Source organism: Amblyomma maculatum, chromosome 3 (assembly GCF_055883805.1).
Source record: "Amblyomma maculatum isolate TAMU_Amacu chromosome 3, ASM5588380v1, whole genome shotgun sequence".
Taxonomy (NCBI): domain Eukaryota; kingdom Metazoa; phylum Arthropoda; class Arachnida; order Ixodida; family Ixodidae; genus Amblyomma; species Amblyomma maculatum.
In genome coordinates, this window is record NC_139346.1 from 30,756,214 (window position 1) to 30,812,829 (window position 56,616).

At 47.7% G+C, this 56,616-nt stretch overlaps 1 protein-coding gene across 1 annotated transcript; it reads right to left on the reverse strand.

Annotated features, from left to right (window-relative positions):
• Positions 1 to 24,361: 24,361 nt before the first annotated feature.
• Positions 24,362 to 54,571, reverse strand: LOC146194446 (uncharacterized). The gene is made up of 8 exons (XM_084596053.1): positions 54,412 to 54,571; positions 49,773 to 49,976; positions 48,795 to 48,855; positions 39,932 to 40,169; positions 37,249 to 37,488; positions 36,290 to 36,511; positions 28,915 to 29,172; positions 24,362 to 24,645 (listed from the first exon to the last, which is right to left on the reverse strand). The coding sequence occupies exons 1-8, from the start codon at positions 54,569 to 54,571 to the stop codon at positions 24,421 to 24,423; spliced, it is 1,608 nt and encodes a 535-aa protein (XP_084452179.1). The 3' UTR covers positions 24,362 to 24,420.
• Positions 54,572 to 56,616: the final 2,045 nt, after the last annotated feature.

Here is a 56,616-nt window from a genome sequence, read left to right on the forward strand (position 1 = left end):
TAATATGGCCCGAATGATGGCAAGACATGCTTTCTCCGCCATTGAATAGTGGGCTTCAGCTTTCGACAGGGAATGGCTAGCTTACGCAATAACATTTTCCTGTCCGCCAATTTGCTAACGAGAACGCCGCCTAAGCCAACGCTGCTTGCGTCGGTATGAATTTCTGTCGCGGCCTTTTCGTCGAAGTGTCCGAGGACAGAAGAGGACAAGTTCCTTGAAAGCTCCCGCTTGCCGGCGCTTCTCTTTAAAAGCCACATCAACCTTTATAAGTTGTATCAACGGTTCGGCGATGCCCTAATATTCCCTGACAAATCGATGGTAATAAGCGCAGAGCCCAAGAGATCTGCACACAGTTTTCTTGTCGCCAGGCAGTGGAAACTGTGCTATCGCAGCTATTTTCTTCGGGTCTGGGCGAACACCATTCTTGCTAACTATGTGACATAGAAACCACAGTTCCTCGTAGACATATCTCTGGTTTCAACGTTAGCTCCCATTACTTGATTTCTTCCAGCACTGTCCGCAGACTTTTCAGGGGATCTTCGAAACTTGACGAGAAGGCAACGACATCGTCCCATAATACCACACAAATCTACCACTTCAAACCTACCAGCACAGTGTTTATAACTCGTTTAAATGTCGCTGGTGTGCAGCAGAGAACAAACGGCATCACTTTGAACTTGATAGACCATCCGCTGTGATGAATGCGATCGTCTCGAAGGGGTTTGATATGCGTAAAATGAATACTGATGCTTGATCACATGTCAAATTTATTATTAAAGTTTGTTTAGAAAAAATGACTTGAGAATGCCGATCTATACTGCAACTTATTTCAAGTGCTGCACCCTCGACCGGCGGCCCGATGGACACTTCCTGAATGAGTAGAGGCCGAAGCCATTGCAGCGTTGGACGCGGCTGCTAGCGGGGTCCTCCGTAAAACGGTTTCTCTGCATCTTGAGGATCCACAAGGGCTTCTTGACTACAGCTATACATTACAAGGACATTCGAGACGCTTGGCACATATGTTTCATGTCGGAGAGAAAACTAGTGGGAAATAGGGCCTCTTATATTGCATGGAGTAGCAACAGTCCGTGAAAACGTTTACTGGTCATGACACTCTTCGGATGTTGGAACCAAAGCAGCCGCTGAGGACGGCTTGTCCCGTCTGGGGGTATCGGAGCGGTGCGGCCGTTGGTGCTCTGTGACAGTCGTTGGAGCGGCAAAGTATGTCTAAGTACACTTTTGGGTCCTCATAATATTTTCCGAATGATACTACTTGGAAGGAATTTCGTCGAAAATACACCCAAGGGCAATTTAGCTTCTAATCAGGTCTTTCAGCGATAATTTAGATGACGACAAACCCATGGTATTTGTGTTGTGCAATATACTGCCGTCATAGAATTTTTTCTTCGGTGTGCCTGAATCATTTTAGCATAAATCTCAGGTAGATCCAGTGGCCCTCAAGGCGTCTGCCAGATATTTATGTGCAACATGACTGCAGCAATGGCAACTCTCGACTGCGCACGCCGCATCCTTCGTGTGAATGGTCTGAATAAATGGTGAAGGCCTCGCCTTCAAGAAAATGGATCCGCGAGCCATGGTTTCGCCAGGAGAGAAAAATCCAGTCTTTCTTATAGAAACATCGATTTATTCCGGATAAAATAAAAATCACTCAATAAAAAGTGACAACATCGAGTGCCACTGCGCTGGAAACATGCTGTCGAGAGGCACTACAATAGACCACCAAGAATAAAGCGAGATTGTAGCGCAGAGCAAAACAAGACATAGGAAGAAACGAATGGATTTGTGCCCTGCTTTAGATCGAAACGCTTCTACGATGCCCGTTAATAAAGTCAGAAAGAAAAACAATTTAGAGCAAGTTCCAACTTTCGAACTGAATAAAACAACTAAAAAGGGCCTTGGAAACTCTGCGCCACAATCTTGCTATGTTCACGCACTAACAAGCCCAAAAAGCCACGCTTTTGAAACAAGAATGAAACAGAACGGGGTCATGGCTTTACCGCGGCAAAACAAAACACACTGGGTGCCTATAGGGCGATTACCACCATAATTAAGGTGGTAGTACAATTAGTAGCCTTACAAAATTTTACTATGCTTTCTGAAATCTTTAGAGAATTCCTATAGTGCAGTCTTTCTGAAGGGCTTACCGAATACGCCAGCACGGAGTTAATGTTTGGGCTTCTGTATTTGTCAGAACTTCACATTCAATTGAATTTATGGTTACAGTTAAGCGATTGCTTCCACAAGCAGCCTAGCGAAATATTTCTTTAAACTAATGCTCTTTATGCAAGCCGACCTGTGACCACTTCTCTACACATACAAATACAAAGGTTCAACCTGCGTTTGGAGAATTGAGCAGTTATATTGCCATTAATGCGATAGCAAAGTTTTGAAGCTGTGTATATATCGTTAAAAGCTGCACGAAAATAAAAATAAAAATTAAATTGCTGAACAATATTTAGTCCAGAAAGAGCACGATGTGGGCTTGCTAAAACCAACGCAAATGAGAAAATCCTCTCTACATAGGCACACGAGCACACCGCAGTATTTTACTTGATGAAGATGCCTTTTATCAGCGTCTAAGAGTGAACCATAGCGGCGTGGACTCAAGCATCCTGAAGGTAGTTGAAAAACTCGAGGTTCACTAGCGTCGCTGGAGAAATACGGCTGGCTGTAGATAAAAGATAGAAGTATCTTTTTTTTTAACAGAAAGTGGCTAATATGGTGTCAATCAATACCCATATTTCAAAAAATAATTTTTTATCTTTAGGATAGAGATACATTTATAAATCGTTTTTCCTCGGATTGCTGAAATGTTTTTCGCAAAATGTTGTTTCACAGCGCATATTTTTTTTCGAACTGTGCTGGAAAATTGCGTTCATAGCTTTCATATCGTTCATATCATAAAAGTTTGGACACAATTTTTTTTTTCAGCAAGAAACGTCTAGCGCAGGCTGTTCCATGTGCCGTTACAAAGGATGGATTCGTTTTCCGTCAAACGCTGTAACTACAAGAACGTGGTTATCCGACTACATCGTGGAGGGCTAAGGCCTTAGAAACTTGTGTTCTTAAGCCAAGCAGAGCCGGCTCGCGGAGCTCAGTGGTTTTGGGGCTGTGCATAAGTTACTGCTTCTGATAGCACACTGAGGGCCCTGCTTGACGAGAATCAAACGCCGCAGAAACAGGGGGCGGATGGCAAAGGGTGGGAAGAGGGGGTACAGCAGTGTGCGTGATCCCTACTGCGTGTTTGCCTTGCGTGTCTGCTTTGTCTATATATCTCTGTGTGTCTGTTAAACGCTTAGCAGCTAATGGCATGCACTCGGTGCTCAAACGTAAAGCACCTCGTGAGCACCTACTTATCATTGCTTTCTTCAGTTTTAAAGAAAGGGAATCTATAAATGTGGTTGACGCTGAGAGGCAGATGAATTTGTAGGGAACTCAGGCGGTACTACAAGCCAAGCTGTATCAGGGCCTGTACTACCTAACGCCGTCAACACAAAGTTTCACAGCGGTTTCAATATTTGAAGTTTTTTTTTTAGTATCGAGTATCTTCAAAATACAAGATACTTAAAAGATGTATTTTCGATACCGATACTCATATACTTTCATTTTCAGCACACGATACCTAATACCGATACACAAAATGTATCGAAAGATTGTATCGAAGATACATGTATCTTCGATACTGCTTATGACTGCTTGACGCTCGCTGGCCTCCCGCCGGGCAAAAAGCCACGTGCCTTGCTTCCAACGCTATAGCAAACCGCTTATCTGCACTCGCCACTCGCCTCTGATGCGATAAGATGCCGTCCCCTCGAATGGGCAGTTCGCTCATGCGGCGCACTCGCACTGTCCGACCAAACACCAACACAAATAGGAAAACGCGCGGGCGGTTCGAAAAAGCTAAAAGGGGCCGCGGGGCCCTACAACGGATTACTTATAAATGGTTCACATTCATCAGTTTCAATGTATGCGTGCTTTAAGTCTAGCAATCAGGGCCAAGATCTACATCAAATGACATTTTCTTGGTTCCTCTGTTTTGCATACTGTTATTTTTTTTTCCCCTGTGATGTCGTGCTACCTATACGTTTGGTTTGTTCTGGCATTATTTTGTAGCTTTCATGGCTCCTTTTAGTGCTTTTCAGTTCGAAAGTTGGAACTTGCTCTAAATTGTTTTTCTTTCTGACTTTCATCATCATCATCATCATCATCATCAGCCTGATTATACCCACTGCAGGGCGAAGGCCTCTCCCATATCTCTCCACTTAACCCGGTTCTGTGCTAGCTGCATCCACTTGACCCCTGCGAACTTCTTAATCTCATCCGCCCACCTAACTTTCTGCCGCCCCCTGCTACGCTTTCCTTCCCTTGGAATCCAGTTTGTTACCCTCAGCGACCATCGGTTATCCTCTCTTCGCACTACATGTCCTGCCCATGTCCATTTCTTCTTCTTAATTTCCACTAGAATGTCGTTAACTTGCGTTATTTCTCTGACCAACTCTGCACGTTTTCTATCTCTTAATGTTACCCCTACCATTTTTCGTTCCATAGCCCTCTGGGTTGTCCTTAACTTAAGTAGAACTCTCTTGGTTAGCCTCCACGTTTCAGCCCCATAGGTGAGTACAGGCAAGATGCAACTGTTGTATACTTTCCTCTTGAGCGATACCGGTAAGCTGCTAGTCATAATCTGCGAGTCATAATCATAATGCGCTCCATCCCAATCTTATTCTTCTTGTTATTTCCTTTTCATGGTCCGGATCTGCGGTTACTACCTGTCCTAAGTAGTTATATTCGCCTACTACTTCCAGTATTTCGCTACCTAATGTAAACTCCTGTTCCTTCCCGAGGCTGTTGAACATTACCTTAGTCTTCTGCATATTGATTTTCAAGCCTACCTTTCTACTTTTCCTGTCTAGGTCATCAATCATTATTTGCAGTTCATCTCCCGAGTTGCTTAGCAAGGCAATGTCATCAGCAAATCGCAGATTACTGAGGTATTCTCCATCTACCCTTAACCCTAACTGCTCCCATTCCAAGTCTCTGAATACTTCCTCTAAAGAAGCTGTGAATAGTACTGGGGAGATTGTGTCTCCTTGCCTAACACCTTTCTTTATGGGAATTTTGTTACTTTCTTTATGCAGAACTATGGTTGCTGTGCAGCCACTATATATATCTTCCAGCACTTTCACGTACGGCTCGTCTACCCCCTGATTTCGCAATGCCTGCATCACCGCCGAGGTTTCAACTGAGTCAAATGCTTTTTCGTAATCAATGAATGCTATGTATAAGGGCTGATTATATTCCGAGCATTTTTCTATCACCTGATTGATGGCATGGATATGATCGATAGTAGAGTACCGTTTCCGAAACCCTGCTTGATCCTTTGCTTGATTGCAGTCTAAGGTTGTCCTGATTCTATTAGCGATTACTTTATTAACGGGCATAGTAGAAGCGTTTCGATCTCCATTACTCGCTGATCGCAGCTCAAGTCAGCACGTCGTATCCACGCCTTGTTTACACGCGGGTGTTTATAGCTCCGCGAAATTCAAACCCAGGGAGAGGAGCGCAATAATGGCTCCCTGAAGAAAGCAGCGATGTGCAGTGGTAGTGGTGGTGGTGTTAAAACTGTAATCTCCAACAGATACAGGATAGGCTTCAACCTATCCGCATACACGACGGCCTTGGACTGGGGCGGCGTATTCGGCCAGTCGGGTTACACCTAGCTGAGTCTCAGGGTGTAAGCTCAACAGTAAATTCTCCTAAAATTATTGCGTTTTTGACTGTTTATTTATATTTTTTATTTATGGACACGTCCATATCATGTACTAGATCCACCTTATCCTAATAAAGTTTGCACCTATCTGAGAACTGTTCCGGGTACCACTGCCTTAGGGTAGCCGGGCCGACCTGCAGTCACAAAAAAAATGTTTTGTTTTAGATCTAATGTTTCTTAAAATTAGCTTCTACAAGTTGTAATGTGCATCTTTTAACTGTTGCACGTCATTCTCCTGGCTGACTTGGGCCGAGTGCAAACAAGACAATTAGATCACACCGCGTTCAACTACTTGGTTGAAGGGGATACTTTTGAAGAGATTTTATGATTTCATGAAAGGTCAACAATTATTTTGAGTTACAAGGAATAGGCGACACTCGATGGTGGTCTCAATATCAAAGGCTGGGAAACCTCCCACAAGCCTAGAATCTTTGCGGCCTATCTCGCTAACATCCACAATTTGCAAGATCTATGAAAAGATGATAGCCACCCGCCTGTCATGGTGGTTGGAAAGTAATAAAAAATACCATGCTCGACAAATTGGGTTCCGAACAAACCTTGGGACAGAAAATGGACTGGCTATGTTCGCTCAAAAACTTCATGCACGTGTCGTCTTATAGCCACCTAGTGCGCACTGTTGTGGCTACCGACGGGCCGAAGGTATAAGACAACGTATTACATGCCAAGATTCTTAGCAACATGGAATGTATGGGCATATCCTTGCAGGCCATAAAAGCAGTACATATTCTGCTTAAGGACAGGACGTTTTCTACCCGGATAAACGGAAAACAAATTGGCTATTACACCTCGAACAGAGAGCCACAAGGGTCAGTGTTAGCACCTTTGCTATTTGATATCGCACTGATCCTATTGGCGTAGAAAATAGCTGAAATACCAGAAGTGCGGTTCATGATATAACACACATTATGTTACGATTTGGTCTGTTCATAAACAATTTCAGAGACAGAATCGGTATCTGCAAGAGGCTTTAAATACTATAAAATAGATTCCATAACAGAAGCCCAAATGTATACAGACTCTCTAGCCGCCATAAAACAACTGAAGGAAGTGACGAAGGCGCTATATGTTACCCAGAAGATCCACGCACTCAATAAAAAAAAACAAAGATACGCATCCAGATACATTGGACACAAGACGATGCTGAGAGCGCTGAGCAGAGAAAGTTGATCACCTCACTCACGAAGTTCCAATCACTAATGCGCCCCAAACTAGGCTCCCTTTTGATGCCCGCTCCGCTGTTCCCATCTTAGCATCCTCTTTAAGGAAAAGTACACGTGCCATCGTTCCCCCTCCCTCATAACTTAACGAGGTTGGAGGAGGTTTCCCTCAGAAGGATAAGAGCTGGGGCGGCCCTTACCCCGTCGGTAACATGCGAATGGGAATCTCAAGCAGACATCGGACCAATCATATGCCCGAAGTGTTCCACACCAGCTGCAGACGTGGATGCTCGCCACCTGCTATGGACTTTTGCAGGGACTAAGGCATCAAAGGACAAAGATTCTGTGCGAAGTGGGACTAACCACAACAAGGGAAGAGGACTTTTCTAAATGGCTCACCGACAACGCTAAGAGCGGGAGTCTGCTCCGGTTCCTCATGGAAAATAATTTACATGAGTTTCTATAATATGCCTTATGGCAAGCTTGCGTAAAGAAAAAAAAGTCCACCTGTCCAACTAAATTCAAGTACTTGCGCGTGAAAGCCACATTTAAACGAAGTCTATGTAGCAAGCATGCCTGATGACGCGGAATATCACGCGGAACATAATATTTGAATGTTCGATCGAGCCTTCTTGACGAATCTGTCGGGTGTCTGGCGGGGCCCAGTAAGCTGCTGTAGCATTCTTCATACAACTCGTAAGAAGGCACTTCGTATCCGCTCTTGAAAAAGGCACATCTGTTTGGAGGCCATTGATGAGTGCGCTTTTCGCTTCATCATCGGCCTGGTCATTCTCGTGGATCCCACAGTGGGCAGGGATCCATTAAAACATAATCCTGTGACATTGCAGCTGGGCAGATGTGAGGAGTTCCATAATGTTTTGTGCCAGGGAATGGTAGGCACTCTGGCGTAAGAACGTTTTCAAAATTTGCAATGCTATCTTTGAGTCCGTGAATATACACCATTTTTGAGGTGGTTCCCCGTATATGTAGCGAATAGTATTCCAAATTGCTACAAATTCCGCAGCGGTTGATGTATAAGTATGTCCCAAAAGGAAATGTAGAGTCGTTTTCTGAGCTGGTATGACCACAGCTGAATCGGATGTCTGTGCTGGCACAGATTCATCGGTGTATACATGAATATAATTAGGAGATTCTGACCAGATGTGCGCCTGAGTGAGTTGTTTGAGTTCACTAATTGGCACCATTGATTTCTTTAGTATTCCGAAAACACGAAGGTGCACCAAAGGTTTATCTATCGTCCATGGTGGTTGGGCGGGACGATTGGGAGGGCATATTCTGTCGGTAGTTGCGACTGATGGCAGCGGAGTGCACTTGTAAAACTGCAGTCTGGCCGCTCATTCACAATCTTGCTGAGTGGGTGAAAACGGTGCCTTGTAAGTGCTGGTAAATATACACGAAGTGGTTCATGCGACAAGTATATAGAAATTAGGCAAGCATGTGCCTCTTCAGTTGTGCCTTTGTTAGAGGTGCATCTGAGCAGTCCAAGGCATATTTTCAGTGCCTGCGCTTGCACGCTCTCTAAAGTCCGCAATAGGAAATGCTGATACTAGAGAGTAGTGAGAGACTGTACTGGATGTAGTCAACAGAGTCCCGTAAAGTTGTATTTAGGAGCGTTCACTTGGACCCCATTTGATGTCAGCTAGGAAAAACGTACACGGCAAAAGTTAGCCTTTTCTTCGCCATAATAATATTGTTACCTGGAAACGCGGGGACCAAAGTAATGTGCTCACTGACGAAGACGACGACCGAGGAACACGAGCACGACAAAGCGTTGAAAAAGAGGACGACGCTGACAGAGTGAACACTGCACGGCTACTGAAGTCTCAGCGTCAAGTCCAGCCCATCGCAGTGTTGTTACATTAAGTACATCCCCGTAACATCTTGGTGGAGGTCGCGGGTTCGACACAATCTGACGCTGGATCTCCGCAGTGGCCGTCACCTCGGAACCGTCACGATGACAACCGACACGGCTCCATCTAACTCCTCAACTCCAACTGTCGTCGTAGCCCACCCCCTGACCCTGGCCCATTCTGCGGTACAGATGAAGTCGATGTCGAAGACTGGCTTTCGCTTTATGAGCGTGTTAGCCAGCACAACAGGTGGGACGCCACGCTGATGCTGGCCAATGTCATCTTCTACCTTACTGGCACGGCACGCGTGTGGTTCGAAACGCATGAAGCAGAAATACCCTCCTGGGAGATTTGCAAACAAAAACTACGTGACCTGTTCGGAAAACCGGTTGGCCGTCAACTCGCCGCCAAGAGGGACCTCGCCAAACGTGCTCAGACATCTACCGAGCCTTATATTACGTATATACAAGACGTTCTGGCCCTGTGCCGAAAAGTTGATAAAGACATGCCAGAACCTGATAAGGTGGGCCCCATCCTCAAAGGCATAGTCGACGATGCCTTCAATCTTCTACTTTGTCGGGACTGTGCTACGGTTGACTTCGTTTTGCAGGTTTGTCGACATTTCGAGCAGGTCAAACACAGACACATTGCACATCGCTTCGATCGGCTCCCCAACACTGCCCCTACCTCCACGTGCGAGGATCTGCCGACCCTACGGCAACCTTCCAATACTGAAAATGTGACACGCATCGTGCGTCGTGAACTGGAAGCGCTCGGTCCTGCTGCATCCAACCCGCCCTCCTCGGACAGCAACCTAGCGACGATATCCCTCATTCAAGCCGTCGTTCGTCAAGAGGTTGCCAACTTGGGCGTCCCCTGTAGCCACACCGTGCAACACCACAGTTCGAGCCCCGTCCCTCCCATGGTCGCCGCCGCTACACCCCGCAATACCTACGCGCCACGCTACCAATACCGCAGTCCTGATGAGTGGCGCACCCCTGACGACAGGCCGATCTGCTTCACGTGCTCGCGTATTGGCCACATCGCTCGCCACTGCCGCAGCCGCTGGACATCACCACCTCGACGTTTTCCTTACGTTGACCGCTACTCCAATTACGGTCACCCCCGTTTCACGCCTCGTTATGAGCCGCCCCGCACCGATACTACTCCGCCTCCTCCTGTGTCCAGTCGGTCTCCTTCCCCGCCAGCCCGCCGTTCCCGTTCACCTCTTCCTAGGCGCAGTTCCTCGCCGTCCGCTGCCGGCCGCTTCACGGGAAACTAGCCAATGCAGCTCCCAGAGGTGATGCTGCATTGGTACCCCGACCTGGAAATCCTCTACTGCCCATTTCTTCGCCCTGTAACCTCCTCTCCTTGTTCGTGGATGGTGTTCCCGTCTCTGCCCTCATTGACACTGGTGCCCAAGTCTCGATAATGAGCTCATCGTTTTGCCGCCGCCTCAAGAAAGTAAAGACCCCCGCCGCTTCGCCCACCGTTCGTGTTGCCGATGGCAGTACTGCTGCCGTCACTGGGCAGTGCACTGCCCGAGTCACCCTTGCCGGTCATCACATCCCTGCTTTGTTCACCGTCCTCAACCAGTGCCCTCACAATGTGATCCTCGGCCTTGACTTTTTAACGGCCCACTCTGCCCTTATCGACTGCTCCAGCGGCCTTCTTCGTTTGGACCTACCTGTCTGCTCAGAACACCCTCCATCTGCACCCCGCCTTCGCTCCACTGAGTTCGCTCGCCTGCCCCCTGACTCTGCTGTTTACCTACCTCTGTCACCTTTCCCGCCTGTGCCTGACGGTGACTATCTTGCTTGCCCTATCACCGAGGTCTTTCTTGACCGCAACGTCGTTCTTCCTCATCTAATCGTACGCGTTACACAGAACAGCACCTACCTTCCTATCCTGAACTTCAGTCTGTCACCCCAAGTTCTTCCCGAAGGAATATCCCTTGCTACCTTGTCCCCTCTCACAGACTGCACCATTTGTGCACTCACTCCTGGCCCACATTCAAGCGTCCTTCCAACACCCGTACTCTCCACCACAATTACCGACCCTATTTCCGCAATGATTGCCTCTGACCTTAGCCCCGAACACGCTCAGGACCTGCACAACCTTTTGTTATGTTATCCTTCTCCGACATTTTTGACTTTGCTGCCGGTTCTCTGGGCCAAACGTCAGTTGTGACTCACCGCATTGACACCGGCGATGCAAAGCCTGTACATCGGAGGCCTTATCGTGTGTCCCTTTCTGAGCGCCAAGTCATCCAGCAGGAGGTCGACAAGATGTTGGGCAACGATATCATCGAACCTTCGAACAGCCCCTGGGCCTCTCCTGTCGTGCTCGTTAGAAAGAAAGACAACAGTTGGCGCTTTTGTGTCGACTATCGACATCTGAACAAGATTACAAGGAAAGATGTTTACCCGCTGCCGCGAATAGACGATGCCTTGGACTGCTTACATGGAGCCCGCTACTTTTCCTCCATCGACCTTCGTAGCGGCTACTGGCAGATCTCTGTTGACGAACAAGACCGCGAGAAGACAGCTTTTGTCACACCCGATGGACTTTACCAATTTAAGGTTATGCATTTTGGACTTTGCAACGCCCCTGCTACTTTTGAACGAATGATGGACTGCTTACTCCGCGCCTTCAAATGGGCGACTTGTCTCTGTTACTTGGATGACGTGATTGTCTTCTCGCCCTCGTTCAAAAGCCATCTTCGTCGCCTTTCTTCCATCTCGGCACTTTTCCGCCGTGCCGGACTTCAACTGAACTCAAAGAAGTGCAGTTTTGGTCGCCGCGAACTTAAAGTGCTTGGCCATTTGGTGAATGCCACCGGCGTGCAACCTGATCCCGACAAAGTTCGCGCTGTCAGTGCGTTTCCATGTCCCCGTTCACCCCGTGATGTCCGCAGCTTTATAGGACTGTGTTCTTATTTTCGCCGGTTTGTCCCAAACTTTGCCGCTGTTGCTCGTCCTCTCGCCGATCTGCTGAAGAAAGGCGTTCCTTTCTCATGGGGACCAGAGCAGGCTAACGCATTCTCCATCCTCATCGCTATTCTCACCAATCCTCCTGTGTTGGCCCATTTCAACCCATCTGCCCCAACAGAACTTCGCACCGACGCCAGTGGGCACGGGATTGGTGCCATTCTTGCACAGCGACAACGCGGCCAACATTGCGTTATTGCCTACGCCAGCCGTCTCCTGTCATCAGCAGAGCAGAACTATTCTATTACGGAACGGGAGTGCCTGGCTCTCGTTTGGGCCGTTGGAAAATTCAGACACTACTTGTTCGGCCGACCCTTCACTGTAATTACCGATCACCACGCCTTATGTTGGCTCTCTTCCCTCAAAGATCCTGCTGGCCGCCTCGGCCGCTGGGCACTGCGCTTGCAGGAGTATGTATACCTTTTCCGTTATATACAAATCCGGTCGGCTTCACCAGGACGCAGAGTGTCTGTCCCGTTATCCAGTCGATCCCCCTTCCTCTACTGACCATGAGTCGGACCCCTGTGTCTTCTCTATATCGGACTTTTCCCACATAGCCGACGAACAGCGGTTGGACCCAACCCTCAGTTCTCTTATCGACCGCCTCCGCACACACAGCCGTGACTCTTCCCTCGCCCTGTTCTTCCTTCATGGGAATACGCTATACCGCCGCAACATGCGACCTGATGGCGCTGAGCACTTGCTGGTCGTTCCCCAACACCTACGCTCTGCCGTTCTCGAACAAATGCACGACGCCCCTACAGCTGGTCATCTTGGCCTCTCACGCACATACGACCGCGTGCGCCGGCGTTTCTTCTGGCCTGGACTCTACCGCTCTGTCCAACGTTATGTAGCCGCTTGCGACCTCTGTCAACGCCGGAAGAAACCCTGTGCTACCACCTGGACACCTGCAGCCGATTGCTATCCCGACTGAGCCATTTTCTCGTGTTGGCCTTGACCTCCTAGGGCCCTTCCCCGAGTCCTTGTCAGGAAACAAATGGATCGCTGTGGCCACCGATTATGCCACGCGGTACGTGATCACTCGCGCCATTCCAACCAGCTGCGCCACAGACGTTGCTGACTTTCTTTGTACGACGTCATACTACACCATGGTGCTCCCCGTCAACTACTTACCGACCGTGGCCGCTGTTTCCTTTTCCGAGTTGTTGAAGAAATACTTCGTTCTTGCTCCGTTCGGCACAAGTTCACCACTGCTTATCACCCTCAGACGAACGGCCTTACGGAGCGTCTTAACCGCACACTCACCGACATGCTCGCAATGTACGTATCCGACAGTCATCGCGACTGGGATATTAGTCTGCCATTTGTCACCTTTGCATATAACTCTTCGCGTCATGAAACTGCTGGATACTCTCCATTCTATCTTCTCTTTGGAAGAGACCCGTTACTGCCTTTCGACACTTTGCTTCCCGCCGCTGGCCCCGTCACAACCTATGCCCGCGATACCATCGCCCGAGCCGACGCTGCTCGCCAGATTGCTCGTCACCATCTCACCATCTCTCAAGAAGCTTAAAAACGCCGCTACGACGCTCACCACCGCGATGTGCACTATCCTCCCGGATCTCTGGTGTTGCTCTGGCTTCCCTGCCGTCGTGTGGGGTTGTGTAAAAAGCTTCTGCCCCACTACACAGGTCCTTACCGTGTACTACGCCCAGTGACCGGCGTGACCTATGAGATTTCACCGCTCCACCCAAAGGCACCGACTGCTACACCCACTTCCGAAATCGTACATGTCGCCCGCCTAAAGCCATATTACTCCCCCTCCACATCGCACGCCTAATACGCACCGGGACGTTGCCTTTTGCCGAGGGGGGGTAGTGTTACCTGGAAACGCGGGGACCAAAGTAATGTGCTCACTGACGAAGACGACGACCGAGGAACACGAACACGACAAAGCGTTGAAAAAGAGGACGACGCTGACAGAGTGAACACTGCACGGCTACTGAAGTCTCAGCGTCAAGTCCAGCCCATCGCAGTGTTGTTACATTAAGTACATCCCCGTAACAATATGTTTCGACCGAGATAATCGGTGGTCAATAATTACTCCCAAGAATCTGTGCCTGGAGACGTGTGGTATTACGGCTCCATGAAGAGTAATCGGGTGGCGACTGACACATTTTCCCGTAAATGCGATCACTGCACACTTTTCTGACGCTAAAAATAAACCTTGACGCCGTAAGTACATCGATCTCGATGGCACAGCTCGTTGCAATCTCGCACGTAGTTGTGGGCGCGTCGAACCAGAGGCCAAGATGCAGATGTCGCCAGCATATTGTCACGTAGTGGTGACAAGGCCATACACACCAAAAAAAAAGACACAGGCGTGATGGTAATGAAATAACCCTTCATTGGGGCTGACTTGCGCCCACAAAAGAACCAAGCAACTCGGCGGCGGCGATAGTAACAAACGTGCTTGTCGGTCGTCGGACAAAGAATGCTCGTCACACTCCTCAACACTCAATTTAAAGGCTGCACAGAACAATCTAGATAACGTACGCAAACCGCTACCAGCACGGGCTGGAACATTGTGGAAAGACACCCGAGTGGCCGGAACCTTCGAGACAGATCTCGGTGCATCTTGCGCTACAACAAAACTGATAAACGTATGACTCGCGACATCGAGCATTAACAAACAAAGATTACGGAACTGATACGCGGTCCAGAATCAGAGTGATAAGCCTGTATGCCGGCGGCTGTTCAAAAAAAACAAATACTGTTTTGAAGGTTTCGCGGCCTTACTCCCTCCTTAAAAAAAAGCATTGCCTCGATGTTCCAAAACAAAGAAACTTAAACATAAACACTGCAAAGTTTAAACACCACAGATTCTTTAACGCGCGTAATATGGCTTCAGTCGTACCATATGTACGATTTCTGGGCCTGCGCGTCGCCGTTGTGATGCTGACGTTCCGTCGGGAATGACTTCATAGTCCAGTGGTCCGACGCGGCGAAGGATTTTGTATGGCCCAAAGTATCGACGCAACAACTTTTCACTTAGTCCGCGACGGCGAATTGGTGTCCAAACCCACACTTGGTCTCCTGGATTGTACTCTGCGTGGCGTCGTCGTAAATTGTATCGTCGACTGTCGGTGCGCTGTTGGTCTTTAATACGCAGCAGTGCGAGTCGTCGGGCTTCCTCTGCACGCTGCAGGTAGGTGGCGACGTCAAGGTTCTCTTCGCTGGTTACGTGCGGCAGCATTGCGTTGAGCGTCGTTGTGGGCTCCCTGCCGTACACAAGCTTAAATGGGGTCGCTCTGGTCGTCTCCTGGACTGCCGTGTTATACGCGAAGATCACGTACGGCAAGATGGCGTCCCAGGTCTTGTGTTCAGCGTCGACGTACATAGCGATCATGTCCGCGATCGTTTTGTTCAGGCGCTCCGTAAGGCCATTGGTCTGGGGATGGTACGCAGTTGTTCGTCGATGGCTTGTGTGACTGTATTCCAGGATGGCTTGCATCAACTCTGCCGTAAACGCCGTGCCCCTGTCCGTGATGAGCACTTCTGGGGCGCCGCGTCGCAAGAGAATTTGTTCGACAAAAAACTTGGCGACTTCTGCCGCGGTACCATTTGGTAGTGCTCTTGCTTCGGCGTAACGGGTAAGGTAGTCAGTGGCCACGATGATCCACTTGTTACCCATAGACGAAGATGGAAAGGGGCCGAGGAGATCCATCCCAATTTGTTGAAAGGGCAGGATTGGGGGCGGAATCGGATTTAGTAGTCCTGCTGGTCTGATCGGCGGCGTCTTGCGTCGTTGGCACTCACGACACGTCTTCACGTAGTGGGCAACTTCGGAATTCAGTCGCGGCCAGTAATACTTATCCTGGATTCGACGCAACGTGCGCGAAAATCTGAGCTGGCCCGCTGTGGTCTCATCGTGCCACGCCTGCAGAATGTCTTGCCGAAGGGTTTTAGGCACTACGAGAAGCTGCGCGGTCTTGTTGGGTGCGAAGTTCTTCTTCACGAGGAGGCCATTGCTTAAGGTGAAGGATGATAAATGTCGCCTGAACACACCAACAGGGGAAGTGGTCTTTCCTTCCAAGTAATCGGCTAGCGCTTTCAGCTCAGGGTCTGATCGCTGTTGTTCTGCGAAACTGCTGGTGCTTACCGGTCCCAAAAAGGCGTCGTCGTCATCGTCCTTCGGGGGAGCATCGACGGGAGCGCGGGATAAGCAGTCTGCGTCGGAATGCTTCCGACCCGACTTATAAACTATAGTCAAGTCAAAGTCTTGAAGTCGTAGGCTCCATCTGGCAAGGCGGCCGGAGGGATCTTTCAAATTAGCCAGCCAGCAGAGCGCATGATGGTCGCTTACAACCTTGAATGGTCGGCCGTATAGGTATGGACGAAACTTAGAAGTAGCCCAGATGATCGCGAGGCACTCCTTCTCGGTCGTCGAGTAATTGACTTCGGCTTTTGTGAGGGACCTGCTCGCGTAGACGATTACTTTCTCCTGTCCGGCACTCTTCTGGACGAGAACGGCTCCTAGGCCCACACTGCTCGTGTCGGTGTGGATTTCGGTTTCGGCGTTTTCATCAAAGTGGCCAAGTACAGGAGGGCATTGCAGACGGCGCTTGAGTTCGTCGAAGGCTTCTCCTTGCGGCGCTTCCCATTTAAAAGGTACGTCAGCCTTTGTAGGCTGCGTCAACGGTTCGGCGATCCGCGAAAAGTTTCTGACAAATCGTCGATAATAAGCGCATAGCCCAAGGAATCGGCGCACAGCTTTCTTGTCGGCAGGCGGTGGGAATTGTGAAATTGCAGCTGTTTTCTCCGGGTCTGGGTGAATACCATCCTTGCTAACGATGTGACCTAGAAACCGGAGTTCTTCGTAGGCGAAGTGACACTTCTCTGCTTTTAGCGTTAGTCCCGATGACTTGATGGCTTCCAGCACTGTCTGTAGTCGTTTTAGATGGTCTTCAAAGTTTGACGAGAAGACAACAACGTCGTCCAAATATACTAAACAAATTTGCCACTTCAAGCCTGCCAGGACTCTGACCATTACTCGTTGAAACGTGGCTGGTGCGGAGCAGAGGCCAAATGGCATCACCTTGAACTCATAAAGGCCGCCCGGTGTGATGAATGCGGTCTTCTCGCGATCTCTTTCGTCGACCTCAATTTGCCAATATCCGCTATTCAGGTCCATCGATGAGAAGTACCTTGCATTGCAGAGCCGGTCGAGAGTGTTATCGATGCGGGGAAGCGGGTAGACATCCTTCTTCGTTATGCTATTCAAGCGGCGGTGATCAACGAAAAAGCGAAGTGTGCTGTCTTTCTTCTTGACCAAAACGACTGGTGCCGCACAGGGGCTGTTCGATGGCTGGATTATGTCATCACGCAGCATTTCCTCAACTTGATCGCGAATGGCCTGCCATTCTCGCGGGGATACACAATAAAGGCTTTGGCGCAGTGGTCGGTCGTGTTCGTCCGTTATAATGCGGTGCTTGGCCAGTGGTGTTTGTCGTACCTTCGATGATGACGAGAAGCACTCCCTGTAGTTTCGAAGAAGACTGCGAATCTGGTTTTTCCTGCTGTTGGTCAATACTGGGTTGATGTCAAATGTGGGCTGACGGAATTGGTCCGGTGCGTCTTCCCGTGGTTGGTCGTAGAGGGCGAATACGTCTTTGAGGTCCTCTAATTCGTCGAGAAAAGCGATGGTCGTGCCCTTGTTTAGCTGCCGGTATTCTTCAGTGAAGTTTGTTACCAGCACCTGAGCTTGTCCTCTCCGGAATTTCGCGATGCCTCTTGCGATGCCGATACCTCGTTCCAAGAGCAATTGGATATTTCCTTCGACGATGCCTTCAGCGGTTTTGATGTCTGTGCTACCTACGCTGACGGCGACGCTTGATCGGGGCGGCACGGTCAATTCTCCGTCGAGGACGTTTAGAGCGACGTGTTGCGTCGAATTCGTCATAGCAGGTATGGCTTTGTCTGCAGAGAGCTTGATGAGCTTGGATCGGAGGTCGATGATAGCCCTATTTTCATTTAGGAAGTCCATGCCTAAAATCCCGTCGCGGGAACACGGCTGCAAGACCACAAAGCTGGTGGGGTAAGTACGCCCATTTACGGTTATTCTTGCAGTACATCGTCCCGATGGAGTAATCAGGTTGCCACCTGCGGTGCGAATCAGCGGGCCATCCCAAGCGGTTGTAACTTTCCTGAGATGGGAGGCTAACGGTCCACTGATGACTGAATAGTCAGCTCCGGTGTCTACTAGGGGAGTGACTCTGCGACCGTCGATATCAACTTCAAGGTCACTTGTTCGCGTCCTCGCATTGCACGTGGGCCTTTGTGTCCGATCTCGGCTCCGTCGTTTCTTCAGATCATGGCCGGGGCATACCGTTGTAACTTCGCCGGGCGACGGTGTCGGCTTGCACTGTGGTCATGTTGTCGTCGATGTCGTCGCTTGGAGCGGCGATGAAATGGTTGCGTCGTCGTTAGTGGTCGTCGGCGGCGGAGGATCTTTGTCTTTTCGCCGTTGAGCAACCTCACCTCCAAAGGTTGCTGCCTTTAGTTTCCCCTACGGGGGCTAGGAGACCGTCCTTGCACGTAACCGCGGCCCGGCGACGCAAATCGGGCATTGTACAGTGATGGGGAGCGTGACAGACGCCTTGGCGACGAGTGCTCTCCGCTGCGCAGGAAGTCATTGATTTCCTGTGGTCGCTCGCCAGGACGGGGTCGTGGGGCGTCGACAGCGAAAACACGGAGGCCGATCCGCCTGTACGGGCAGTGACGGAGGATGTGTCCTGCCTCACCACAATGGAAGCAGAGCGGTCGGTTGTTTGCTGTCCTCCAGGCGTCGCACTTTCTGGGGCTTGGGGGTTGTTGGTAGGCTTGGCGGGCGGGGACCAAGGGCGGCTTTCGGAAGCAGGATGCTAGCGACAAGGGCTTGGGAGGTCGCGTCGGCTTGGGCGGTCGCGTCGGGGTGCAGGACGACATAATGCAGCAGCATAGTCCATCGCTGCTGATTCATGCACTGGAGCCGTCGGAGTCGTCGCTTTAGGAACGCCCAGCGCCTGCTGAACTTCTTCACGGACGACGTCCGCGAGCGTCGCCACCTGGGGTTGTTGCGATGATGCCAGCATTCGGCGGAGCTCCTCTCGCACGATCTCCCGGATCAGGTCCCAAAGGTTCTCTCGGCTTGCAGATGCGCTGGGGTAGTGGCATGAGTAGTTTGGTTGATGTGGTCGCTCGTAGTGGCGCATCCGGGTGTCCAACGTCTTCTCGATGGTCGATGCTTCACTTTCAAATTCTTCCACAGTTTTAGGCGGGTTCCGGACAAGCCCCGCAAAAAGCGACTCTTTAGCTCCCCGCATTAAGAATTTCACTCTCTCACCTTCGGTCATGTTAGGGTCGGCGCGGCGAAACAGGCGTTTCATCTCCTCTACGTAGACCAGGACGGGCTCGTTTGGTAGTTGAATTCTTGATTGGAGGAGGGCCTGAGCTCTTTCTTTTCGGACAGAACTTGTAAAGGCTATCAAGAACTGTGCTTTGAATATCTCCCAATCCTTAAAAGAAGTCTCGTGATATTCAAACCAAATTCGGGCATGTCCTTGAAGAACAAAGTAGACCTGCCTGAGTTTCGCAGCGTCGTTCCAGCCGTTGAAATCTCCCACACGGTAGAAAAGGTCCATCCAATCTCCCACATCTTCATCCGGTAGTCCATGGAAGCAGGGGGGCTCACGGGGTTGGACGAAAACAACCGGTGCTGTAGGCTGGGCCATTGTCAACGTCGATGCCTTATGAGATCGAATGGGGTCAGGCAGCAGACCGTGTTCGGGTTGTAGGCCTTGAAGTCGGCGGCTGGCTCGGTGACCTGTAGGTTGGTCTTCCAGGGCGACCGGAATAAGGCTGATGTCTTCGCTTGAAGGATCAAGAGCAGCACCTACACCAGATGTCACGTAGTGGTGACAAGGCCGTACACACCAAAAAAAAAAAAAGACACAGGCGTGATGGTACTGAAATAACTCTTTATTGGGGCTGACTTGCGCCCGCAAAAGAACTAAGCAACTCGGCGGCGGCGATAGCAACAAACGTGCTCGTTGGTCGTCGAACAAAGAATGCTCGTCACACTCGTCAACGCTGAATTTAAAGGCTGCACAGAACAATCTAGATAACGTACGCAAACAGCTACCAGCACGGGCTGGAACATTGTGGAAAGACACCCGGGTGGCCGGAACCTTCGAGACAGTTCTCAGTGCATCTTGCGCTACAACAAAGCATCGAGCATTAACAAACAAAGATTACGGAACTGATACGCGGTCCAGAATTAGAGTGATAAGCCTGTATGCCGGCGGCTGTTGAAAAAACAACAAATACTGTTTTGAAGGTTTCGCGGCAATATGCACTTATGTGGATGTTAGTTTGCAGTTCACTCATCAGACAAATTAGCGCAACGTTAAATGAAGTTGGGCTGATGACTCCTCCCTGTGGAACTCCACGACCGACCTGAAGGGAAGTCGTAGGTCAAGGAACTGTATCAGACGGTCCTCGGGTGTCGCATTGGTGGAACTGAGGCCGAATAACCTTTCTTTGAACGCCTTAAGCATGTCGACCAGACGACGGCTGAAAGTATTTTTGCCTTTAAAGAAAATATAATCATCCACGTACATAAACGCCTTCAACATCCATGCACCGATGTCCGGTTAGATTATTCGGTCAATCCTGGATACGAAAACCCCGCTTAGCATCGAAACTACACACAAGTTGATGCACATCCGGGACCTTTGTCAATACACGCTCTCTTGCCATTCCACGTAGGTCGAGCTCAGGTAGAATTTGTGCAGTTACAAAAATGCATGGACAAAGATACCACTCCTCCTAGTCATAAAGCAATCTTTATTCTTACTGACTTACTGATGTGTTGCCTAACAGGGCTCATAAGCTTGAGGATGGGGCAGCAAATAAAACAAATCTTTCACATCAATACTGAAGGCGTTGCAACTGGCCGGTTTCTCATTCTTTAAGTATTCATCGACTACATCAGAATTCACAGCTAGGAAATGTTCTGATAGAGGAAGTATTGACAGGTGCTTGCGCAGGTAGGACGAGACAAAATTTTGCCAAAAAATATCTTGCAGTCTCAATGCAGCGAAAAGGAATATCTGTTTATGCGTCTTGGCGGAAGAAAATACTTGCCGACTTTCCTTCGGGGCATCCTTCCCAGCATTGGAAAGACGAGTCAAGTCGTTTAGAAGGGCTATGACATGGTTTTTCACATTCTTCAGTTTGACTGTACCATGTGCAGTAGCTACATTCAGGCTTTCGCATTTTTCCACTGCAGATTCTGCAGTGCTCTCGAAATGTTTTTGTTCTATGGTGTCAAATGAACATGCTCCTGAAATTAGTGGCTAACTTTTGTGAATTGCCACGATATGTGATGGGCGACCCACAATATCAGAAGTAGTTGCATTATGCATTCTGCCGTATTAATTTAGATATTCAGGGATGGAACCTTGTAAACCATGGACTTCTCTACGCGGTCTTCTACCAAATTCAAAAAGCCGAAGAGACGGTTGAAGGCACTTGAAAATAGCATTACGTTCTTATAAGAGTCAGACCACTCGTCGTCCGATATGAATTCCTTAACGACCGGATGTAGCTGGCGAATGCCATCGCTTCAAGCTTCAAGGACTTGACTCACCTTCCTTACCTGCACAGTTCTTCACATAATCTGCGCCAGGCGGACTCGCGCACAGTGCCCGCAGCCTCGACGTTCTTGTGGCTCTCGTCGACACACTTGATACGCTTCTGCTGTGCAGGCGGGCGCACTGAAAAAACTCCCACGGGAGACCGTCAAAAATTTTCACCCGCGCGTTCAGGAAACGTTACCGAACACCGTGCTGCGACATCAATACTAAACGTTCAACTATTCAACTAGCCTTTTATACGCGCAAAACAATATTCACGCCACAGCGCACTTCGTAGAAATGCACTTGTGCGTAGTCATATGCAACACTAACAAATTTCTTCCAGTGCAACAACACTCTCACATTTCCTGTCATTCCTTGTCAGTAAGTGGACAGAATATCTACTCTCTCCCTTGGTTTCCCTGCATGCGGCCAAAACCTCATCTACGCAGTAGGCACACGCACTATAATCCAAGGCCTTCAAGCTCATCATAGCAGGCAGAACACAGCGCAGAAGGTGACAAAAAAAATGTAGGGGCTCTAAGATGTGTCTTAGGAGCGAACGGCGAAAGCCTGCCCTTCTCCTCCTGTCATCTGCCTCTTTGTCTTAGCCTCTTATAATTTGGCTCTTATGGTTTGCATTGCCTTTTCCTGTATGTTTTCCCCTTTCTCTTTGCCTCTTATCATTTTCCCCATACCGTTTGCATCTTTCAGTTGCGGTCGTGCAAGTCGTTGTTTGACATATTGGTCGTTTCGTAGTCATGATGAGTCACGCCGTCATTTTTGCTCATTTCAGGTCATTCCAAGTCATCGTTTGACATACTGGTCATTCTGTAGTCATTAGCAGTCATGATGAGTCATGCCTAGTCATTGTCATTGCCACTCATATCAAAGCATTTTCTCATTTCCAATCAGTTAGTTTCCGCAAGTGGTCGTTTGACACTTTGTAGTCATGTTTTGTCATTTTGTCATTTTGTAGTCATTAGTAGTCATGAGTTACGCCTAGTCATCGTAGTAATTACCACTCATAGCTAAGCATTTGTGCTCATTTCCAATCAGTTGCGGTCATTAAAAGTTGTCGTTTGACATATTGGTCATTCCGTAGTCATTAGCAATCTTGATGGGTCGTGCGCAGTCATTTTAGTCATCACCACTCATCGCTAAGCATTTTGCCCATTTCCAATCAGTTGCGGTCATTACAAGTTGTAGTTTGACATATTGGTCATTACAAGTCATTTTAGTCATTATTTATTATCGTTTTAAGTCATAAACATTACTCATTACCTGTATGGACGTCCATAACTTTTAATCACTATTCATCACCAAGGTGGGAGTGAAAGTGGAAAGATATAATACGAGCCGCAGTGGAGGGCTGCGGAGGGCTGCGGAACAATTTTCGCATTTTAGTAGTAGTATATGTGGTTATTTTTATCATCACATATCCAAAATAAAGGAAAAGATGTTTGCCAGCCCCGCTATCTGCTATGTGATGTCTAAGCACCTAAACTGAGGCGGCGGAAATAAAGGGGTGGTGAGGAAGCGATGGAGGAAATCAATAGGTGAGCGACAGGGAGAAAGGACAGGATAGGTAAAAATAAAAATTAAGAGAAATATACACTAAGGCACAATATACAGTAGTTTGCTTGAGACCCGCCCGCAAATTTCTCAGGTCACTGAGCACTCGGCACATCGGGCGGATCTCCACAATAGCTCCAAGTGCAGAGGCACGCCAGCCGGCCTTTAAAGTAGCGGCCCCCGTCTCCCATGCCTACGTGCCGGGGACGGGGTGATCGGCTTTTTCCGGTGGAAAGTAAAGTTTTTTCAGTGAATCAATCACTATCAACAGCGCTGCCTCGTTCTGAAAGAGGCGAAATGAGAGAAAATAAAAGAGAAAAAAAAACGCGCGTCGTAATAGACGTCGTCCACCACCGAAGCGCTGGCGGGTGCAATGACGGCCTGCACGACAGGTTCAAAGGCCGGTGGTAAGCGAGACCTTGCCGTTTGGCCCGCATTACCAGCCCCATACGGACGGCAGCAGCCACCCTCCACCACCACCCCAACCCCCTTCTCGCGAAGCACCTCTTAGCGTCAGAGGCTATATAAACCCTGATTAGGCGGAACCGCGATGCAAAACAAGCGCTTGGGGGCTTGCCAGTGGTGGGTCACGTGTTTAGGCGCACCTGCTGAACGAGCGAACCACGCGGTTAGGCGAACGCTTTTGAGCTCATTGGTGCGGAACGGCAGCAGCTTGAGTTTTGTGCACGAGAAAGGAAGCTTCCACTACAAAACTGCTTGGAGACTCGAAACAATACAAGGGCAGCTGCTTTCGCTGCCGCTTGCAGGATAATTGGTTTAGGCTACAGGAAAGAAAAAAACCAATTCGATGCCAGGAGGAAGTTCTGGATGAACATCCGGTACCTGCTTAGAGCGGCTACAATGAATATGCATCCGGGAATGCTATCTTCCACGTACACCAATGGACTACACCCCGCGTTATGAAAGGGGAAAGCGTGCTGCTATTGGCTCGAATATCTGTCGCCCTTGACGAAGCGACCGAGTCGAGCACGAAACGTAGGGCTGAAATAAAATTTCTTTTTAGTTGGTGTTAGTGTTTTTCGAACAGTTTGCTTCAAGATGCCAGCCAGGCGGGTTTCCTCAAAGATGTTCTTGTTCAAATCACCGCAGCACCTTTATGTGCAGGGAAACTAATATAACCAACAGTTGCTACCAGCTTGTCTACCATTAACACAAACTTCGTTCATGCGAGACTTGCGCTTGCACACGAGGCTACGCTTAGGCGAACAGCTCTATGGTGTTCAACTGGGGCACTCTGTCCACGTAGTATTTACCGTGAGCGCCTACGCAAGGAGCCCAATGCGCGCTCATCTCTTTTATTAGCTCGTGAGTACGGTTGAGCCGACGACTCTTGATGATTCTTAGTTTGAATCGAGTTCAGATCTCGTGGTCGGCGAGGATGGCCTCTTCAAACTTCTCTCGGCATTCCTTGAAGATCTGGCGGATGTTGACCATTACCTCCTCCCAGATCTTGGTAACGATCACGGTTACTTTGGTGTGAGCCACGGGTGCCGGTCGAACCACCTGGTAGCGTTGGAACATGCTGCCGTTGCCTCCGCACAGCACCTGGTCCAGGATGCCGATCGTCGCCCGGTACGTCACCTACGCGATCATCACCTGTAGGTCTCCTCTTGGGCCACGAGTTAGCATTAGGGAAACCTCCGGGACAAGTTGCAGTTTGCAATGATCGATATAATATCTCCCTGTAGGGAGGAACGCTTCTCCTCACTCAGAGATCTTTTAAGAAGCTGTATGTACCAATGCACGCATTGTCACGATGCAGCCATTTCGACAAGCATACCGCGCTGATGTCAAGACACCTCATTTTGTTTCACGTCATTCACTTGTAAGCGGTGACCCCGGAGTTGTTTTCCACCTAGATGTGACGAAATTTGAGTGGGGGTTATGAAAAATGTGCGCAGTTTAAAGTTCGATCCTAGGAGTAGTAAATGCCTCGCCTGCTACCAAAACACATCAGCATAGACAGGAAGAGCCCCGCAACAGACTCCTACCAAGAACAAATACTGACTATAGTTCTACAACGTGAGCCTTAAAATGACCAAGAATTTAGGCATATTTAATAAGTCTAACGACCGGTAACATACTGCTCCGTCTCCGGAAAGCAAAACTATTTCGCATGTTTTTATTAACACCGAAGGTATTGCCGATCAAAACTTCATGAGGTTACACTTCCCCTCTGACGCTGACGCGGAAGGCAAAAATTAGGAAAATAAATAAGGTCGTTAAGGTTCCCCACCACACCTCGTTCAGAAAGTACCTTTTGCGCTCGCCATGCGAGAGGGCCCACCCAGCGGGGCAGGGCTGCCAAGAACGCGCTGCAGGTGCCATCCTAATCAATTGTGATTGATGCAAAGATCAATTTTTTATTTTTGTAATGTACGTTTAAAAGAACTTCTAATTCATTATGATGCTCGCAAAAACCACAGTACATTTTCATTGCATTAAATAGGACCATAAATATTTTAAGAAACTCTTACAGCGCCCGTAGAAGTGTTTGAGGGCATTGACTGGCTTTTGTCAGCTGCGGAGACAGCAGCCCTATTCTTGGCATCTGTCCCATAGATGCTCCCGGCTTGAGGTTTCAAAATCACGTTTACCTATTTTTGATTAAATTTGTGGCTGCTCAAACACAAGGGCGAAACGAAGGGACCTACGCATGCGCTTCTAATTTCGTGAGAATCCTACTCACAGGTAAAACAGTCTTGACTGACGGTGGCTCTTTGTCTGCCAGCTATAAATCTCCAGTGCGCCAGGGTAAGGAAAACGCTTATTAGACTTTGATGGGTAAGAAGTATTCGCAGTCGGCAGCCCCTGGCGATGAGTAACTGGAGACACCACAGCGTGGGAATTAGCATCTAAACGAATAGTTGCGACAGCAGGTTTCTGTATTAATTTCTACATTACTTTTCAGAAACGTGGTGAAAAAAAACAACAACTCCAAAATAATCACCGAGATTTGTGTAAACTTTAGACTGACTAACCCTTTCTCAAACTAGTGGTGAGAGCAGATTATTATACCGGATGTTTCAAATGTTTCAATACGCACTGTGGCAACAGGAGCTTACCACGTTATCAAAAGCATATTTTTCTCGATGCAGAAATTTTAAGAACAGGACTCACCTTTTCATTTCGTGCCTTATATCATACGTTAAAATTGGTAAGCTGATTAACTCCATTGATTTCAATATTTGCTTTTTATTATACTACACTTCGTAAATAATTTACGTATTGCCGTACCATTCACCAGAAAAGAGGACGTCAACGTATCATGATTTGTTTTCAAACAAAAACGCTATTAATAACTTGAAACATCTACATTTCTATGATGAGACACAGGGAAAATATAGAATGGCATGTCTCATAGTATCGGTTGACATAACCGTTGATGTAACGGTTATGCCTCCGGCCAATCAGCGGTGTCCGCGTCTATGAATTCATTTTCAAAGCGCTAAGCAACAAGGGCGAAGTAAGAGCAGACAGGTGCGAGCTCGTCTAGCAGAACCTTACGTGTTCCATGGCCGTTACGAAAAAACTCAATATCTGAGGTTCCAAGAAAACCAGTGTTTGAATTCCCTGAAAAAACTGCCCCGTAGACAATCAGCGTTGGGATTTGCGAGGGTGAGGAGAGTTATACGACCCTCAGTGAGAGTATCAAAGGCGAAAACACTTGTTGCTCCGAAGAGTTCTCGCCTCCAAACTCGGCTTCGAAGTCAAGCGAGATGATTTGCCGTACGTGATATGGAGCAGTCGAACCTTCCGCCATAAGACAAGGAAACTTGAGATCCGGAGGAAGCTTACACAATCTGCCCTTTCTGTCGAGCCACTGCCTTGCATCGACGCGTAGTGCAAAGGGACGTCTCAGATTCCGACGTAAGAATCTTCATACGAGTGAGTGTCGACCTTGTGAACTCGAACAGAGCCACAGTACTGTTGGGGAGCCGCACGGGTGCCATTAGCCTAAATAAATTTATTATTTTAATTTTATTTCAGGTTATCCTTGCCTGTGTCTCCTTGTCTTTCGCTCTTCGTGACCCTCGATGATGAGCGTATGGTTTTATTTGAGGGTGACGCATGATTTAGGAGGGCTTATTACGGACAGAAAAACAGAATTGTGCTAGGGAAAACTCGACAAATATTTGAAAGTAATACGAAAGACAGGACATTTCGCCTGAGGATCACTCCGAACGACTGTCGGCTATGCGCGCCAAAAGGAACAACTAAAAAATTACATTCTTGAATAATACCATGTTTCAAGTAGTCGCACTCAAGATGACAGCCAGTAACCTGCGTAGAGCCATGGGCCGTTTTATCCAAATCCGTTCTTTCTATTAATCAATAACGCAGATGGTTTCCTGATCCCAAGAACCTATGATGCGAAATTGATTCAATACCTTCAGTACCGATAAATAAAGCTTTTCTGGCATTCCCGCCCTACATGAAACCGTAAATGTTGATTCGAACAAGGACAGGAATCATTAAGACGGTGTTCACAACGATTATATTAAGCGAGTGCACATAAGTCCCGGGAAGAAAGTACAGCCGGTCGGTGCGATTGATACGTCAGTGTTGGTATTAGCATTCTCTTCACACGGCACAGCCGCAATCACTGCAGGGTGGAACCCTGCGAGTGATGCAGTGATCACCAACAAAAGCCTGCTCTCTCCCGTTCGGCTCCCGCGAACTACGCAAGCAATCACGGTGGGACATGCCATCCAATGCCCCTACTCGACTCCGCTCCAATCTCCCCGCCTCCCCGTATTCATATTCATTTTTCTTCTTTCACTCTGTCTTCTCCTTCCTACATAGTGAGATAGGTGACTCCTCCCTTCTCACTTTGCCGCCCACCCCTCGTCCTCGTTCATCCTTTCTGTGCCTCCCAACTGCCACATTTCATCTCCATTTTCTCTAAACGTAGGGAGAGATTTCTCCTCTCGTTTGCCGCCCGCAAGCGGGGGCTTAGGATGGATGGACAGTCTTCTTTCAATACGTGTATTCTCATGCTAACGCATAACTAGTGCTCAGGTATTTAATTCAACCAGTGCTCAACTATGACTACGGCAATAGGAGGGTGACCGAGAAGCATCGAGGGTCAATGAAAGGGAGCACAGTGCGGAACTTAACCACACGGAGAGAAGCAGGATATATTTTGAAGAATAACCACAGCGTTTTTAAAAACACCGTGAGAACGAATTGAAGTTGACCTGCATTGATGGATTACCGGGTTCTAATGACAAGAAGCGCTGCTTACCCAATCGATAAACAAAACATAATCGTGGAGAAAATTCTACAGAATATATACTTTGTCTTAAAGATAAATATCGTTGTGGCGTTTATTTTTTACCTCGTGTTCTTGAATATTCTGTCAGGTATTTCGTTACAGTAAAGGACTTCGCAATGATAGAGCAAAATTAAGTCGCTACAAAAGTTTCTTGCATGGCAAGTTACTGGCTTAAATTTTTTAAGAAATGAAATATTTGCGCAAGTTTGTAAATGTTTTCAACTCATAACGAAGTTATGATTTCAAAAGAGCGATAAAAGTTAAAATTAAAATGAAGCATCGCCAGCAGCCGCCATTTTCACATGAATATTGCAGTGATGCCAAGGCGGTTTTGCATGCGCAAAACCATAGTGCTAACTAAGGCTACACGGCCAATAACTTTCAGTTGGTGAATAAAGAGTCATGCCTTTTGTCGACGTAAATAGTTTGAAAAGTTTCTTCGCCTAATATTTGGGCTCAAACTACATGCTTTGAACATAACAATGGGAGAGAATAGAGTCTCTTTTAACTAATAACCAGGATTAGATGCAATTGTTTTCAGCATGGCCAGGTGAACGCGGGCAAAAACTCGCCTGCCAGTCGTGGTTGGCGACCTCTTCGTAGCTGCGCAGGATGCTTGTGTAGACGTAGATGCGGTGCGGCACTGCGCCGCTGTCCAGGTCGAACTCTTCCTGGCGCGAGTAGCAGGTGGTCTCCTCCTCGACCAAGTAACGTCGGCTCTCCTGAATGCGCGAGATGAAGGCCACCCACGAGGAGCGGATGGTCTGCGCAACCTGTTCTGCATTCGCCTCCACCGATGAAGCCCAGCCGCGCACGCACGCAGAGTCGAACTGCGAGGCCACCCCGAGCCACATTTACGTCTATTACTCTCAAATAGCTCCACAACACGAAAAAAGAAACTATCACTCGTGTATGTGTCTTGATAACAGGTCTGCTCATCTTATTATTATCAAGCGCGACATCACTTTGTAAACCGCAGCTGAGGCTAGTTGGCAAGGCATTTTTGAAGTGTATAAGCTAATGCTATGCACTTTTGAAGTGCATAGCGCTAGCTTATGCAAAATGACCACTAGCAGAGACGCGGAGAGGACAAGCACTCGTTCTGTCCGTATTGCTCATCCCCTTTCATCTTGCTGAACTGCAAAAAAAAGAACACTGTGTAACTGTGCGCCGCATATCTGATGTACACGGTGTCTGTTCAGGTGTGGTCTTGTGGATAGGGGTACAACATGGCAAAACAGAGGGGACAAAATGCCATAGGAATGAAAAGTGACACTACGGGTGCAGACTCCTGATTAAAAAGTTTCAAAGCGATGAGATTCAAACACAAAAATCACCCTCTTGCTTCCGTTCCACCCCTTGTGGCATGCCTCGACTGTAGTGCGGTTTCCTTTTAAGGGCGAAGCTGCTAAATCATTTGTGTAAGTAATGTTCGTGCGGGTGTTCAAACAAATACTTTGCTTCATGCCATCTACGCATAACATTGGCGACGAAGATCGGTGTTCAAGCTTTGAAGGAACGCCGACGCCATGGAAAGCGACTACAGCTGCGATGACAACGATCCTACGAGTTCCACCCAACTCGATCGATATCGACGTTTGCCTGGATAGAATCGGTTTCTACGCAATCGCCAAAAGAATAGACTCAAGAGAAATAGACGAAACAAAGCCCCCCCCCCCTTTTTTTTTAAGTATTTCAGTGTGGCGCCACAAGGGGACCATTTATTTGTTCAACGACTTACGGATAGAATAAATGTAATAATTAGGCAGTGACCCATAACGAACCGCGACATAGAAAAATATAAACAGGTTTCACTTTCCCTCCCACTTTCCTCCCTTCCCTTACGCGCCCTAAGGGTTCAGGTGTGGCAGATACTGCACCTTTCTCTTCCTGTGAACCAATTTATAGTGTTATTTATGCCACCAACATTTGATTTCAAAATACTGCAATACAATAGGCCTCTTTTTTTTGCTTTCTTTATATCGTGGTTACTTTTTGTTGACCTAACTGAGAGTATATCTGATGCCAGCATTAAAAGACACAGGATACCTACCGTTAATATTCGTATTCTTTTTCCGCAATACCATTATAAATATTCTGGGGAGAATACTTGCTTCATTGTTGTGTAAGATAAATCATCATCATCATCATCATCATCTGGCTGACAATACCCCCTGCAGGACGAAGGCCTCTCCCATATTTCTCTAACCCGGTTCTGTGCTAGCTGCATCCACTTGACCCCTGCGTTAACCTCATCCGCCCACCCAACTTTCTTCCGCCCCCTGCTACGCTTTCCTTCTTTTGGAATCCAGTTTGTTACCCTAAACGACCATCGGTTATCCTCTCTTCGCACTACATGTCCCGCCGATGCCCATTTCTTCTTCTTAATTTCCACTAGAATGTCAGTAACTTGAGTTATTTCTCTGACCAACTCTGCACGCTTCCTATCTCTTAATGTTACCCTTAGCATTTTTCGTTCCATAGACCTCTGAGTTGTCCTCAACATAAGTAGAACCCTCTTGGTTAGCCTCCACGTTTCAGCCCCATAGGTGAGAAGAGGTAAGATGCAACTGTTGTATACTTTCCACTTGAGCGATACCGGTAAGCTGCTAATCATAATCTGCGAGTGCTTGCCAAATGCGCTCCATCGCAATCTTATTCTTGTTATATCCTTTTCATGGTCCAGATCTGCGGTTACTGCCTGTCTCAAGTAGATATATTTGCCTACCTTTTTTAAGCCTACCTTTCTACTTTTCCTGCCTAGGTCATCAATCATTATTTGCAGTTCATCACCCGAGCTACTTAGCAAGGCAATGTCATCAGCAAATCGCAGATTGCTGAGGTATTCTTCATCTACCCTTATCCCTAACTTCTCCCATTCCAAGTCTGAATACTTCCTCTAAGCAAGCTGCGAATAGTACTGGGGAGATCATGTCTTCTTGCCTAACACCTTTCTTTATTGGAATTTTGTTACTTTTTTTATGCAGAACTATGGTGGCTGTGCCGCCACTATATGTATCTTCCAGCACTTTCGAGTACGGCTCGTCTGCGCCCTGATTTCGCAATGCCTGCATCACCGCCGAAGTTTCAACTGAGTCAAATACTTTTTCGTAATCAATGAATGCTATGTATAAGGGTTGGTTATATTCCGAGCATTTTTCTATCACCTGGTTGATGGTATGGATATGATCGTTAGTAGAGTACCGTTTCCAAAAACCTGCTTGATCTTTTGCTTGATTGCAGTCTAAGGTTGTCCTGATTCTATTAGCTATTGGCTTAGTAAATACCTTATACGTAACAGGTAGGTCGGTGATTTTTAAGGTCCTTAGAGTCCCCTTTCTTATGAATGAGGATGACGTTTGCATTCTTCCTTGGTTCCGGTGCCGTCGATGACACCAGGCGCTGCGAATACGGAGTGGCCAGTTTTTCTAGCACTAGGGGTGAATTCACTTCACCCCTAGGCCACGGGCAGGAGCTGCCAAATCGGTTCGCTCCTTTCATATGGGTGAGTGATATTGGAATCAGCCTTTACATTCACGTTACCCCTAGGACTGCATGCACGTTCATACAGCTTGGTCAAAGCGGGACCTTATATGTGGGCTGGTAGCTTACGCTCTCGCGTCACACCCTTAAGGGATGAGCTTTAGTGTCCCCAATAGTGTAGCACCTCACACTGATAGGGCGTTTAGGGGAATGATGTAGCAGGCAAAAGAAGCTTCTGCTTCTATCCAGGTATAACCACAACTAAACCACAGCTAATGTCCCTGATGCAACAGACGTTCCACGGGTGTGTGTGTGTGTGTGTGTGTGAGAGAGAGAGAGACAAGGAAAGAAACTAGCAGTCGGCGATGACAAGGAAAGCGTTATGGGTATTTCTTTATTTTTATACCCGCTACTGTCCCGAATTATTACAGCGAAAGCCTTTGCTAAATTATTCTGGACTGGTAACTTAAGCGGAAGTTACCAGTATTCTTTTTCTTCTTCTTCTGCTCCTCCTGCGCTTTGGCTGATCAAGGTCAAGCGTGGCCTTCGCCTGGACCACGCGAAGGCTGGAAACCTGGCGCAGTATTGCTATCGCAATAAAAACATTTCTGAGGTCCCTGCACAATCTTCACCGCAGAAATACGTAAGCCTGAGCTTTGCCGTGTTGTTCGCAATATGTGCCAGCGTAATTCCGCGGGTGATACATACTGCGCCTTTACTTTCATGTAAACCAATTATAGCTGCAGGTAGCACAAAGTGGGCTATGAAGGCGGGCCCCTGGTGGGTCCAATGTAGGCAAAGCAGGATGGCCCCGGTGGGCTCTATGTGGGTGCTGCAAGAGGGGCCGATGTAGGCATGAAGAGGGCTGTCGACAAAGCCCCGATGGGTCCCACTAGGGACCGATGCAGGCATTTTCCCCGCATTGTGAAAAGGGCACATCCCGCCAACTCCCCACGATGGTCCTACTTTGGACAAATTTGGGCAGCCGGTCTGGATGAACTCCCCACGATGGTCCTACTTTGGACAAATTTAGGCAGCCGGTCTGGATGAACATTAATTTTTTTTATTTCGGTTAGCTCCTCAGATAATGACATAGGACCGCGATGCGGGCTCTATAGCGCAAGCCGCACTTGGGCTTGCCCAAATTATTCTCATAGGGGTCCGACGCAGGAAATTGATGGGAAGCCTTTGTCCAAGTTTTCCCAATCATTATTTATGCACATAATTAATCATTTTATGCATGTCTGCCCTTTCTAAACAGCCACAGTAATAAATTTTACAATACTTTTTACCAATAATCTACCCTAAATTACTGCGTGTATATCTTATTCAGGCTATGGAGATATGTGTTCTGAACAGTAATTTTGTTGCAGGCTATCCACAGCAACCACATTAGGAGCAACAGTTAGCAATCAGTATGTTTTTGTATTTTTAGCGCAATATGCATGAGCGCGAGAAGAAAAGCCACGTAATATTTCTAACCGACTAAACATGGCAACAACTGTTATATAAATCATCTATAATAGTAATATAGGGCAGCATCTAATACAAATAAAGGTTGAAAAGAATCATTACACAATTGCACGCACGCAATCTAGCCCCGTTGCGGCCGATGTGGGACCTACAGCGGTTTTGTGTGGGCAGCCCCAATTGGGCTGGGTGTTGTTTTTGAACCTAAAGCCCACCTGCTGTTGCACGTGCCTTCCAATTCCCCACAAGGGACTGATTTTGGTATCATGCAGGCCTGCCCGCCTTGCAGCCCCATTACGGCAAATGTGGGATATAAAGCAGTTTTGTGCGGCAGCCCCAATTAGGATGGGTGTTGTTTTTAAACCTAAAGCCCACCTGCGGTTGCACGTGCCTTTAGATTCCCCAGAAGGGACCGGTGTTGGTATTATGCGGGCCCTCTCGCCTTCCAGCCCCATTACGGCCTATCTGGGTTATAAATCAGTTTTTTGTAGGCAGCCCCAAAAGGGCTGGGTGTTGTTTTTAAACCTAAAGCCCACCTGCGGTTGCACGTGCCTTCAAATTGCCCACAAGGGACCAATTTTGGTACCATGCGGGCACGCTCGCCTTCCAGCCCCATTACAGCCTATGTGGGACCTAAAGCGGTTTAGCTAAGGCTGCCTCATTTGGGCTTCAAGAGGGCTTGCCTAAATTCAGCTCTTATTCATATTTCGCCTGCCCTCAAGTAACCTACAAGGAGCCGATTGGAGCAGCATGTGGGCATGTCCATTTGTTTTGCCCCACTACGGCCGATGTAGGTCCCACAAAGTATTTATAGGGGCTGCCTCATTTCGGATCAATGAGGGCTTTCCCATAAAGAGCCCACATTAAGGTTGGATTGCCTTTAAATATCCGACAAAGGACTCCTGCGGTCTGGAGGCAGGAATGTGCTCAGCATTAGCCCAGGCAACGCCGCTATGGGACCCATGCAGAAGGAACAGGGGCAAGCCCCATTTGGGCTTGCCCACATTTGCCCCATCGGGGACCGATGCAGGTTTTATGATGGTTGCCCCAGCCCCACTTGCCTATCGGACCGACTGGCGCCCCACATTCTGTGCCACCTGGGAGAGCGCGGCTGTGTTTTAATGTGTTTGACGGGGAACGCTGTGCTCGACGAGGGGCGAGCGATGTACCGTGTGCAGCAGCAACGCTCCGGCTTTCGCAATTCTGTACACTGTAGTTGGTTAATTACGTTTTTTTTGTAACGATATTCACTTCCACTTCGTCATCGTCGACGTCGTCCACTTCGAGGAGCCGTGGCATTGATGAGTCGAGGGTCACGAGGTGGGTCGCTAAATCGGCTTGACTGTACTTTTTTTTTAATTTAGCCGTTTCCACCCTTTTATGCACACTAATCACGCCCTTTCTAGATCGTTCACGTTCAAAGGTTTCAAATTTCCCGCCGTCGGAAGTTGTTGCTGTGGCTGTAGAAAAAAGGAAAAGGAAATGCACGGGCCTGCTACTGGCTCTGTAGCTGAGCCACCTCCGCTGCCTCGTGCAGATAGAAGAAAAAATAGAGAAGATAGAAAAGGAAGAGGGAGAAAGACGCGCGCCGCAACAACAGCCGCCGTCCACCACGGAAGCGGTGGCGGGTGCAGTGACGGCTTACAACGAATAAAAGTTCATTAAAACTTCCTGCTGGGCGAGTTGGTAGTTCATTGTGATGTAGGGTTTTTTTAGCGCAAAGACAAAGACAAGAAAGGTGAGACGTACACACACATAGCGCTTGTGTGTGTATGTCTCGCCTTTTTTGTTTTTGTCTTTGTTCGCGCTAAAAAAACCCTACATCAAGATAAAAATTCGGTGGCAGGCTAGCCCCCACCGAAAGCGGCGGTGACCTACCTGTCCCAGCCCCATCAGGGCCAGGATCAGCCACCCGACGTGGCCTACGTCACCGGATGTCGAGTTCCACGTAACCCCCTTTGGACTTCAGCATTACTCCTCCCGGCTATTTCGACAATCTTTGATATGCTCTAGTTATTTAACTAATTCACCCACAATAACAATTTTCTCCTTGCACACATTTCCTTGACGCTCTATCCGATGCTAAAATTCTTTCACCGACATACCAACTATTTCTTCTTTTACAGCTCCTAGAATGTCATGCCCACGCGAAACCCGGCAAAATAGCAATGCAATGCTTACGCATTAATAAAAATTTCTGAGCTAACTGAAAAATTGCAGCGTTGTTTGAACAATTTGAATTCACCCAGATCCTGTGATCCTATCAATCCCCGACCTTCGTGTAACGGCTCGTAACGTCGCCGTCGGACGCACCCTGTCTTGGGGCCACATGTTTAGGAAGAATTGCTGTGGTGGGTGTAGGAAGAAGGAAAAGAAAATGCATGGGCCTGCTACTTGCTGAATAGCTGCAGTAACTGTAATATGAGATGTAAGCTGTATTTCGCTTACGGCAACTAAATGAGTCTTGTAAGGAAAACGAACGCCTTTGAGATGTCTGGACTGATTGCCAAGGCTGCTTGGACAAACTAGTCAATTCAAATTTATTTCGGTTCAATTAAAATTTTACTTCCAATTTGTAAAATCACCCAAGCTGTATATGGGCATTTGAGAGCCGAGGATTTCAAGAATATTCTTCATTTAAAGGTATGAAATGTTTTGTCAGCTCCACCCATGGTATGGCTACTCCCTCGTTATTTTTATCAATTTTTAGTCAAGAAGGTCTGAAAAATCTTACGTTTTGTGAGTGTGCTTCTTATATTTACCGTTATTAACTTTCGTAAGTATTTTGTCATAATGTCAGAAATTAGAGGAGAGAGGGATATTGTTGTGTAGTTATCAATGTCACCTCATGGCCCATTATTAATGTTTAAGCCACCTCCAGAATTCTCCTAGTATATCTACGTGATAAGCAGGCACCGGCTTGTGCAGCGCCACACTGAGAGGCGGAGAAATTTCATTACCGTGAATGTGAACGAGCTAAAGTGCGAAAAGTACCGCTTTGTGGAGATGGACGATTCCTTTCTGGACCTGGTTACCAAACTCGCTCCAGATGAGGTCCAAGTGCTCGGCGAGCCAGTAACCGACGCCCTCCTTGACAAAGAGATCATGCATAGTGCTGCAAGCCAGCTCGCGGTCGGCGGCTAGAGCCAACTTCTGTAGCTCGCACTCCATGATCTCGCGGTGCACAATGGCGGTGCGTAGTAGGTGTACGTCCACCTGCATCGCATCAACAAACGTACTTGAACGCTGCTGTACTCCATGGGTTTCCTTGTCCTTGCGTCGACGCGCAAACGTTTCAGTATGCATGTCAACCAACTCGTCCAACTTTTTGCTCTCTCAAGGTGTCATCGATTCTGCGCCTACCAGCCCCTCTTTTCTCTTTTCACCTACTGTAAGCGTTGCCGATGGACTACTATGAAATCAAACATTTACGTTACGGGATTGGACATTCAAAGCTGCGCAAAGCGCTCTTGGCGACTAATGTCCTCTTCTCGGGTTTTCTCGCATTGTTAATAAGGAGTGCATAACTAACTATATACCCGCATTGACTTGTAATCAACCATTTTGTCTTTCATGGGGAACAAACAGGGTTACATAGATCTGTTCATGATGTAAACGATAGCGCGAAAAACACAAGGACAGAAATGGCGACGCAGACAAGCACTTGTCTGCGTCGCCCTTTTTGTCCTTGTGTATTTCGCGCTATTGTTTACATCATGAACGTTCACCAACTCGCCCAGATTTCCGCGTTACATAGATCTGGCATGAAAGACGCACAGCGTTACATGTGTGAAGCTATGCTTTTCGCGTAGGGAGCTTGCCCACGACGTTTCATTTATTGTAACAAAGTCCTACATGTTCATTTAACGGTCGCATTCGGCCAAGCTGAGCGAAGAATCCTCTGGAACGAGGCAGCGTGTTCGTCGAAGCTCCGACACGTTTGCTGGACCCACCTCGTGCAACGCCATGATCCACTGGTCGGAGGTGCCCTCGTACTTCTGATAGAGCGACAAGAAGTTGCCGGCCACGTGTCGCTGCGTCAGCCACCACACTTCCCGGATGCGCAGCAGCAGTGGAAGCAGCTCGTGCGCCAGAAAGTCCGACCGGGAGTTCTTATTCTCCATGTTGGCCAACATGCCGCTCGTTGAGGCGGACACCTGTTCGCCCACCCGCTCCCACACACGAGACACCGCCTGCAGAGGCAATACGCCGGGAAGAGAGGTCATTGCTTGCCTTGACTCACACAAGGAGGCGCAAACTTTTTATGCTGAAAGCTGACATGTCATGCCATTATTTGAGCGAATACTGCACAACTCTTCGCAGCCCAGCCTTCCCACCAGCCCGCTTTGGATGCTTGACACTCGGGGGGAGACGCGATCCGATGGCGCCGCGGGTGACACCAAATTAATGTGCTCAGCACAGCACACGCGTATGATGCACGCCAGAGCGGCCTTATAAGACGAAACCCTTACTAGCCTATTACGCAAAAATCTGTATGTCCACGTGAACTCTCGACGTTACTCGAAAAATATGGCATTTTCATGCAGACGGCCGGCTAGTCCAGCGGCGGTAAACAGCTAGGAGCACTGCGAAGGAACCATTTATTGAGGATCCATGGCAGTGGACGTGTCATCTGCATTTCTTGTACAGCACATCCAGCATATCATTTTCTTAGTTGCAAAACCACGCCTGGACGACCGCATACCACCCTTAAACAAATGACCGAACGGAATGTTAAGCAAGATAGCTGCAAACATTCTGTCAATGTATGTGGATGCCTATTGAAATACTTGGGATGACGTCGTACTTCGCAACGTTTTCATACAATACAGCCGTTGAGAAAACGACCAACATGGATCCGTACAGCCCTATTTACGTACCAGAAGTCAAGACTATGCTCGACACTACACTATAACTCATGTCGAAGAAAGCCCAAATGACCATGACGTGTCTTTTCACCGAGAATGCCTCCTTTTTGCAACGATGCGAATCCAGCACCATCAAGGCCGAGATGCAGTACATTACAGCCTGTGGGGACGAACTTTAGAATATTTTGCAGTTTACCTCGTCTGCGTTTAGTGCACTAATCAACGATGCGGATTCTGTAAAATACTTGCGTCGCTTTTTCGGTCCCTGCCACATTCTCCGACGCGTTGGTTCCCTGGACTATGAGGTTTTTCCACATGAAGAATGAAAGCCCCGATGTCCCAGGCGTTCTGGAGGTTCCGCCGCGGTCCGCCTGAAACCTTTTAAGCTAGATCACAGTGACCACTATTCTTCCTCACATTTTAATTTAGCATTGGATCGATTCTTCCTGAACGAGGAGAGGGGGACAATGTACATAGACACGCTCCACCTATGAGACAGAGCTCGTACGTTCCTCTGAACCCTGGCTCTGAAGACTCTGCCTTGGACGCATATACGGTCCTCGTTCAAGCAAGGGTACTCGTTCGCGCGACAAGATATTCGTAGCACAAAAACGTTTCTTCCTAAAGATTGCTTAACGCATCGGTAATGTACATAAGGCATCGTCGAACTTTGTCATTCATTGTCATTGTTCCGACATTACGTATCGTGCTATGCAAGTGGCAATCTGAGCATTTTTCTGCCGGTACCACGTCATTGCCGCATCTTATGTCAATTAAATGCATGATCAATGGCACGATAACAAATGATAAGGAAATGATAAAGAACGCACGCTACAAAATACTGCCCCTGTCGTTAGTCACATCATGGCAGTCCGTTGAAATGCTCTCTTAGCTCTACGCTGCTTTCCTCCCCCCCCCCCCCCCCCTGGCACACTGCGCAAACAAAAACAAAATATAGCAGTTTGTTCACGGACATTAGGCTCTAAACAGAACTTCAAGCGAACGAATCTCACAGCTGGAGTAACGCCTACACTAAAGATCGTTTACTGTGACCCATATTTCTCAAGCCAAGAACGAATAGCGCCTGCTACATGTGAATTTTGGTCACCTAGGACCGTACTACCCAACGCCGGCGCCAGTTTCACCAACTTTGTGCCTGATGAGGGGCGGTGAATGGGAGTGCAACGGCGTAGCTTCAATGGATGCCTAGAGGAAGGGGCGCAGGAATGAATATTTCTTACAGAATAGCTGTGTCTAAACGAATTGAGAAGGCTAATGTAAAATCAAATACCCCAGTGAAACAACCGACACTCTCTAAAATACGCAACAATTTACGCCAGGTATAAAGGCACATGTATAAAAATGTCACCATAGCACGATAATGGGAGAAAAATTGAGAGGAAGCTGTAAGTGAGGAGTAGTACATACGGCAAGCACTTCCAAGGTATAATAATAATAATAATAATAATAATAATAATAATAATAATAATAATAATAATAATAATAATAATAATAATAATAATAATAATAATAATAATAATAATAATAATAATAATAATAATAATAATAATAATAATAATAATAATAATATTAACGCAGATTTATTCATAAAAAAGGTGTCTCAATTAGGCCAAAAGCTAAGCGCATAGCTTGCATACGATAAGCTATATATCTCACTACTGCTGCTTGAGACTTGGAGGCTAACAAAGCTGGAAAATGTGACGCGCACACTTCCCGAGCCTCTGCCTGAAGCCAGTAGGCGACCTACCTTGATGAATTCGTGCAGCTTTCCCTGGCGCTTCCAGCCGAGCTCGGCGGCGCCTCTCTCGGTGAGCTCCTTGAGCACCTCGACTATGTTGTGCAGGTTTCCCTTCCAGTAGGTCTCGAACACGGTCTGCGCGTGGAGCACGTATTCGCGGTGCGAGCTGTTCACACGTCGATCAACTGACTCGAACGAGCAGGAGGTTCCAGCCGGGTCCAGCGGCTCGCCGAGCAGGGTGCCCTCCCTGAGCCAGTGTAGATTATGAAGCGGAACGACACCATATTGCTATTGCTTGCCGCTGATCTCTACCGCTGCCGCACGCAGTTAGCGAAGCAAGTGGTGATTGGCCCCAAAGCGCCGGTTGCTCTAACGTATGACAGGCAGGCGGCGACATCTATAGGTCTCAATGTGATCTGCGCCTGCGTGCTGACCACGTGGGCTAGCGGTAGATGGTAGTAGAGCATTTCATACGCCAGGTGTGGGCTCGGGCCGGGCTCGTCTCAAAGTTGCGGGCCAAGTTGGGGCCTGAGTGCTCACCAAGAATTTCAATTTCCGGCTTTTGACTAATCTTGAGCGGAGTGCACTTATGCCGTTACAGTAGTGACACGGAGGAAATAAAGTTACATTGTGCGGAAAAAATTTATCGATCTCTTGATTTACTTTCTGCCCAGCCGCTGTGGTCTAGTGGTTAAGGTGCTCGACTAGTGCGCCGGAGTAGCCTGGTTTGATCATGGCCGTAGCGGCTGCGTTACTATTGAGACGGACATAATGAAAATCAGTTATTGTGTGGTGTCAGTGCACGTTAAAGAAATTAAAGGTGGTCAAACGATCCGAAGCAATCCACTACGGCGTCCGTAATGGCCTGCGTTGTCCTGAAACGGTCATAGCCGTGTTGCTTTTTATTTCAATTGAAGGGCTGCCAGTGCGGCTGTGAATCCAAGTCCTGTAACTGCGCTAATAAAAAGTGTAAATCCGCTGGCTACGAGAACAGTGTTAAATTTTGATACATTGGGCAGTAAAATGTAACCGATTAAGCACCTTGAAGCAATGGAAAGTACGTTATTACGATTGTATGAAAGATTTCTTTTTCATTTCGCTCTTTATTTATTTTGTTTATTTCTATTTTATTTTTTACACATTACCTCATGGCCCACACAGAGGACATAAGATAGTGGAGGGGGGGGGGGTGTTGTACAGATTTTTACACAACGTGAGAATGTACCTGAGGTTATTTAACATAACATATATAAACAATGCCAGTTAGAAAAATATTCTGCGACATCATTACACAATTTTAGCAGGCGAAGGAAAATGCAGATTTCATATTGCTAAAAAATATCGAGGGTGCTAGAAACCTACGAGGTTAAAAGAGAAGGCAAGGCTACGCAAGGTGTGGTAGACAACAGTACAACTGAAAATCACGACAGCTGCAATATCAGTTAGAGAAAGAAGCTTGATAAGAATATTAGTTTTACTAACAGCAAAGCGCACAGAAGAAATCGGCGTCATGGACGTGCAGCATTACAATTGAAAAAACAAGAAAGTGTCTAGTTTAGTGCGAAGTGTTCCCGTAACCGAGAGGTCCTCTATATTATTTCTGCATGTAGTGCCCACCGACGTTCCAACGCAGTGCCGCTAAGTTTGACGCTCCATGTCGTTGCTTGCTGACGGCTATGTAATGTGAAGAAGAAGCAAATAAAGTCGAGCGGCGCGTGCCCGTGCCGCAAGCGGGCACCACCCTCTTTCACCAACCTCACTTCAGCACCCGAGTCGTGCGCAATGTCCGATTAGAGGCACAAATCAAGCCGGCCGCCGCTTCCGCTGATGCCCTTCGGACGCCCTCACAAAGCCAGTGTGGTGCTCCCCAGGTTCTCGCCGCTGTTCTCGTTCCCCGCGTGGCCACCCGTTCGCGCAATTTTGAGACCTCAACTATTTGTTGTTATCATCGAACGTTCTAGCACCTGGCCCACCGGTGCACTCTCAATGCAGCTGGTCGGGAAACGCGACGCGAGATCACTGACGGCGGCGTGTTACCTCGCCTTGCAAACTGGCCGCCTTTTCTTACCCCTGGATCTTATTTGCGGCGTGCGCTTCCCCGTCGACACGGGTGCCGAGGTTAGCGTACTGCTACTGCTGACCTCCAAGAATTACGGAACATCTAAGTCTATTGGACCTAAGCTCCAGGCGACGAGCTCTTCCTCCATCACCACGTACGGTCTGTAGTCCCTCACTCGCGACTTTGGCGTGCAGCGCACGTTAGAGTGCGTCCTCATAGTAACTGACGTTCATCAGCCAATCCTGGAATCCGACCTTCTGACCCGTTTCGATATGGACGCCAGCAAGCTCCGCCACCCCATCTAGAGAGCGACGCGCCTTTACATAACTGGCGTTACGTCGGCTGTCGTTCCAAATGGAATCCGCATGTTGATTCCGAAGTGGCCGCAGTCTAGGCCCTGCCGAATTTAGAAAGGTAACAAAACCCTAAAACCTCAGCCAAACACCGAGGCAGTATCGCCCACCACATTGTAATGCGTGGTCCACCCGTCACCGCATGCCGCGCCGCCTCTTCGCTGAGCGCCTGAAGATTGCTGAAAGAGAATTCGAGCACATGGTCCAACTCGATATAATTCGAACTTCGTCCAGCAGACGCGTCTCTCCGTTACACCTCAGCGACTGTACCTCGCCTCTTCATTCCTACTACCTTTTGTCCAATGGTTTCGCACTCACATCACAACATCTGTCATACCAGCATCCCAGCCACAGAGCACCTCCTGATCGCAGTGTGTGTCTTGCCGGGCATTAACAGTATTGCTCGCTAGTGGCTCGTGTCTTGCCTGCCAGACAGCTAATGTGATTCGGCCCACCAATACTCCCAGTCCAGTCTTTCCTTTCACCTAACTGTCGCTTCGGTCATGTACACCACGACTTCTTTGGACCCTCTCACGAATGCCGATACATTTTCAAAATAATTGACCGCTTAACACGTTGGCCCGAAGCTGTGCCCGTTCCTTAGATCCCTTAAGAAATGGTTGCCAAACCTTTGATTTATCTGCGTTTCCCGCTTCGGCTGCCCCAGTGTTATTACAACAGATCGCGGCCTTCATTTGGCTGCACTCCTTTCACTTCCCTCACCAATCTCCTTACACTAAACATTGCTGTACCACACACTACCACGCTTGGTCAAATGACGGGCAGGGGCTTCATCGCCAGCTCAAGCCTGCTCTCAGTGCACGTTAGGACTAAGTGCATTGGGTCGGCAACCTTTGTATGGTACTTCTGGGTACTACGCGTCGTCCTTCGTCGCGGACTGGGCTGCTCAGCGGACATAGATCATCATAGACATAGAGCATTCTGGTCACTCTGGCAGCTTCCCAGAAACTTGTTCGTACCTCCGACGTCATAAAGACTGCGTTCAACAGCAGCTCCCAAATCCACCTAAGTCTTCTGAACAGCATATTTATGTGCACTCAGACCTTGGGTCTACCACGCACGCGTTTCCTAGGCGAGTCTCTATAAAGGCACCTCTTACACTATCCTACGATGGACCATGCCCAGACGACGCCCATGATCACGACCATCCTGCTCAACAATCATGTGGAGATACAGTGGTTGGACCGTTACAAGCCAGCATATATCGAGGAGCCTCCCGCTAGGCTCCGCTCGGGTGTCGGCGATGTCTCCCTCGTTCTGCGTGCCGTTCAAGAAGCCTCATATCTGTCTCAGCGGTGCGTCAATTTCGCCGCTCCGTCTGTGCGGCGGACCCTCTAGCGCCCAATCACGTCTCAACCCGTTGAGCTAAGTTTGATGCAGTATGTCGGGGTCTTGGTGACCCATATTGAAAGTGTAGAAGAAAATAAATTCGAGCTGTGCGTTCCGGGAGGAAAAGCAAGGAACGAGCAGTTAGGTCTTAAAAGCTTGCTAGGTTGCACGTATACTTCTGGTGCTCCACTGCAAATCCTTGATTATACCGAAACGCACATCTACAAGATCGTAAGGTTAAAAATCCGACCGGTAAAAAACGCCTTACTATCACATTTCGAAATAAAAATATTCATTCCGGCGTTAAACTGATTTCAGCTACTTCTTCGGTTCGTTGCTTACTGCAGTAGTAGGAGCATATATGCACTCACATTGAGCTATTCATCGTACGCGCTACTGTGAGACGGGCCCGGTCCAGGCTGAAGCTGGGCTTCACTCCGAGCTATCGGGCAGGCCCGGGCTTGAATCCGCAGGCCTTGGAGAGCTCGGTCTTTGGGCCTTGGGCTCAAGCCTGGATCTGACCTTAGATTGAGGCCCATGCCGTGCTTTAGACGGTAGTGGTAAGCAGTCGTGCTATGCTAAGCGTCTAGAGGTTATATATTTTTGGGGAACAGCTGAAAGCTCGCGGCAGCCACCCAGGGCTAAGGCACGCCGTGCCGTTCGTTTATTAATTTAAGTCTTTAATCACCAGATCCAGAAGCCGGCAGACGACCGCAATCGACGATATTATAAGCGATGTGGATCTAGAGGTATTTTAAAGAACTAAAAACCGACGAGCGAATTTAAAGTATGCAGCATTGGGGCCAGGTCGACAATGAACCGAGCTACCCGCCTTTTTCGAGGAGAAGGGACGTGCTTTTATAAAAAGGGGCGATGACAGGGTCGTTCAATGTATGTCTCTGGTTCCACTCGTAAAGTTTTAGTGCCTAGCGCGCGGTAAATATTACAAAAAGAAGTGCGATCGAAATCGGAATCGGAAAGCTTTTCTCACCGAGAGCGACCGCCAATTGGAAATGCTCATGTGACGTCAGAAGAGAATATACGGCCGAGCCGTCGTCTGCAACACAGGCTGCAGTACCAAAGGACACGTCTCTCTCTTTTTTCTTTTTTATGGACAGTTGGCACAATAATCGCGCCTCGAGTATAAGTGCTTTATGAAGATGTAGCCGCAGAAACGCGATATAGATTTGGACATCTTTTCTTCAGCATAACGCACGGCCACAGTCAGTGGGCTGCACGGTTAGGTCGTGAGGTTCCTTAGATTATTGACGCACTGATATGTCGCATTACGGAATTACACCGGCGACGACGCCAGCCCGACAACGGTCGCCTATCACCGTAGTGTGAGATTTTCGGCCCTGCGATGTCTTGAAACGGATCAGCGGACGGTCGCCGGTCACCCAATCTGTTTTGGTCGGATCGGAGGCCGAGCAAGAACTTGACACCTGATGAGTTAATAGCCTGAACAGCTGCGCTTCTCTGTCATAACAACGTATTTGAACGAAAAATCAAGCAGCTACTCTTTATATTTTCCCCCTTCTCATTAGCAATGACCTTGGTCTGAGAGGTTAGTCGGCGCCGAACTGCCAGCCCATTCTGCTGAGTGTATTGCGGGTACGCAGGGTTTGGGTCTGCAATTTCGGCGATTGCGGAGGGTTCATTCACAGCCTTTAGCGGTTGCATGTGGTCATTGAGTGTAGTTCTGGCAGTTGTGACCCCAATTCACATATATATTATGGTTAGGCTACCCCCCCAACAAACATAAAATATTGTTCCTCTGCCCGTGCCACTAGGTACAACGGGCTTAACCCCCCCCCCCTTACATCACAAAGCATGCGCACATTGAGCGGGAAGCGTCGACGCGACACTGTCTAGCGAGCGCAGCCAGCAGCTGTCGGCGCCACTTGGGTGCTTGTAGCTTGTGAACAAATAAAGGTTTAACTGGCGCGGAAAGAAGCGGATAGTTTTGGTATTGCTAGCTCAGTTTGGCATTTTGTGCTGCGCGAACGAGCAGCATACATACAGTCATTACAAAAGCTGCGTAAACAACCTCGCTGGGCACGCAGTTGTAAACCGCGAATCGGCGCATTCCCACGGGAGTTTAGTACTCACCCACTAAATACTAAAAGGTGCATATTTACGCTGAGCAGTCACGAGTAATTTGCTGATCAAGAACTAGAAAGCACTCGTCTCCGGCTGCGGGGGAGGCGAGACGGAGACAGGATGTGAGGCTCTTATTTGGTGCAGGCAGTGAAGAGCATTCGAATCGCGTTGGGGTTTGCTTTGACGGGACTGAAGGGGGGGCAGCGGGGCACGCTTTCGTGCGGTGACCATGGAAAAAATAGTTTTGCGAAAATGCTTCACTAACCAAAAATAATTAAGTTTGACTACCACGCGCATATAACAGCAAGTCAAAAGGTATTCTGCATCGTTCAGAAGTTTTGTTTTCTCTAATGTCGCAAGGTATGCTCTCGCGCGAACTTGTGCTTGTTTGGGTTTTCCTCTGAGCTTTTGGACCGAAAGCGCAACGGGCAATGGCTCAGCAATCATCAACACAACGCTAACCCCTCCGCTATTTCGCGACGCACGTACACTGTGGTAGGAAACGTTGGACATGTGCCCTTTTATATGCGGGAGCGCTTGATGCTAAAACAAGCTCTGACAGCGTAAAAATAATATGCTTCTGATCTTATGCCTAAATAATATAGCATGAGCCCATCGATCTCGCTCTCGTCGGCAATCTATACACGAAACACAAAACAAGTCCGAGGATCACTAAGGCCACATATTATACAGAAGGCTTCTCAAAGAAAAAAAGATTATGAGAATAAAATATTTGTGCTGAGGAGAACAAAAAAGCTCAGTAGTGACTACCATCCACGGTGTGCGTGTAAGATTTCAGCCGACAGCGAGAATAGCAGACGACGTGGGGATGGTATCTCGTTGGGACGTCAGCGGCCAATAGTTGCCAGACCAGAAAGCGGTTTTCAATATTACTAATGAAAATTCGTTTTAAAAGTATCATTTGCCCCGAAAGAGCTCAAAGTTAGATAACTTCTAATTTAACGTGTTTGGAATGACGTGCAATATTCTGTTAATGCTGAGATGTTAGCCTTCATGACCTCTTTAAATTGCACACACTTGCTGCAGCGCTAGAACCACTCACCGGGGAGCATACTTGCGCATTTAGGACTAGCCGACCACTTAAATTAACATCCAATAATGCATGCACACTTCTGTGTATCCTGCTGGACTCCTCGTACCTTTCAAAGCTATATTAGCCCAGCAGACAGTGTGGACTGCCATAAATGCAGAACAGAGCGACATTGGAACGCTCTGGACAAGTGTGTGGACTATGTTTTGTAGGTCCAGAATAAGTTAAGCGCTGTAAACTGGCAGCACGTTACCAGTGCATTGGCGATTCAGTGGATACGTGACAATTTCGAGTCGTTCCACGAATTTGAAGAAGGGCAGAGCCGAAAACGTCGGATTACTTTACTTTTCAAGGTATCGATAAGTGAAACTGTAATTAAAGATAGAACGAAGGTCGATTTCAAGAAGCGTAGCTTGTTGGGCCAGTTGGTGCATAGTTGAAGGTGAAAACCAGCGAAAAGAGGACGCGTTAACAAAGAAGGAGTGCTCAAGAGCGACGCTGGAACACAACTGAATTACTACATGGAAATGGTAAAAAAGCAGGGTGCACACGTGCGCCAGCACCAACGCCACAAAGAGAAAAAAAACAATGCAATGATAATGCAGGAGCTGGTATCCTGCACGTGGCAAAACTATGTTCCAATCATACAATTATATTCCCTTGCAGAAAACCTGACGGAGCTGTCACTGACCCATTCAATGCTTCACTTCTCGATTTTGAATGCTTCCAAGATCTCTAGATCTATTTGTGTTTTTCCACGGCCGATGATTCTGACATTGCTAAAGAGGGGAGTAGAGTTATCAGAAGTGTTTCAATGTTTCGGTAGATCGGCTGTGTTATCTAGCTTCAGTGAGGTGCGGTGCTGTCTTAAGCGGTCATTACTGCACTTGCCAGTTTGGCTGATGTAGGCCTTACCACATGACAGGAATAGAGAGTATACAGCATCGTTTGTACATCTGGTGAACATAGTTCGGTGCCTAACGTTGCAAATCTTTTGGTCCTTATTTGCAGTGATACTGGCAAAGAGTGACGACAGTTTTGTGGGCGCTGAAAAGACAACTTTGACTCCGTATCTCATGGCAATCTTTTTCACATTATGCAATATTTTGTGAATATACGGTATTACAGCCGGTCTCGGTTTCTGACTTGACGTTTCTTCATTGCGAGGCATGTGCTGTACTTTTAGCTTACTTGATAGTGATTTAGCAACATAAATCAGGACTTGTTCAGGGTAACCCGCTGACCGCTAGCAACAAACCTGCTCAAGAAAATTATTCTGCAGAACGTGTGGGCAGCTTTTTCGCAAGGCAGTACCTAGGCAGAGGTTGACTATTCCCCTTTTTACGAGCTTAGAATGGGACAAGGTGTAGGACAACAGGCCTTCCTGGGTACTGGGAGCGTATTTCCAGCAAACGTGGCTATCGTCAGACAAGGTGAGGAGTAAATCTAAAAATCTGATGCTGTCATCAAGTGGGACCTCATGAGTGAAGCTCAAGTCAGTGGAAGTCTCTTTAAAAACCGGTAATATGTCATAGCAGTCGAATCGACGCTGTCAAAAGAATTTAGTTTTAAAAGGTATAAAAAGTCATCGACATACCTAAAAACCTTAATAATTCGAGAATCTGTGAGCTGGTCATGCAACACATTGTCAAAGCTAGACAAAAATATGTGGCACATATTTCTGTCTAGCTTTGGCAATGAGTCCTCTTTTCGCTGGTTTGCACCTACAACAGAAAGTCGATTTCTTGCATATAACATTCGTACTCGTGTCTTTTACTAGGACACCCGCATAAAGCACAGCAAGACATTGTGGAATGTAAGCAATAAGAAAAGAACTGGCTACTGAGACAATACACTGGAATGAGTGTACGATGATAGCCTATGTAGGGATGAGCCCAAGATATTGCTCTGCTTTGGACTGCAGCTACGAGGCTGTTTTAACGACGGCTCACGTACCCTTTGTCAAAGTGGGCCTTCTCAGGCAGTAACCTGTCCCCGGATCCTTTAAGTGGCGAAGCTGAAAACGGGAAGGTAGAAATTAGTTGCGATAGAAAGGAAATGAATGCTATGCGTTGTTTTTGCGATGATATTATTGGAGTCATAAAATCCAGAGGGCCCCTCACAAAATGGTTTACTCATGATTGATTACTGTACACTAGTGGGCCTCGTGTACGGTCATGTAGAGCGATCCTTTACAGCACGGGACTAAACGTTATTTGCTATGCGGGCCGCAATGAGAAAACTTCCTCTATCGTGGCTCAGGAGCCCGAACATAAAATAGTAAAAATACAAACAAATAATGATGAAATGAAAGAAATATGGCAATAAAATAAATATGCACTACAACAACTTCTACATTTCAGATCACACCTTCTTATTGTTCGTGGAAAAGAAAAATGGTGCGTGGCCGATTATGCCTAAACACCGGAAATATTTGACTTCTGGGTGGCTCGGAGTGAGGCACTCATAGACACAGCAATAATAAATACCACAATCGCCTATTCTTGAAAGAAAAAAGGGCTCACTTGAAAATTAAAAAGAGTGGGTTGTAGGCTCACTGCTCTTGTCCATGGAATCACTCTTTTCATTCGACGAGGTTCTTTAGTTAATTCTAGTTGCAAAACGAGTCTGGTGCTAAACTGACCCGTGAAGTTGGCTCTTACTTACGGAACAAGTACAAAGTTTTAGAGGTGACGGGACACGTGCCTGGGACCCCTGCTCTCCAAGGTATTACTAATTACTGCAGCTATTTCATCGTGTCTACATTAGCACTCTATAATGCACATTTTCAATGGCCCTTCCTGGCTCGCAGTTGTCACTAGTGAGCATATTGGGTATGGCTCGGGCCGGTAGTATCCAGAGTAGGCAGCTCAAGAGAGCCGAGTAGCTACAGGGCCTGTGCGCGGCGACAAAGCTGCAGGGTGGTGCTCTCACCGTTGGCGTCAAGTTGCGCTTCAGCAGTGGCATAAGGGTAACCCCTGCGGCAGAGCTTCCGAGCTGTGTTCAGCACGATCGAGTTTGAGCGCGACTCGACCTTTTTGCGTAACGCCGAGCGCAGCAGCAGGCAGTCGCCCACGGCTGCCAGCGGGTCCGAGGCACGTTGACGCGGATTCTCCTCTGGCTCATTCGTCACGTTCTCTGCGCCGCATAGCATTAATTATTCGGTGGAGCTGTTTCAAGGTCGAAGACAGTCTTATTTTGCTAGAGAAGGCAGAGCGCTGTGGAGTGGCCTTTTCAGGTGAGAAGGGTTTAAGGTTTCCTGGAGCAAGCGTACCAACAGGGACATCACAGATTCAGATGTGTGAGCGAGATTACAAAACTTTCTCGGATAAGGTGACGAAGCTTGCAGAGGTGAGGGGTAATTGGAGTGATATGGCAGGTCTCTTGGTCCTGCAATGGGTGTTAGGCTGATGATAATGGTGTTGATTTGGCGGATTTCTCCCGGCAACATAGGAAATCTTATTCACCGAGGTTCGCTTCAAAAACGCGGAGTGAGTGATGCCCAATTTTGCCGCGAGAAAGCTACTAGCACAACTGTTTCACAGTAAATTTCTTATATGGATTAGACTTTATTTAAGATAGAAATTATTTCTAAAACCCATCTCGAGCAGCCATATATACAGCTAAAATAGAAAAGTATACATCCATTTTTCGCGGCACAGCCGCTCTCCAGTGGTTATTTATTAGTAATGACTCCGTGTTTAAGAACATGAATGTACAACCAAGAAAATTGGACAACTCGCGATGCATAAAAAGAGCTGCTTTCTGATTTGCTGAGCTAAGAAGACAAGTCCAAAGAGGACAAGCATGAGCTAGCCCACATAAGCCATTTGACGTATTGGGTGCCGTTTTTACATCTAAAGTCAAAATTACTCTCCTTCTTCCAGGCCTATTGACATCACCACCAGCCTGACTAGAACCAAAGCATGGTAATGACCTGATCCAATTATTGTCCTGTACACAATGCAACCACCTGATTCCTGCACACTTCCTACCCTTATCCGCCACCTAACACTCTTAGGCCTCCTGCTAAGCGTACTCTTCTATGCAATCCAGTTTCCGTAACCTCAGCGACCCTCTGTTATCCTCCCTTCACATTACAAGCCTTGCCCATGCTCACATAGCCTTCTTGATTTCGACTAGAATACCATTAACTCGTATTGTTCTTTGAAAAATGAAGATTTAGGTAGTGAACACAGGCCGACTTGCTTTCTCTCAACGGTACTTGTATTATCACCCGTGGTAACAACAGTGGATGTTGTGGATGAAGATTTTACACAGGTGTACACGGGTGTACGCAGTTGAGGAGGTAGGTAACGACCGCGCACAGGCAGCGGCGGACGCGTATGTCTCGACGAGCTGAGTCGGCGAAGAAAGAAAGGAGCACAACGGGCAAAGGGCGCGTTGTACCTCTTCGCGGACAGCCTCAGTGAGGGCGCAGGGTGCCGTGCCACAAGCAGGCGGAAGCGGCTACTGTAGCTCGTCTAGGACAACATCGCGGAGGTTCGCGACGTTGAGGGAATCGGCCAGAAAGCGGGCAGCTGAGAGGTTCGAAATGCTGGGAACTACAGTATGGCGACAATAGCGGTCCGTCCGCGTAACCAAGGCTCGCTCGATGTTGATCGCCTCTGTTAAAATATCTACCACCGCTGTCGCGAATCTCGAATAAACCACAGAAAATAACGTCTGTAGCGCACTGCATGAGTGCGCCCCCCCCTCGGTGAGTCAGGGGTCGATCCGGGCGCTAAGTCGCAAGACGCTCTGAACAAAACTTGTCACTGTTTCATCAGCTCGCTGGCCTCTAGTTTACAGGAGGTCCTCTGGTCTTGTCGCCGATATTGACAGACGTCCCGGGATGTAAGGGAACCCTCTTGGATTTCATACAAGTGACGAGCAGGACTATCCGGGCAAAAATACAAATTCTAGGGACAGTGTTCATCAGTCTAACCACTGTAAAGGGTCATATGTTCGTACAGCTCAATCCAGTCTTACACATCTTCGCAGGCGTACCTATGAAACGTAGTGCCGTGCAAGAAGTCATCAGTATATTGACCACGGACGGTGCGAGACAAGAGCCCGTCTGCTGACACTGGGTCGTGGTCCTCCTCATCGAAGGGGCGACGACTGAGCTTGGGAGCGGGCTCCGAGCAGCGGGCGGCGCTGCATTTACCCATACTTCCACCAGAATTTCAAGGGATCTTTCGGTGACCCGAGACGGTAATCCAAAAGGACAAGAATATATGATAGGGTGCTCAGGCGCAAGCAGCAGAGACAGGGGAGCTGGAGCCAAGCACAGCGGCGGCGGCCGATCGCACGCACAATCCGTGCTATCTTCCTCTTTACGGCCCATCCGCCCCATGCAGGCAGCAGCAGCAGCTATTGTTACCACGGATTACAATACCATTTTTTTTTTCAGTTCATGCTTCACCATGTTGACTTCAATTTATGTTTAACCAGCTTCTTCCTTTTTGTCCCATGGCTGAGTGCCGGCAAGATACAGCTCTTGTGCGCTCTCCTAAGAGGCATACTGCTAAAATCCGATTTATCCCAATCTGATTCTTCTACTTATTTAAATTTAGTATTACTTGTCAGCGCTGACTGCTTGCTCTTAGTAGACATGTTTCATTAGCGCCTCGCTACGTAAGTTGCCATTTTTTTTCCTATGCTGCTGAACAGCACTTTAGTTTCCTGGAGAATAAACGTTCGCTGATCCTCCTTTACAATTCGTCCCCTGAAATAATTAGAACAGGAATAGGTTAAAACGAACAGCTAGCCAATAGTTTTACGAACACTTGTCCTGAGGACAGTTAAGGTACACCCTCCCACGTTTTTAACCTGAACGCGCGAACGTCGACCACCGAGTCCATAAACGCCGTACGACGGAACCCAGCGGCGAAAGGAGCGATAATACGCGCGTGCGCGTAATGAGCACTCCGGTGCAGCTGTCCTCTGCCAGGCTGTTACGGGAACCGGGTCCAACCCCACCTGCTTTTTTGCGCGTTATCGCATTTCCTTCTGTTTTCTGCATCCCGCTGGGGAAAGATTAGAAGAGGCCACGTGGTACCACTTGCTTTCCTGTATGAGAGGAAGGTGTGAATTGATAAGCGAAGTAATCCCAACAGATGTGAGATGACAGCAAGCAAAAAAAAAGCAAAATGCTGATGAGCATGTAGTACATTCACCGGGCGTATAGAGCATTCCATCCGGCGCTAGCGCTACCACCTGACCGCTTATTTATACCTGTATGGAAGCGTTCAGAAAAGAAAAAAGGATGATGGCGATAACGGTGCTCAAAAGAAGCAGGGGTGAGGTCACATTCCCAGAACAGCCTTGCAGAGGACAGTTTCACCGGAGTGCTCATTGCGCGCACGTGCGTATTCTCGCTCATTTGCCGCTGTGCTCCGTCATACGGCGCTTATCGACTCGACGGTCGACGCTCGTGCGTTCAGGTTAAAAAAGTGGGAGGGTGTACATCAGGTTGGTGCTTCATGCCTTTTTAAAGCGGACACACGCCCACAACATTATTTCAGTTGCTTTGTGTTTTCGTCGGTGTTGTTAGAGTTATCAAAAACCATCTAGAGCTGACAACTCGAAAGCGTAAAACATAAGTCAGCATAACTTCCTGGTGCATAAACGCAAAACGTGGCTGAATTTCAAGACTGTTCTCGCAGGGCAAATAACGCCAAAAAGACGCTTCCAGAGACAATACCGGTGCACAAACACTCGTCTCTTTTTTGTGATGCCACTCATAAAAAAGCTCGCCATAAATCAGAGGCACCCGGAAACCTCGCACTCTGTACGTTACGTTATCATATATCGACGCGTGATGCTGAACTACCAGGTATATAAAGCCTATGAAGGTTAGGAAATAAATTCCACAAAACGTGTGATTGTGTTTACTTTGTGTGTCAACGGAGAGTGCACATTCGGGCGTAGTTACTGTGCAATGTGCTCGATATACGTGTAAAAATATAACCAGGGGGTACCACATGCTGGCTACCAGGTTCTTGAAATGTCCCCTGTGCGACGTTGTAGCCGTGTAAATCCTGATGCCTAGGGTTTGCACAGATACTTAGGATATCTGTAGCAAATCAGCTGCTGCTCTTTTCTCTTTCTTTTTATTCTCTACACACCACAATATAGTTCTACAAAGGTGGATGCCTCCACGAAAGGAACTGCGTACGCTAGAAAGGCCAGCTACGATAAGGGTCTAGACATGCACAAAAAAAAAAGCAGTTTCTCCGAGGTACCTTTGAAAAAAAAAAATACAGCCCGACGAAAATTTATTTCATGCGGTTCAAGTCGCTATGGCGTACCCTCGAATATAGGGCGCGTGTCTGCATGTTCAAGTAAAGGCATGCTATGGCAAGTGCACTACAAAAATGCGAAAAACAAAAACCTAGCCGCTGACCAACGCTTGGCTTGAGGTAGGTCGCCAGGACCTCTGCCTGCAGCGGTATAGTCAGTAAGCACAACCAACACCGACGCTGAAAAACCGCACGCGGTTGTTACTCTGAAACACGAGAAATGTGGCAGAATAGAGCCCCGCCAAGGAATCCCATCCAGCTCTCACCAATGACGACGCACGGGTCCCTGCGCGCGTCGTCCAGCGAGGGCCTCGCGTCACCGGCATCCTCAGGCGTACCTGCGCTGAAGGACACTTTGAACTTCGAGCAGAACGCCGGCAGCCGGCCGCTGTTAAGCTCTGTGAGTGCGTGGGCCAGTAAATCCATCGCCAGTCTCGGATACGACTACTCATCAACGGCCGCGGCGCGCCACGGCCAACGCAGTCCTAGTCTGAGCCGCTTTTGGCGCGCAAAACGAGAGTCCGGTCTTTGTGGAGGCAGATTGTTGTAGCCGGGAGAAGCAGACTCCTGCTGTGTGGGCAGCTCGCGTTGAGGCACTTGCAGAGGCGCAGCTCCGTGACGTCAATCTCGATGCGGTTTCGCCGTGGTTGAGATGCGCGCACATTCGAGGAGGACGTTGAAGCAGATTCTTCGTCTTCACTTTCCGCAATGGCAAGCTATCTTTTGCCTTTGAAGACGTCGCATTCCGGTCGCATTTGATAAGGCATAGCTTCGCCCTAGGCAGTTCGTTTTCCAGAAAACTGTTTGCAGAAATTTGGAGTCAACTTCTGCATGCTGCAAACAGTAAGAATTGTATAGGCCCATGCTGAATTTCACTGCGACCACTTTATCCAGACCAAGCCTAGATTTCTTTAACATGGATTTTAAATGTGATAATACGCTGTTATGCGCACATTGAGAAGAATGATATAATATTTCAAGTCACGTCAAGTCAGGTTTATTTTCTTTACGACAGAGAAAGGAGGAGCCAGGTCTAAAAGCTGTGGAAACAGCTTGACGGGGCCCTGGCCCCCTTACAATAATTGGCAGGACATCAAAGAGGAGCACGTTTGTCTACAACCTGTGCAGTAAATCTATATATAAAATTATATGTAACATAATTTTTGCACATAACAAAATAAGACACTCAATTCAACTCAAAGCAAAAACATAGAAGAAACAGCCTTCAGTTCACAGTTCTAAAGCAAAGTAATACGAGGTAAGAAGCCTGAAACAATATTTGGATCACTACAGGTGCTCACGGCAAAAAAAAAAAAAAAAAAAAAAGTTAATCTGGCGATTACTTCCTTTAACTGGATCAAATCCAGCAGCTTTTAATTTATTTATTAGTCTCTGTACAGTGCAGCATAACGACTGAGTATAAGAATACGTTCATGGCAGAATATATTTTCCTTTATGTCGCGTTTATCGCTCTCGGATATTTTTTTTTAACTTTGCAACAGCTATAACAACACTGTCATTTGATTTGTATAAATATTTATAAGTTAATATGATCTTGTAATGAAAGAAGGAGAACACTGACAGAACATTATACTTCCGAAAAGGTTCTTTGGATGGATGCTAATAAGGCACGCCAGCTACATACCGTAATGCTCTTTTCTGCAATAAAAGTAATTTAGACAGGGTGGCTATCCCTGTGGTACACCAGACTGAGCTTCAGTATTGAAATAGTGACAGCACTAGCGTGTTATATAATAGGAGTTTTATTTTAGGAGGCAGCATGAATCTCCGTCTGGCAATGATGCGAACGGCTGATGCAACCTTAGATTGTACATAATCTGTGTAGTCGTTCCATGTAAGGGGTCTTAAAAATATTACTCCGAGTACTTTGATAGAGCGAACAATTTCAACTGCATCTGTTCCTAAGCGTATGCTTATGTCATATGATAATCCCTTCCCTTTAGGCGTGTGTAACACCCCTTTTGTTTTCCTAGTATTTATTTTTAAGTGATTTGTTTGACCCATACGTTCAAGTCCTGAAGTGCCATATTAGCGCGTTCCTCTACATCGGCCTCCGTGCTGCCGGTTACGAAAATTGTGGTATCGTCCGCATAGGAATTAAACGTTACATCCTGTGTACAGTGCGCTGTATCATAAATGTAAATAAGGAATAACAGTGGTCCGAGTTTACTACAGTGTGGTACGCCGACATGAACTGATTGTAATGAGGATTTATGATTATAAATTTCAACATATTGTGATCTATTGCTAAGAAAAGATTTAAGTAGATCATGGGGTATTCCACGGATGCCATATTTGGGCAATTTTAAAAGAAGGATAGTGTGATTGACAATATCAAATGCCTTTTAAAAATCAATATAATGCCCAATATAAATTTCCTTCGAGTCTCACCACATAGGTTCTGGAAATTTTTATCGAAAAAGAAAAAAAAAAACAATTACGCGCATTTC

Excerpts from the sequence above, each read along its gene's own strand:
- LOC146194446 (XM_084596053.1), bottom strand. The coding sequence starts at position 54,571 with ATGGATTTACTGGCCCACGCACTCACAGAGCTTAACAGCGGCCGGCTG. Across the intron at positions 37,489-39,931 it reads AGCTGCACGAATTCATCAAG|GCGGTGTCTCGTGTGTGGGA; the intron begins GTAGGTCGCCTA and ends TTGCCTCTGCAG. Across the intron at positions 36,512-37,248 it reads GGATCATGGCGTTGCACGAG|GTGGACGTACACCTACTACG; the intron begins GTGGGTCCAGCA and ends GATGCGATGCAG.